The sequence below is a fragment of the Triplophysa rosa genome, linkage group LG13, assembly GCF_024868665.1.
Source record: "Triplophysa rosa linkage group LG13, Trosa_1v2, whole genome shotgun sequence".
NCBI lineage: Eukaryota > Metazoa > Chordata > Actinopteri > Cypriniformes > Nemacheilidae > Triplophysa > Triplophysa rosa.
The window spans coordinates 2227188-2298321 of NC_079902.1; the positions used below are offsets into that span (position 1 = coordinate 2227188).

Here is a 71134-nt window from a genome sequence, read left to right on the forward strand (position 1 = left end):
ATGTAAGGGCTACACTGTGTATTTATTGTTGTTTAACCTTTAAAACACACTTCTCTTGTTGCTTAAACATTTTTGTAGTAAAAGTGTTTTCGAAGCAAAACCGTGGTTATTTTTTGGTAATGGTAACCATGGTTTAACTGTAGTTAAAAACATGGTAAAGTTTCACAGGGGTCATTTGCACATCATTGTCATTGCACCTTGACTTCTGTAGTTACTCCGTTAAAATAGAACACATATATATTATTGTGTTTCTGTTATTTATTTCACATTTATTTTTTATTTGTACACACTCTTTACATTGTGTCCCATTTGCAGCCCCACGGTTCAAATTTTGTGGTAAAATAATTTAAATGAGAAGGTTCTGCATTGTTTATGTTTTCCGAAGTGGTCTATAGCAGGGGTTCTCAACGTTTTTGACTCCAAGGCCCCCCCACTGTATTTAAAGGGCCCTAACACATGCGATTTCTGCCAATCTCATATTAATCTTGAGTACCTATAGAGTAGTGTTGCATACTTTGTATCTTCGAAGAGTATGTAGTTTGATCACATTTATAAAAGATGGATACAGCTGTACGATTATTTCCGAAAGCATACGGCGTGTGTGGGGGGGAGGGGTAGGATGGGCTGAACTAAAGCACGTGCGCACCCATTGCCAAACAAACACAGACATCAGTTTCACTCACCGCATGTGGTTCATTTCCGGCATCTTTTAGCGCTGGGACGGCTCCATATATCAGTTTCAAGCGATCTCCAAATCCAGCGTTATATCCACCGTTTATATAACATTCATCACCCAAATGCAGTGAACAAATAAACACCTGAACTTATTTCTCTCTCTCTCTTTTGCACACAAGTGAAAGTGACGTCTGCGCATGCTCTTTCTCCTATGGGATGAAATTAATCTCAAATTGATTAACAAATGCATGCACAGTCATCCGTGAACGTGATACAAGTTACACTTGTATTTTACTATTCACAAACAAATGCCTAATGATTTGAATCTGTGAAATTTAGATTTGAATAAACATGAGGCGATTTGTACAAATAGAGACAGATTTGTGAATACAATGTTTTATTTTGTGTTCATGTATAATCATTTTGCGCATACCAATGAGAAGTTATGCATTTGTGTATCCTGCAGCGCGCGTCCATTCATCCTGTTCTGTGCATTCATGTTTACCGATTCATTACTCATAAACGTCTCGNCCCATCCACAACTAGAGATTACGCCAGCTACATCGGAAAATCCCCGTGCCATCCTCCTGCGAGAGCCTGTGGACTGACTGACCATCCTAGCTCCATCCAAGGCAATTCCATCACCACCCAAGAAAAAGCGACCATCTGGCCGGCCCAGCTCAAGACAATTCCATCCCCAACCGAGAGCAAAGACGGACTACCTGTCACATAAATGCTAAATTTACAATACTTGGTATTTAATGCTAAACTTACATCACACGACAGCAGTTTGAAGTTATGGCTGCACTCAGTGACTTTGATTGGAGGTTGCTGGGTGGGTGTTGTAGGGAGTAGGGGGGCTTGTTGGTTGTGGTTCGGGGCGTTTCATTTGTTGGGACTGTGTGGGTCTGGTCTCGGTTGGTCTTGTTTTGTGGTCGATGTCGGACAACAGAGGAATAAAGTTAATTATGCCATTACTACTTTTCCCTGGTTGTCCTCTGTTGTCTGTTGTTGATCGCGGAATGGGACCGGGTTGGACCTGCACGGTTTCGGCGGGTGGGGCTTCCTGGGTCGCGGCTCGTGGGCTCTCCCTGTTCTTCGTGGACGTTGCTCGGTGGCTTTGGTCGGGGTCACTGAGTGCAGCTATGACACGTCAGAGGAGATCTGGCCCTCCCGGCTGAGCCTGGTTTCTCCCGAGGTTTTTTTTTCTCCATTATTCAGCATTGGAGTTTGGGTTCCTCGCACACAGCAGAGCAGTGCAGTGTTGGCTTGCTCACCGGGAGACTGCATTATTTATTTATTTATTATTTATTTATTAGATATTATTTATTATAATGATCTTGCTTGGTCTATAAACACCATGCACTGTGCTGTGTTTTACCTTTCTGTGTTTTTCTTATTTGCTCCTGTAAAGCTGCTTTGGAACAATGCACATTGTGAAAAGCGCTATATAAATAAAATTGAATTGAATTGAATTGAATTGCACCAAACATGTAATGCCGTAACATCAACTTGACCATATCAGAGCAAATCCTGCCAAATTTAAATAAATACAACAATTTTCGGTATTGCACCAGGCACAGTCATCGTCATCATTACAAAGCGCTAAGGCCAAGTGCCTGACAAGGTCTACACACGTTCGTTCGAATAAACGGATATGACGTTTTTTGTGGGTGTTCCCAGCAATGCAGACGCTCGTCCACACCCACTAATTAACATGTAATTTGCATGACTGTGAACAAGAAAAAGAAAACGAAAATGAAAACGAAATAAAAGAGAAGAGAAAATAAAATAAAATGAAAATCAAAGTTTACATTTTAATTTGAATTGTGGCAGTATTATTGCGTGAACATTAATAAAACCTTTGTAAAAAATGTTTTTACAATTTATTTTTCACATTTGCCTTTTCATTTTCAAATTGGCAGTCTTGCCTTGAGATTTTAGTGAAAATGAAATGTCAAATCACCAATTGTATTTTCTTTTTCAATTTGACAGGGACAACGCATTGTCAGTGTAAAAATGAAAATGAAAAAAAATAATTTCATTTTATTTTTCATTTTGGCACATATTGTGCACGCAGTTGTGTATAATGAAATTGCTAATCTGGTTTTCATTTTCATCGTTTAATTTATTTATTTAAATTTGGCAGGATTTGCCTCCCACATATGACCATATACAGGTGAAAATAGATTATGACAGATTTTTTACGAGCCTAGTGAAAATGTCTATCGCCACCTCTGCCGCAAACCTCTTCGTCGCTCCGTCAGACTGCCATCTAGTGGTAGACCGTAGTTTATGCACGGTTGTGCGTTGATCTGAAGTTGTTTGTGTGTGGATTGTCCAATGCAAAACCGCGTAAAGAACGTCTCAAAATCCGCGCCCTTTCCTCCAGTCACTTGCGATCACGTTCTGATGAAAGGAAATGATTGGATGCTACCAATTTGACATAAAGTTGAATTACATATTGCCCTCATTGTAATCCATCAAAATGACTCTCGCCCATTCGCCCACCACCGTCTAATCTGTTTCGCCATAGTTTCAAAACGAACTGAAAATATGTTTACACTTTTTATAATAACACAACGATAACGTTGTTCAAAATGACGGACAATGAAAAAGTCTAGTCAATGCCGTCAATGAGTCAATGCCGTTTTTTGCATTGACTTTTTGATCAAAAAGTCAATGCCGCAAACCTCTGCATCTCTCCGTCAGACTGCCATCTAGTGGTAGGCCGTAGTTTATGCATGGTTGTACGTGGATCTGAAGTTGTTTGTGTGTGGATTGTCCAATGCAAAACCGCGTAAAAGAACGTCTCAAAATCCGAATGCACAGAACAGGATGAATGGACGCGCGCTGCAGGATACACAAATGCACAACTTCTCATTGGTATGCGCAAAATGATTATACATGAACACAAAATAAAACATTGTATTCACAAATCTGTCTCTATTTGTACAAATCGCCTCATGTTTATTCAAATCTAAATTTCACAGATTCAAATCATTAGGCATTTGTTTGTGAATAGTAAAATACAAGTGTAACTTGTATCACGTTCTCGGATGACTGTGCATGCATTTTTTAATCAATTTGAGATTAATATCATCCCATACTTCTCCTGCTCTCCTTGCTGCTGCGTGTTTCGTAAACTTTACGAAGCCTGTACGATCATTGGGGGAGTGTATCGAGCACAGAAATACTACGTAATACGCCCAACTCGTTTTTTGACAAGTTGACCATGTTAAGCACGAGAAGACAGCACGTTTAACATTGTAAAGAAGTCAGAATGCTTGACACACCATTGCACCCACCCCCTCCGCACAAAAATTCAAAATTTCTATCCAATAAAATATTCCAGAGTTTGATGTTAACTGGAAAAGTGCGTATTCAATATAAAAATGGACAAATAATAAGAAATATCTTTTCAATTTCAATGCTCATTTTGTCTAATTTTAAATTATTAATTTAAAACAGGGGGGCCCCAGCTGACTTCCAAGGTGCCCCCCTGTTGAGAACCACTGGCCTATAGAGACATATAAAGGAAAGGTTCACCACCTTAAACATGATCATTATTTATGCCATCCTACATACATATTATTTTATATAATATGCTAGTTTTCTTTGTCTTTGGAATGCCTTTGGATGTTTTTTTGTTAAATGGGTTTGTGAAAGACAAATGGTCATAATTTAAACTTTGGCTTTGTGGTTGCACGATACGCACATTCATGAGTGAAGTTTTGACCTAGAATTACTAGGGTAGGGAACCAAGACCCTTATTCAGTACCGGTTCCGGATTTACACATACCGGCTGCACACCACTAAATTACATTATATTTGTCCGTAACAGTGTTGGGTGTAACTAGTTACTAAGTAATTAGTTACTGTAATTTAATTACTTTCCCCTTGAAAAAGTAAAGTAAGGGATTGCTCTTATTTTTTCTGTAATTTAATTACAGTTACTTTTGATGAATTAAACTAAATACTTTGTGTAATATATGTGTGTGTAATAGTGGAATTGACATAAAAATTCAAAGTCTAGCTTTAAAATCTGTGCTTTAATGTATAATTCTCACATTTGTAATACTTTGGTCAGTTAATAAGAGTACTTTATGTAGTTTAATATTATTTATTTGAATGAATTAAAAGAGCCCTTTCATGCCTATCCTTGAATCACTTAACTAATCAAGGTTGATATAGGATATAGAAAGTAATTAGTAATAAGTAACTAAATACTTTTTGGAGAGAGTAATTTTTACAGTAATCTAACTACACTATTGAATATGTAATTAGTAACTAGTAATTAATTACTTTTTCAGAGTAACTTACCCAACACTGGTCCCTAATAGTCATTAATATACATACTGACTTCAACCTGGACCACTAAATAGACTGTTACTGTAATGTAAAAATGAGTGTTAGATTATTTAGTCTACAAGTCATTTCATGAGTGATAAACAAAGTGATGGAAAATAGATTTATTTTCATGCATTTTAAATAAAGATGCACCAATTGACCGACCAGAGACCGGAATCGGCCGGTTTTTCGTATGATCGGCCCGACCGGTGACCGGCCGGTCAGTCTCACGTCTCGCCGATTCTATCCTATCTGGGCCGTGATGCGGGCAAGAACGTCACAGCCGTCAGTACACTCAAAGCCGCAAGTAAACATGTAAACGTGAGTGAGCACAGCCTGTCTTTCACGGCTCGTTTATACTCGCATGTGTGTCCACCGTACCGCGAATCTCTGCTGACTGACGCGCATCTCTCATATCTGCTGACTGCACGCGCGATCACACGTATCATGTACTGAACAGACAAAAAGGTGCACTGTAGTTCATCTCGCGCTGCTCTGTCTGCATGGGGTATATATGCTAACAGTGATGCTATTAGCATCATGCTAAACTCTGACACATGCTAAACTCATGTTGAAGTCGTTCACTTTCAACCTGATTCCATTCCATTCAAATTCCATTCAGCCTGATTCCTTGTCTTACGTTAAAACTGTGGTCATTTCACCTAGGTAAAATGACATTCAACACGACTTCTACTTGTTTTTAAAAATCCAAAATATAAAACAATGAATAAATCAACCAATATATGTGATATATATCTGATTGAGTTCTTTACTAACACTCAAAACTGCAAATACATATACAGTACGTCTTTAGAGTAGAATTCACTCATAAGATTTTTAACTTTATTGAAGTTGCAGCAAAAATCAACCCACTTCTTTTAATCCTACAGACACAAGATAAAGACAATTTATTTTACGATTCAGAAAAAATGAAATAAAGCAATGTTAGTTTCATAAACGGAAACAGACGAGAATAAAGTTGAAGTATTTTATTATTATCTTAGACTTTTGTGAGATGAGTACAAAAATGAAAAAGGTAAATTAAGTAACATGTTTAGTTATATTTTATTATTTGTTCTTATTTTCAGTCCCAGAGTTATTCAATTTAAGAGTTGTTTGGGAAAGAGAAGATTCTGTAATTTAATGCAGCTTGGAGAACTTCATTTAGGGAAATTTGGGGAAATTGTAATGTTCAATCATTTATTCAATGAAAATAAAAAAATGTGTATTGAAGAAAAGTTAATATGGTTTTATATACAGTATACTGTCAATTATAGTTTGTGGATAGAAAATCGGAATCGGCAGGTTTCACTTGCAATAAAATCGGAATCGGCAAAGAAAATTGCAATCGGTGCATCTCTAATTTTAAATGTTAAAAAATGTGGAAACCATTGCATCACACTTTCACCTGGCTGCATTATTATTTGTAAAATAAGGTCTTTCTGGAGTGTGTGTATACATGATTATAAATGTGACAGTTAACATTATAATATTTATTTAATTTAGGGAAATGAACTAGTGTCTTAGCCCTCAAGGGACTATTTGGCCAACCAGCTTATTCCTGCTTGAAAAGCAGAATGTTGTTGAAACATCAACTTTGAAGCACGTGATTGATGGACTAGCATTACTCAACATTACTTACTACCTTACAGCAACACTACATTCAATGAAGGTAAAAAAAGTTCATTTAAATGGAACAAGAACCAGAGATCATCAGGCAAAACTGGAACCTGAATCAGAACCGGAAGATTTCTTACGATACCCAACCCTAAGCATGACCTTTTCTTTCAATTTATCTTTTCTGTAAACTGTTCCTTTAATTTAGTTTCTGCTATGCTGCACAAACTGGAGAAATTTCAATACACTGTGAGCTTGTGAACATTTTCTCTGCAGAGTAACAAGCGGTGTGCTGTCATCGGGGGATCAGGGTTTCTCGGCCGGCACCTTGTGGAGCGCTTGGTGGACAGAGGATATGCAGTAGCTGTGTTTGATATCAGGCAGACTTATGAACTTCCAGGAGTGAACTTTTACCAGGGAGACCTGTGCGACAAACACGTGAGGATCCTTCCAACGTAAGGCATATGCAGTATGATACGATGGTCATGTTTGCACCTCCTAAAATGACCTCTCTTATTTAGGCTTTGCTGACGGCTTTGAAAGATGTGTCTATAGTATTTCATTGTGCTTCACCTGCACCAGCCAGTGATGACCGCGCTCTGTTTCAGCGGGTCAATATTGATGGCACACGTACTGTTATACAGGCCTGTCATGAGGCAGGTGTACAGGTATGAGTATGGAGTACAACACTGACCACATAAGGATTTCAACTATGAGTCAAAAAGAGATTTTCAGTTGTAACTAATTATGTAAAAAATTGTAATCTTTTGCTGGAACTCTAAGATAATTGCCCTAATCTTTAAAGAAAACTAAGAATTTTCCTGGAGATGTGTGAACTCCCTAGGCCCCTGCTTCTCAGAAATTCTATTTTTTGACAGACATCAGTGTGATGATGATATTCAAATGAGACTGACCTGTTTGTCAAAAATGTTACAGCCTGCTGCTGCAAGTTTGTTCTTAAAATTGCCATTTTGATGGACAAAGTTGTTTTTGTTTTCTCTTTAAATTTGATATTCAAAACCATAAAAATGCAGATCATGTTGTAAATAATGCAAAGTGAAAAAAAAACACTCTTGTTCATTATTACCCCTTTGCAGATTTTGAGTTACATAGAGGACAACAGTAAATGTCTACATACAGCATTTAGGTTGTAAATAGTTTAAAAATCTGCAAAATTGTTCAAAATGTAAATTGTTGGTTTTGCATGAGGTTTTGCTAATGATTAAATTATTCTACAATCACAAATGAATAATAGTTGTTTGCAAACTCGCAGGTAAATATTGTTGGTAACGTTCATTTTTGCCACAGAAATTGGTCCTGACCAGCAGTGCTAGCGTGGTGTTTGAAGGATCTGACATCAAGAATGCAAAAGAGGATTTGCCTTATGCGAAAAGGCCAATTGATTATTACACAGAGACCAAAATCCAACAGGAGAAGGTAGGAATAAATCCAAGCATTATTAATCTTAATTGCCTGAAATAGCCTTGTGCTCAGATTAAAGTGAACTGTTTAGTTTTTATGGGTTACTTTTATAGGGCTGTGTCCACCGAGGCGTTTTTACGTGGCTGAAAACGCCAGATACAGGCGCATATGACAGTGTTGTTCAGCCCAGACACTTTGGTTGCTATGATATGAAATATCTGCTGAAATAATGTGTTTTCTGATTTCATGGATAGTTTGTTTAATCGCAATATTAATATTTTGGTAGTCCAGAGACATCATCTGGTACGCATATGAGGACTCGGAAATATAAACTCCAGCATTGTTTTGCCAGTCTTTGTATACAGACATTCAACTGTACAAGAACGAAGCACCGATTGGTTGGTGTGGTATTTGTCCCACCCCTGCTGCACTGTGATTGGACGGCTGAGCAAAAAGTGACATTGACGAGCTGAGCGCTTTCACCCCAAGTTGAACATTTTTCAACTCTGAGCGTGAAAAGAAAATGCCAATTCCTGCTTTTTTTTTAAACGCACAGTGTTTCCTTGGTAGCAGTTGTAAAGACACACCAGCCGCAGGCAGAAACACAGCCCCTTAGTTTTGTTTATAGACTTTTCTATGAACAATCAGTGAGCTCCAGTGTTTCAAAAACATTGTTTAATAATCTTTCTCTCCCTGCTCAGCTGGTGTTGGAGGCCTGCAGTAAGGAGATGGATTTCTTCACTATTGCTATTCGACCTCATGGCATCTTTGGCCCCCGCGACCCACAGTTAGTGCCCATTCTGGTAGATGCTGCCCGCAGGGGAAAGATGAAGTTCATCATCGGGTGAGCAATAGTAACTTTTTACCTGGTGCACATTTAAATGGTCTGCTATGTACCATCCTACTGGTACTCTTCAATCCACTAGGTGGAAGTATGTACCCAAAAATTTTTTGACTGCGGTTTGCAACCTTGTTTTACCAAAGCCACTAGATGGAAACCCTGCAACCTTTAGCATAAAAAGCATAATGGCTAATGCTAACGCTTTGGCTTTAGTGGAATGCAGGAAAGGACAACAGACTAGTCGTTTTAATAGATGTGAGTGGATGTTGTTAGTCGTTACGCTTTCTCCAGTTGGAAGTGTTCCAGACCCTTCTATCTCCTTATAATAAGAGTATCTCTGGTCTTACTTTTTACCCTGCGTTTCATTCAGAAGTGATCGTGATCCCTATGCCCTGTTCCCTTCGAAGAGCACAGGGAAAAACATAATTGCATCTCTTAATGTGTCCATTTAAAATTCACTTGGCAAAGGAGCAATAAAAACATGATCATCTGCTGGTTGTCCTAACCATTAAAAGTATTTGGATTTTGTTAACTGCACAATAACATTAGAAATAATTCATATCGGTAGCAGAGTTGTATTCAGCGTGTCTGAGCTGTCTGTTTTAACACAACATCGACTCTTCTGGGAAGGCTTTACTATAATATGGTTGCAGATTTTGCGCCTATAATTTCAGACACAACAAGATCAGGCACAGATGTTGAGTGATGGGACCTGTGTGATAGCTGGCACTTCAGGTAATCTCAATTCAGTTATTAAAGGCCAGTCAGTGAAATCTAGCGGCAAGGTTGCAAATTGCAACCAACCGCTCACTCCACCCCTCCCTTTCGAAACACTACTACGGCTGACAGAACATGGCGAATTACATGCAAGGGGACCCGCGGTGCATGTAGATAGAAATAGCTCATTCTAAGGTAATAAAAACATAATGCTTCATTCTGTAATCTCTTTATACACCTCTGAAGGAATAGCTATGTATATTATATACACACAGGACCTATAAATGAGTTTAAGGTCTATGCTTTATAAAAACAACCCCCATATTCTGCTTTACAAGTTTGACCATTTTTGTGCACCTATTAAAAACTATGTAATGTAATAATGTAATTACGGTACATAATTGACAGATGTCCCAGTGTTCTGGGGTTTTTCATTTTGTGTTGTGCTGGTTAAAAGTGTTTAACAGATTACAGTTAACAGATTATTAAATATGATCTTCAAGTGTATCAATAATTCTGTATAAATTATTATATTTATTACATCATAATTCATTATTATGCCATAATTCTCAGGGCCTAAATCAAAGAAAATATGTTTGTACATAAACAAATGTTTTCACAGACTGATTTATGTTTTTTATACGCAGAGATGGATCTAACCTTGTGGACTTTACTTATGTGGAGAATGTAGTTCATGGGCATATTTTAGCAGCTGAACGCCTGAAGGCCGATTCTCCACTATGCGCTCAGGTATGGAATGTGAGAGAGTGAAAGATGTTTGTAGAATCTAGATGTATAGTCATAGATCCAGTCCCACGTCTTTGTGTGTGAAGTGTAAACACACCATATGATCACACGCAGCAAGTTTTGATTTGCATTTCCAAGGAAATATCTACGTGACCACAAACAGTAAAGAGGTTGTCCTAAAAATATTGTCGTAAAAATAGTTTAAGGATGATGATGTGTTTGAGTTAACCAGAACTTTTACGCCCTTCAGAAGGATTTCTGGTAAAATTACACTAGGACATCAACAGTACCTTATAAATGTACTTCTTTATCTCTTAATAACAGGCTTACCACATAACCAATGATGAGCCAGTGCGTTTCTGGGACTTTATGTCACAGATTCTGGTGGGTCTGGGTTACAGCGCACCCCGGTACCACCTGCCCTACATGCTGGTCTATGGAATAGCTCTGTTGCTGTGGCTGATAGCCTTCATAATGCGGCCCCTGGTCCAGATCAAACCCACCTTCACTCCCATGAGAGTCGCTCTGGCCGGCACTCACCATTACTACAGCTGTGCCCGTGCCAAGCAGGACATGGGTTATCAGCCTGTGGTCCCTTTAAAAGAAGCAATAGCACGCACAGTAGAGAGTTATCCACATCTACGGAAGGGAGCGTAAACCCCAGGAAATAATTCTCGCTTCCTCACGTGATTCCTCAGCAGAAATATGAGCCTTTGACTCTGGATTACCAGTGTTTACTGTACTGTAAAGTAGGTTATATTTACAGTGCACTTCATCAGTCCTTCATGATCTCAAACAGATGGATGTTTTTGGAAGGCAACATTTCAGTGGATATGTGACCGCTATTTAGTTTTCAGGTGGGCTGTATAAACGTCAAACAAATCAAATATTTTGTCTTGCATTCTTTTTTCTTTTTGGTGAAACCGTTTAAAGTCAACTTGAAATTTGCAACCCAGAATATCAAATTACAGAACACTAGAGGGAAAAAAAAGAACCAAAACCTGTTTTTGCTGTAATCTTTTTTTAAAGGCATTAAATGATGGTGCGTTACCTACATTGGTAATGCACCTCAGACTAAGAATAAAGCTAAGTTTTAACATTTATTTTCCATCCGCGTGGCTTGGATGTCAGCTCAGATGTGGCGAAAGGTACTGTACTGTGTCTCGATCAGCTCCCTTGTTTCTGAGGTTGTGAATCAGTTTATCGTGTGCACGGGTTCGGACACTGGTAAGGACCCTGGCTCACTTCACATTGGGACAATGTTCACTTATTTTCCTGTGACGTCACTGCTTAAGCGCGTTGTGATACTTCACAGCTTGTATTAATCAACAACCGGCAAGACCGCCATCTCTCTGACTTTTTTTTAAATGGTTGAAGTACATATGAGAAACACTTTCATTATTCTGTTACATATCAGTGCAAAAATTTGGTTGATTAATACATTTAACTGTTAAGTCGATTGTGTTGCCTGCCTGTCTAGCAACGTTTGTTTATACATAACATAAAATAAGCGTTTTTCTTTTCGAAAGTTCTGTCGCGTTTCATGAAGTTCATGGAGTTGGCTCCTGCGATTTCGATTAAACGTCTACAAAACTTGTCACGTGGTTTTTGAGGTGCATTGTGGGATTTTTTAGGGAACAAACGTTTCGGTGCACTGGAAGGATTTTGCAAATGAGACAGCCCTAATGGCTGACTCCCTGGTCAGTGCCATGACTACTGAACAAGGGAGCTGATTGAGACAGCCATAAATAGGTTCACTGTTACTTTCATGTTGAAAATACTTGTTTTATGTTGTAATTATGTTTGAGTAGAATGCCCAACACAGTTTTCATTACAATGTAACATTTGGTTACTAAATACCTTGGTTACAGGGATCAGGTGTGAGCAGTTAGGGTTGAAGCTAAACTCTGCAGGACAGTGGATTCTCCCACCCCTGCATTAAGGGATAGATCGTACACAGTGTGGTTCAAATGTGTGTATGAATCTTAACTAGTAAAAATGCCATGCCATGTCAACAACCTGTCACAGGATAATAATGAATATAATTTTTCCTCATTTAAAATGCAATACATTGCAGTAAAGTTGTACTTTTTCAGCCAAATCTCAAAATTATCCTATGGTGTCACTGTTTCAAGCATCGTACATAAAAAATACAAACATAGACATGTTAATAAATGCCTCAGGCGTTTTAGTAAATGGCAATCATTTTTTCCATCCATATATTCAATAGCGCAAGAACTTTTTATCACCAAAAAACATGTCTTCTGGTGTGACACCTTATCCTATTTTAAATTGAGTAATTCCACGGACAACTTTAATTAGTCGGAGGACCCTATTCAAGGTCATGTTACTGAAGCCACGTGTGACACGTGCACATGGTAAGTATTTGTCTCAGAATTGGTCAAATATTTAACCTTTTTGGAGCTACTATAAATGTTGTCCTTTGGTATGTATAATGTTTTCATAATAAAGAAATAACACCGTGAAAAAAGGGTCTAACAACGAAGATGAATCAAATGCTATTTGTATATTATATGAAGGTTTTTTTATTTTGCTGTCACGCCATAGGGCACATTTACGGTAAAGTTCAGTGGCATTTTTTTTAAACCCGTTTTTTTATATATTGAATAATATTACGCTACACTAGTACTCCTTAAGCGTTACGCTGCACAAATGGAAGCAATGTTGGATTTTTGCAATTCCTCCAGTAGGTGTTGGATGGGAGGTGGGGTTGTTGTTCGTATAGTTGACATTCCTGCTCACAGATATGAATCATTATTGTTATGACTCAAAGTTGTCCAACCTGTTCCTGTCCCATCACAGTAGGTGTAACCTGCAGTGAAACCGCATCAAGCCTCTCAGGGGTGTGAATGTGTCTGATGTGTAACCTAGAGACTGTACACACCCCACTTGCTCTTAACAGAGCTGTCCGTATTGGTCCCAGAATGTTCATTAAGAAACACTGAGTCAAATGTTCACCTTGACTAAACATTGATAAGTTTATGTAAGCAGTTAGTGATGTAGGCTGTCCTTACTTTAAGTGAGTTGTTTTGTTTCGGTCTAAATGGTCTCTCGACACATTTTATGTGTGGATTTATCCTGTGTTTTTTTTGGTTATGTTGAGTCTTATGAAATGGTCTAAAATGATTTTCAGCCTGCTGAAAATGTCATAAGCGTTTTTTGCTAAACTTGCCATGTGCAGAATTAGACTTTAAAGATATTATTTTTTCACAATCCTAAACATTCTTACTGATGTCAGTGAATCTATAACAAACCTGTAAGATGTTGTCTCCTGCGAATAATATCAAACACTGAAACCGATTTCCGCTCCATCCTGGTCTTGTTTCAGAATATTCTGATTGTCCCAGCCCTTAAAGATGCCATTCTTACCAGTTTCTGTGTCAGTCATGCTGGTTTGTATTGCTGGGTGGGCAGGTGAACAAGATCTCAATTCAGACAGATTAGAGTCAGTGTGACATCACTTCCATTCATTGTTCTCTGCAGCTTGGTCTCTATCTGTGCATGACATACATCAGAAGTCAACACATAATGGTATGCAAGTAGCACACTTTCTATTCCACCCATAACACTGAGTTACATAGACACATACGCAGGAACACACCTAGGTTTGGTAGGCCAGGCCTCCCTGACTTGCTGGGCAGGTCTGTGCCCACGCCCGTACCTGCTCGCTGGAGAAGACAGCTGTCACTGAACACAATGTGTGTGTGTGTGTGTGTGTGTGTGTGTGTGTATGCGTCAGTGTGTGTTCACTGAGCCAAGAGCTCACAGTCCTTTTTCTAGCACTGCTCAGTGCATCTGTGACCCAAGCTATTACTCACAGCTAAACTCAATCTGACCAGGTAAGTCACTTGTGATTTTAATAAAATGTCACAAAGTAGTGATAGTATTTGGGGTTGACATCTTCTCACTGTATATATATATATATTTCGCTGTATTGCTGGCTTTTGATTCATGCCATAACTCGTTTTTATGTCATGTGCTTGTAATGTATTGTTATTGTGTTTTTGTTGTTTTCTTTTATATAAAGCACTTTGGTTAACAATTAGCAATTTTGGTATATGCTTTTGACATTTATAATTTATTGGTTTATTTTTAATGTTGCTATATAAGATTATTTATTTTTCTTTTATTTTTCTTTCAGTTTTTTTATTATTATAATTTTACTGCTTTAAACTTACTTCAGTTTATTTTTGAGTCAACATTTAAATTCTTCCTTGAGTTAAGTTTTTCCAATAATTTTTAGGTCAATATTTGATTTGATTTCAATGACCAGGAACGTTTTCAAAGTTTTAATTGTAGTAAACTAAAAAAACCTTGACTGGTTGATATAGACTGTAGCTCTGGTGAAAGTGCATTTGACAATTATTTGGCTTTCACTCAGTCATTGTTTCCTCTTCCACAAACTGTGTTTACACTTGATATCACATTGTGTCACCATGGAGCAAAGCTCAATGCTCATGTTGGAATAACTTTTGGGAAAGGGGAAATGTTTTGGCTTAATGTGCTCTGTTGAGTTTTTGATGCTTTGTTACACAAGCCTCGGGTCATTTATGTGTAGCGTAAGCTTTGTTTCTTCATCCTTTACACTTAAGATATTGAGCATTTTGTTAAGCGAGTTTTAAGAATTGTCACATCTGATAATTACAACAGATACAATCTAGGATGGAAACCAACCAAATAATGATGTTGGTTACTTGATTTGTAATGGCATGAATCAGGATGTACATGTGTATTTAGGAGATTACTGAAAGTCCTACTGGAAGTTGTAATGATATTTTATCTCTTATAAAAGCTTTATCTGTCATGTAAGAGGTTCGGGACGTAGAGCCCTTTGAATATAATACTGTCAAAGGATGTTTTCGGTCGGGAGTGGACGGACAGGATCTGCTACATGATTATGAAATGAAACTGGAATCTTCGCTGAAGGTTTACAGCTATAAGTTACAACCCTCCTTATGTATAGCTGTGAATCTTACTTTAAATCATTTTTCAAAGGGAAAGTTTGTGGATAAGAACAGATAATGAAAATGATCATTAATGGTCATTAAAACTAGTACCATTAACACTTGACTGGCTGCATTCACATTTGTCATTTACATGCAACCTGTATCTGGATGTTGTCCACACTGAAAATGTTACACTTTAAAAGACAAGTGTAAAAGTGCTTCTGATCGGAATGTCATCCGCAGAGTGTCCTGATCCAGAGGTAGTCGAGGACGCATTGTGATTGGATCTCAGTGTAATGTAAACGCAATCCAGCCAGTTTATCTACATATACCGGTACAACTTCACAGAAAATCCCGCCCGCTATCATTATTCTCTCGTCTGTCCTAAGCCTGTCATACTGCAGAGCAGATGACAAATACAGCGGAAAGTTTACTCTAGCTCCCAAACGTTGCACAGTCGTTCATTTTCCCACGAAATGATCGTGGATACTTTTTTACAGTGTATCATTATTTGCAACCTACAGAGGATGTATGTCAAATTACACGAGATGTTTTACTTGTCCACTATTTGACTTTACCACCACCCTATTTGTAATCTGTAATCAATTAATTTGTGTTTAATGACACGAATTTACCCCTATTTTCATGTCAGTCAGCACGACTTTCAATCTAATGTATTTAATACGCAATATTGTTCATGTATAAATATATATCAACGCAATCTGATGGGAATTCACACCTATTTTAAACGGTGGCTCATTCATGTGAATTCCTATTTCCTACGATCTCAGTCTTATGTTTTGTTATGATTTTACTTTTCCCCTGTGAGTTTAGGTTTAGGGGCGGGGTTAGAGTAGCCATTTATCGTTGTTTGAAACTCGCGTTTTAGCAGAATTAGGGATTTTAGGGTTTGGGGTGAAGTAAGGTGTTAGTTAGCCACATCCTAAAATATTTACTACTTTTGATATCAGGTCATTAATATATAAATGTAAAAACACACGCTCTCTGTGTATTGAAAGTCGTGCTGAGTGACACGAAAAGAAAGTCGTGCTGAGTGACATTAAAAAAAGGTTGTGCTCACTGACACGAAAAAATGGGGATGTTCGTGTCCATGAACACGAATTAATAGATTCCAAATTTCGTGTCTATGCCACGAACTTCCCTGCAGTCCAACCTAGTCTCACGGCAGTTCGTGGCATAGACACGAAATTTTTATTAATTCGTGTTCATGAACGGGTTTTACTCGCGCACACACAGCGACAACGGTGTTTTTAAACGCATCATTTGTTTATTTTCAGCACTGCTTGTTCTAATAAAACCACACTGTGTACCTCAGCATCAAACATTACAGTTAGATATTGAAATAAAATGACCAATGACTTCAACAAAATATTCAGGATTTAAAGCAGCTATTTATTGACAGAAGAATAAACATTTAATTATCTTCAGGCTAACAATATTCTTGTCTTACCGAAGTATAGGCTAGTGGCTCCGCTTTTGGATATAACAATCAAAATCCCTGAGTTTCAGTCTTTACATCGTGGTCTGTTGATGTGATGGGTCAAATTAATCGAAAATATAAGTTTACTCTCAAATCTGTGCGTATTTAAATAAATAAAAAAATAAACAGCTAAACTAATGTGTTAGTGAGTGAGGTAAAACGAAATGACCGTTCATTTTTAAATGACGGGAGTGCGAGGCAGAGCGGAGAATGCACGTGCTCGAGCGCACACACAGTAACAGACAACCGCACTTATGCACATGGATTTATGATAAATGGATAAATGTATTTATGAATGTATTTTAATTTACATTGTAGCCTAGTTTAATATTCTCAGCTTTGGATTTTGGATTTATAATATTCATCTGGTAATTATAACACGTTTTACTGTATTTCATCATTTATTTAATTCCTATTGCATATAGCAGACGTTTATACTTTCCAGTGTATCATTATCTGTAACATGCTCATCCTCCCCGTTATGTGTGTTCTGTGAAATCTCCCCGCACTGGGGCTATTTTTAAATTGCAGGCTTTTTAAAATAATGGGCGGGAAGAGATCCGATCAGGTATCCAGATGTGGAAGCCACTTGATGTTGACAAGTGTAAACGTGCTGTGTCCTGATTGTCTGAAGATCCGATCTGCTTGTTCGGATCACCGAGATCGCATGTTAATGACAAATATAAACGCAGCCACTGTTTACTCTGATGATTGAAATAAATCTAGAAGAACAACATGGACTGACTAGGAAAGAGTTTCACAGTTTAGAGTGGTACACTGCATGGGTCAAGTTGGTTAAGTTTAGGTTAACTTATTGACCCTGTCATTAAATTCAAACTTATGATAAAATTATGGAACACAACAGATTGACCCAAAACCTTACAGCAAGTAGGCTATACAGTCCTATGGCAGTTCGATGACAATTTGCCCTAGTCTCCTTGATTTTTAGAAATATGCAGGTGCTCCACATTTAAATGGTCTTTTTTCATTACTTTTGCTAACACTTAACACAAGAGATGCGCTTAATCTTTGTTATTGTTAGTTAATAGACACACAACTATTGCTTGCTCGTTCGTGTGACTTCATTGTGCATAAACGAATGTGAACACTGAACAGTTATAACTTTTGATTTGAAAAATGTTGAAATTTATATTAAACAAGATGAATAAATGCTGCAGAAGTACTGGTCATCGCTAGCTCATGATAACTTGTGTAGTTAACTAATGGTAATAAATAGAGCCTTACCAGAAAACCTATTCTAAGAGTTTTTATTATTAAACATACGTCCCCACAGTGAATCCCTGCCATTTCCACTTGAGGAACTCTACTTCTGTATCTTATATAAATGTTCTTATATAAATGTCTTTATATTCTCATTTCCTTAATCTAGGTTTTTTTGAAGGAGTTTTTCGAAGCGAGTGCTACAAACAATGTCCAGTGGTGAGTTTTGAATCACAGTCTTTTTGTAATGAATCTTATATAAATCAATAGTAGTAATAAGTCAGTAATAATTTATTGCATTCCACTCCACTCTCACTTTAACCAGAGATGTAGCACACCACACCGTTAAATCCTGTTGTGCTGCATGTCATGCATTGCTTAAAACACTCAACTTTTATCTTTATGCTTTAATTTTGTCTAGTTCTCACAGTGTCCCTTTCACTCACTATTGTAGAATTGCAATATTGAAAATATCTTCGTATATTTTTGTCTGGTATGTTCTTGTTTGTAGAGGGGAACAGACAGTCTGTTTTAAGGACCACAAAGGTCCGCACTGCTCTGAAAGGAGACAACAGCTGGATACAGAGACAGCAGGAGAAACTTGAACAAGAGGAGAATGAGAAACCATGGTAGGCAAGAAATGAGTCAGTGTGAGTGAGATGGAAAGGGACATCGGAAAGTAAAAAGGGAGTTACACAGATTGATGAGTCCAAAGTTTAGCTACACACTAGTAATACAGGTTTGAATCATTTTCTTCTCCTGGCAGGATTGCTGAGGTGCGAGCAAACCGCTCAAATGACGTGTTGGAAGAAACAAGTCCTGTTTCTACACCCACAACTAAAGATCATCTGCCCACAGTCAACACTGAGAAGTATTAACACCCTGCTTGAGTTATATTACTTGCACATTTATTATTTAGCAGCCACTTTTACTCAACTCAATTTTTATTTATATAGCGCTTTTTACAATTTTCATTGCTACAAAGCAGCTTTACATGAAAACATGTTAACTATAAGCAATACAATAAATAACATACACGCACTGACACACACAATAACGCACACCAAAACACACATAAATGCACACACGCATGCACACACACACACACACACACACACACACACACACACACACACACACACACACACACACACACACACACACACACACACACACACACCACAACACACACACACACACACAACACACACACACACACACACACACACACACACACACAAAGGCTTTGGTTGACTATCCCCGTGGGACAGTCATAGCATAATGTTTTTATACTGTACAAACTGTATATTCTATCCCCTATCCCTAACCCTATCCCTAAACCTAAAGATCATAGAACACTTTTTGCATTTTTAGATTTGTAAAAAATATTGTTCTGTACAATTTATAAGCTTTTGTGCCCATGAGGACCTCAATTTTGGTCCCCACGGTGACAAGATCCCCATGTGTGGTGTGTATTCAGTTTAGGTCCCCACCGGGATATACAAACATGAACACACACACACACACACACACACACACACACGCGCGCGCGCAACACACGACAACACTCAGCACACACTCACGCACACGCACACACCAAAACTCCAGTGGAGAAAAAAAGCGTCGGGAGAACCCAGGCCCAGCCAGGGGAACCCTCTTTCAGCTCCACCATCTGAACTGGTTACGGACCTCGGAAACAATGAGAAAAGACATTTGTATTTGTATTATAGAAGTGTTGTGTATGCAAGGTTGAAGAGATGTGTCTTTAATCTAGATTTAAACTGACAGAGTGTGTATGCCTCCCGCACACTATTCGGACTGTTCCAGAGTTTGGGCACAAGGTAGGAAAAGGAACTACCACCTGCACTTGATTTGGAAACTCTAGGTATTATCAACTGTCCAGAGCCCAAAGAGTGTAGTGAACGTGAGGGACTGTATAGTAGTAGAAGCTCACTCAGGTACTGTGGAGCTAAACCGTGGAGGGCCTTATAGGTAGTCAGTAAGATTTTAAAGTTAATACATTGCTTAACAGGTAACCAGTGCAATGTTGACAGGACTGGTCTAATATGCTCATAGTTTTTTGTTTGTGTAAGAACTCTAGCTGCCGCGTTTTGAACTAGTTGGCGTTTTTGTAAACAAAACAGGGCAACTGCCTAACAGTGCATTACAATAATCTAGTCTTCACGACATGAATGCGTGAATTAACTTTTCTGTATTTGTTAGTGACAGCATATGACGTAATTTAGATATATTCTTAAAATGAAAAAATGCGGTTTTGCAGGTGTTGGCAACATGGTTTTCAAATGACAGATTACTATCGAATAAAATGGCCAGATTCCTAACAGTCGACGAGGGTTTTATTGAGCATACGTCAATAGCTAAGCAGTATACTTGGTGGTTACGTATGGCGGTTTTTGATCCAAAAAGTAACACTTCTGTTTTGTCCGAGTTCAACAATAAAAAGTTGCTACTATCAAGTTTTTTACATCAACTATGCATTCCATTATTCTGGTGAACTGCTGTGTTTTGTGAGGCCTCGAGGAAATATAGAGTTGAGTATCATCAGCATAGCAGTGAAAACTTACTCTGTGTCTCTTAATTATAGTCTGTGTCTCTTAATTATACCTCCTAGATAACCTCCTAATTATACCTCCTAGGTAGCATGTACAGTGCGAAGAGCAGAGGCCCTGAGACAGAGCCCTGTGGCACGCCGTACTGGACTAGTGATTTGTGTGACACCTCATTGTTTATTGCTACAAACTGAAAACGGTTAGATTGGTATGAACGAAACCATTTAATGCTATTCCACTAAACATAATTTTCAAGTCTATGTAAAAGTATGCTGTGGTCAATGGTGTCAAAAGCAGCACTAAGATCTAATAGCACAAGTAACGAGATGCAGCCACAATCAGATGCCAAAAGCAAATAATTTGTTACTCTCATCAGAGCAGTCTCTTTACTGTGATGTGCTCTAAATCCTGACTGGAATTCTTAACAGATGTCATTGCTTTGGAGGAAGGAACATAGCTGTGATGAAACGACCTTTTCAAGACTTTAGAAATAAAAGGTAGATTCGATATAGGTCTATAGTTAGCTAAGTACCAAGGGTCAAGTTGAGGTTTTTTGACAAGGGGCCTAATAACAGCCACTTTATATGCTTTAGGGACATATCCTAATGTCAGAGATGAGTTTGTAATACTAAGCAGAGGATCTATAATTTCAATGGGAGCATCTACAAAGTAGTTCTGTAAACTAGTAGGTATAGGATCTAGCATGCATGTTGTTGATTTAGATGATCTAATGATTTTAGACAATTCATCCTGACCTACTGTAGAGAATAATGGCAGTTGCTCCTCAGGGGAGCTGAAATTTATGGTCTGATCAGCTTGTGTCGCTTCTTGTTGCTTAGCTGTAATCTTTTCTCTAATATTATACATTTTACTCATAAAGAAATTCATAAAGTCGTCACTACTATGCTCATGTCCAACATCTGAAGGCGCTGATAATTTATTTTTGGTTAATTTAGCCACTGTGTTAAATAAAAACCTAGGGTTGCGCTGATTTTCTTCTATTGTTGATGAAAAGTATGCGGATCTAGACATTTTTAGGGCTTTCCTGTATGTTAAAATACTATCCTTCCATGATTTACATAAATTAAATTACCTGTCAATGGTTTATGTACTTTTTTACATTTACTAGTGCAAGGGACAGACACAGTCTCTATATTATGGTGTTTTGTAGATGAGATGGCTTTTTGTGAATTTTGTGTTTTTTGTGACATGAGACGGCAAGCAGACAGTTGGTTAAGCCATTCTGTCTGCTCCCTGACCTGGGCCCTAGTGAGTCAAGTTTTAGCATTAATTCAATTCAATTCAATTCAATTTTATTTATATAGCGCTTTTCACAATGTGCATTGTTCCAAATAAGCTTTACAGGAGCAAATAAGAAAAACACAGAAAGGTAAAACACAGCACAGTGCATGGTGTTTATAGACCAAGCAAGATCATTATAATAAATAATATCTAATAAATAAATGAATAAATAAATAAATGCAGTCTCCCGGTGAGCAAGCCAACACTGCACTGCTGTGGCGAGGAACCCAAACTCCAATGATGAATAAATGGAGAAAAAAAAACCTCGGGAGAAACCAGGCTCAGCCGGGAGGGCCAGATCTCCTCTGACGTGTCATAGCTGCACTCAGTGACCCCGACCAAAGCCACCGAGCAACGTCCACGAAGAACAGGGAGAGCCCACGAGCCGCGACCCAGGAAGCCCCACCCGCCGAAACCGTGCAGGTCCAACCCGGTCCCATTCCGTGGTCAACAACAGACAACAGAGGGACAACCAGGGAAAAGTAGTAATGGCATAATTAACTTTATTCCTCTGTTGTCCGACATCGACCACAAAACAAGACCAACCAGACCAGACCCACACAGTCCCAACAAATGAAACGCCCCGAACCACAACCAACAAGCCCCCCCACTCCCTACAACACCCACCCAGCTACCTCCAATCAAAGTCACTGAGTGCAGCCATAACTTCAAACTGCTGTCGTGTGATGTAAGTTTAGCATTAAATACCAAGTATTGTAAATTTAGCATTTATGTGACAGGTAGTCCGTCTTTGCTCTCGGTTGGGGATGGAATTGTCTGAGCTGGGCCGGCCAGATGGTCGCCTTTTTCTTGGGTGGTGATGGAATTGCCTTGGATGGAGCTGGATGGTCAGTCAGTCCGCAGGCTCTCGCAGGAGGATGGCACGGGATTTTCCGATGTAGCTGGCGTAATCTCTAGTTGTGGATGGGCATATGACGTTCATCTGGGCCTGGCGGAATCTCTCCCTACCTCGGGATGGGCATCCCGAGGCGAGGGCAGAAACAGAAAGAGAATAATTAGCGTAGCTGCTGTTCATTAGCTATGTATTAGTGAATGCTTGGCTGAAAAGATGTGTCTTTAATCTAGATTTAAATTGGGAGAGTGTGTCTGACCCTCGAATAGTATCGGGGAGGCTATTCCAGAGTTTAGGTGCTACGTATGAGAAAGCTCTACCCCCTTTGGTGGATTTAGTTATTCTAGGTGTTATCAAAAGTCTGGAGTTTTGAGATCTTAGAGAGCGTGATGGGTTGTAGTGTGGTAGAAGCTCTGTTATGTAGGTAGGGGCTAAACCGTTTAAGGCTTTATAAGTAATTAAAAGAACTTTAAAGTCAATACGATACTTAATGGGTAACCAGTGAAGGGTTGATAACATTGGGGTTATGTGATCGTATTTTCTGGACCTGGTTAGAACTCTGGCAGCTGCATTCTGAACTAACTGTAGTTTGTTTATTGATGCTGCAGGACAACCACTAAGCAGTGCATTACAGTAGTCAAGTCTTGAGGTCACAAATGCATGAATAAGCTTCTCTGCGTCAGCCACACATAAAATATTTCGCAATTTGGCAACATTTCTAAGGTGGAAGAAGGCTGTTTTTGTGACATTTGAGATGTGATTTTTAAATGACAGGTTGCTGTCTAATATAACGCCAAGGTCTTTAACTGTATTTGTTGGAGTAACAGTGCAGCCTTCAATTTGCAGGTCATAATCCGAAATATTCTGCTCACGTGTCTTTGGTCCGATAAGTAATATTTCTGTTTTATTAGAATTTAAAAGAAGGAAATTACAAGTCATCCAATGCTTTATATCGTCGATGCACTCTGCCAATTTGGATAGTTGGAAGGAATCATCTGGTCTTGATGAGATATATAGCTGAGTATCATCTGCATAACAGTGGAAGCTAATTCCATGTTTTCTAATAATGTTTCCAAGGGGCAGCATGTATATGGAAAATAGCAAGGGTCCTAAAACCGATCCCTGAGGTAATCCATAATTTACTTGCGTTAGATTTGATGATTCCCCATTTAAATGGACAAATTGATGTCTGTCTGATAAGTAAGATCTGAACCATTGTAGTGCCTGTCCCTGAATACCGGTATAATTGTGTAAGTGATCTAGAAGTATTTTATGGTCTACAGTATCGAACGCAGCACTAAGGTCAAGCAGGACTAGGAGTGAGATGTTACCTTTATCTGATGCTATAAGCAGGTCGTTTGTATTAAGACTATGTGCCATATTTCTAGACAGGAGAGCAGCCGCAGTCCAAGAGGGATGGAGACTGACTCTTTTCAACAGGTCAGGTCTGCCCCAAAAACTTATAAAAACTACATAAGTTTGCAGGCACCACTTAGACAACCAGCCGTTTAATGAAGACAATCTACTATATATCACCATAAGCAGGGAGGGGACCAGTGAATATTACAGTGTCTTACATCGTGCTTGCAAGTTCACACACCTCTTTAATATTATCTTTTGTGATCTCCAATTGATGGAGTCGAACATCGTTTGTGCCAACATGAATTACAATCTTACTGAATTTACGATTACCTTTAGCCAGCACATTTAAATTTGATTGATGTCAGGTGCTTTCCCTATCCGATCTTTTTTTCCTTTTCACAGAGTCGTCTCAAGAAATATCTGCATACACACAAAACCGCTAAACTGACTCAAAACGATGTAGTACACACGCAAAATCAGTATGTGGCACTGTAATTCTGCCACAGAGATGCACTAAAACGGAGAAGAAGATTTGGAGCATGTGTAACCGGTCCTACTCGCCCCGCTTTGCGCGGGCCTCGAACCGGCGTCGGTCCAGATGGGAGACGGGCGCTCTAACGAGGAGGCTAAAGACCGCAGTCTCTAGCGTCTGTCGCTAGAGCGTCTCTGTTGGTCGGGGAGTGAGGTTTACACACCGCACAGCTCTTCACTAGCTGGTCTCCGTTACACTCACCCCCCTCTGCATGGTGAGGTTGTCTTTGTGATGTGATTTGTGAAATACAGTTCCTGGTGTACCTGAAGGATGTTATTGTTGATAAGCACAGTTGAGTGTATGTCAAAAAAGTCAAAAACAAATAAACAAACAAACACCAAATCCTATTTCAATTAAAACTCAAGCATTAGCCTGCTGAAAAAGAAAACATTTTAAACCAGACTAAGGACTTACTTACACTATCTAATTTGAACTGGGTCCAAGCACCAAAGACTGTTGGACATCAACAGACAAGCAAACGGAACCGCCTACCCTTGAATCGCTTGTGTTCCTTTTGATGTCATACCCCGATCGGTCTGAGCAGCATCACATCAAACACACCTTATAAGCCACAATCTTAACTTTACGATAGACTGCATTGTGTCAGGAGGGAATGTTTATTTTCAGATTTTCTTAAAAATACCCCCTTTTCTTTCTTCCAAAACATTCCCTTTTAAGGAACCTCATCACTGTGTCGTACAACGACACTATAGGGCACATTTGGGGCGGTTTCCCGGACAGGGCTTAAGCCTAGTCTCAGACTAACTTAAATGTGAGGGATGCCTTGATCGAAAACAACTTGCACTGACGTATCTTAAAATATATCACTGCGATTGTTTTGTCTTAAGATGCACACAGTAATGTTTTTTTGTAAAGTATGATTTTTAAAATAACCTAATTATCCTAATTTAACTAAGGCCTAGTCCTGGCTTAAGATAATTCTGCGGTGTAAAAAATTGTGAGCACAACTCAATACAAGAGCACCTGATAGCCAGGTTTAGATAGACGGTCCAAACTGTAGAACCTCACAAATGTGTGCAGTGAAGACCAGCCTGCCATATCACAAACATCCTGAAGAGATGCCCATGATAACAGCGCTGTAGAAGAAGCCCAAACCAGCATAGGTGATGGCATACCGTGCTGATGAAATAGCCTCAATAATCCATTTACAACTAGCTTGCTTAGAAGCAGGAAGCCCCTTTTCAAAAGACCCAAAGCAAACGGTTGGTCCAATTTTCTTCAAGCCATGGACCAAGACATGGGCTTCTGAATCCTTCCCAGGAGCAATAGATCCAGCAGACGAAGGCCGTCTCGATGTCATCCATCAGTGAACCCCAAGACCTGAGATGGTGCGCTGCCTTAGCAAAGAATTCAAGCCTGGCCATTCTCATGAAAAAAGCTGGCAGGAGTAAAGCACTCTCATAGGCAGCTTTTCACAATGTACACAAGCAGCCCCCTCAAGAGCTGCTCGTGCATGCTCCGCTCCCAAACAACGGACACACGTTTCATGTGTATCTTCACCCATGATAAACAAGGCAGGGATAAACACACAATCTAACCTGTAGCTCAGCAAGGCTTTCCTGTAGCTCAGTGGTTAGAGCATGGCGCTAGCAACGTCAAGGTCATGGGTTCGTTCCCAGGGGATTGTCCATACTCAGATACAATGTATAGTATAATGCAATGTAAGTCGCTTTGGGTAAAAGCGTCTGCCAAATGCATAAATGTAAACCTGAGGCAGAGAAAGACACAAGACAGTCACTTTGACACAGCTTATGCTGAAGAGCAGAATCTATCACTAGTTGTAGAAGTTCTTCATACGCAGATGAGGCCTCATGCTGAGGCGTTCCCCCATAGTGTAATAGTATGTTGCAGTGTTAAGTTCCCTTGAAATGGAACTACATTTCAGCAATCCACAGAAAAAGGATGTGTGTATTTGTCTACCTTGCAAGTGCATGGGCGGCCCATGAAGTGTGGTCGCACTTTAAACCTTTGGGTAAATGCTAACATTGCACTTATGCTCTTGATGTTAAAAACATATTCCAAGTGTGTCAGAGCTCTGAGAAATATGCCAGTAAATGTTACAAGGACCAGACTAAGTGCAGTTTATTACATACACACAGAGGGCTTTTGCACCACATACAGGTTTGAAATGATGACAGTTTTTTTATTTTTGGGTGAACTTACCCTTTTAAGACTGGGTAAGTGAGAAGTTTGTGTTGATACAACACATGTTCATTGGTTTCATGTGACGTCACACAGTGGTGCAGCCGCCGCCATTTGTAGGACCTAATTGCAACATGCTTCTATCTGCTGTGCTGTGATAACTGCAGATCAGAAAGAAATGGAATAACGTTTTACATACAATATCGTCATTGTATGAACCCCACGATGTCTGTGTTGAAGGAAAAATCAAGACCCGCAAATCCATGGCCACAGTTATGTAATTCGTCCCCTCAGTTAATTTCTGTAATTTATACCCACAAATTTATAAACCGTGCTCACGCTTTTGATTTCTTCAAACAGTAATAAAATATTTCAGGACATTTTGTTTTGCATGTTTATTTAAAAAATATAGCATTCATTTACATTACAGAAAGTTATTAAACATTTTAAAACATACTTCAAAGTAAAAATTTATAGTAAACAATATCAAACGAAATAATGAACAATTATGATTTTTGCCATAATCGTGCAGGCCTCAAAGGGAATGAATGTGTATTTTTGTATATGTTTTCCAATTCGTATTAAAAATGGTGGGTCTTGAAATGATAGATTACTGTAGGAGGGTTTCTTTTTAATAAGAAAGGGGACCTCTAAAAATTCTAGCAAAGTTTGGTAAGCAAAGTTTATGTTCATGGTGCTGTTCACAAAACTAAGAGCATGGATTGGAAACTCGTGGTAAAGTTTATTAACCCATGGACACGATTTGATAAATTTAGGGAACAAATTCCAAAACTGTGGCCTCGGATCTGCATGTCCTCACGGGCTCTGTTATACGTAGAGGCTGCGCAAAGTTTCTAAAGATGGCCCTCACAAAGTCAAGTGTCTGAAACCCACGAGTAAGAGATATTCTGCAGACGGGAGGGAATAGGGTTTATATATACTGTATATAGCTCTGTGGGTCAAACTGTTTAAACTTTGACAGTTTACAAATGACAAATAATTAAAATGTTTCATTTTTTATTTCACAGAGCAAAAGCATCTACTTCTGGATACCTGATCAGGTATATTCTCAGAGTCTGTCAAGCAATGACAAACAAGGAGATTTAAGACACAGCACCTTTCTCTTAGTTATACCTTACAGTAGATACTTTACTTTTGCAGAGGGGTTTTCACAAAAACGGATGCCAAGCCAACATCAACTTCATCAGCCAATGGATATGCGTAAGCAAAATCCCACTTGAATTAACTTAATGTTCCTTTTGACTATAGAAACATCAGAAAATAAACACTGCCATATGTGGCTATTTTCTGGACAGGGATTAGGTCAGGACTAGGCTTTAGTTAAATCAGGACATTTAAGTAATGTTACAAACATGCCTTACAAACAAACATTACTGGTGTGCATCTTGAGACAAAACAATGGCACTATTGTATTTTAAGATATAACTGTTCTCAGTTTAGGCAGTTCTGACATTTATTTTAGTCAAACCCTGTCCGGGAAACCGTCCCTATGTTGTGGATCTTGGTATAGTGTTTATCTTGGATTAGGTTGTATTGCTAGAAAAAAAAGATTTGCAAAATGAATTTGAATAATATGTTATCTCCCTTTCTCTCACTTCTAAGCGGGGTAAATAGCTTCTCCAAAAAGTCTACTGATAGTTACAAGAAAATGTAAGTGAGCCAGACCAAAAACACTTAAAGCATTTGACTCCTTTTAGCACATCTTTAGATTTTCTTTGACTGTTTACCCCCAGAGCTCCTCACACAATTCGAGTCAACAATGAGACGCCCGTGCAGTCTGAGCCCGCTCTGAATGAAGAGGAGATGGAAAAGAGGTTTGAGATACTGCACACAGATTTAACTAGAGTTAAATTAAAAATTAGAGTTAATGGTCCTTTTCATAAAATGACCTTCTCTTTGTGTGTGTGTGTGTATGTGTGTGCGCATGTGCAGGACAGAGGCAGCCAGCAGTGTCCTCAAAGGTTCAGCGGCCAGCCAGCGTTCCTATGTACTGTCGGCTGCAAAGAAATATGAGTAAGTGTAATGGTGAAGTTATTGCTCAAAGTGTATTACAGCTTCCGAAATTTTGAAAGCAGGAAGCACTGAAAAGTACTTTTTTTTTACTATAGAACCAAGGTAGTATTGTTTGTTGTATCAGTTTGTTTTTAGACATACAGTATATATAGTAAAACCATCATTTTAATGGTACCATGAAAATTCCATGTTTTTTGGAACCATACCATGGCTTTGGTTTTTGGAGATGGTGTCATGGTAATTCATATGGTGCTTTGGAATTGTACCAATGGTAGGACCACGTGCAACTAGCTTGGTAAATAAATCATTTTCCATGTGTTAATACTGTTTCTAATAACGTTATTCCAATAGACCGCATCTATAATGCTTCTAGTGTTTAATAAAAAAAGATTGATGTAGGCATATCCCACCTTATATTCATGCTTTACTTTTTCAGCTCATCAGAAAAACCCAACAGCTGTCCCCAGACGAGTACTTCTTTTGTTGCCAAAAGGTACCTGAAACAAGTTAAATAGCAAATCATATACTGTAGCTGGCCAAATTATTTAGATTTTTTGACCCTCATCTCCATTCCTAAATTCTTGTGCATATGTGGTTTGTAGAGTTGTCATAAGTGATGATGAGGATATACCCACTACAGAGCCTGCTCCGTCTGCCTCTCAGCAAAGGTAAACAACACATACCATTTGTCAAATATAGGCCTACAACTACATGGTTGAATTTTTGTTTAACAGTATCTTTATTTTGTTTTTGCTGTATTTACAGTGTTAAACCAACCCCAAAAGAACCCCCTGCCCCATTAGTGAAGGATGTAAAGCCAGTACCGCCTGAAGCTAAACCTGTACCTAAACCTACATCACTTGCAACTGAAACTAAAGCAGCGGTTGAAAGTAAAACAGCAGCAACTGTAACAAAACCCTCGGCCGAACTTAAATCAGTGGCTGAAACGAAATCCACAACGCAAATTACAACAGCAACTGAATCTAAACCTACATCAGAAACTAAACAAGTTGCTGAAACTAAATCCACAAAATCAGCAGTTGAACCCAAAGCTAAATCTACAACACAAACTACAGTAACTACAACGGTAACTGAATCTAAATCCACAGCTGAACCTAAACCAGCAGCTGAGACTAAAGTTACAATACAGACTAAAACAGAAACTGAACCCAAATCAACGGCAGAAATTAAACAAATTGCTGAGAGTAAATCTACAACACAAACTACAATAGCAACTGAATCCAAATCCACAGCTAAAGCTGAAAATAAACCTACATCTCAGAAGAAAGTAGCATCTGAACCCACCCCAGAGAAAAGGTATGTTGTTATTTAAATTCAGATTCAGATTATTAAATACCTTGACAAAGAGAGAGATGTTTATAGACTGAATATGGACATTCATCGTCTGTCCTGTTGTTTCTTAATTGTGCTTTTGTTTTCCTGTTGCAGCGTTGAAAGTCTGACGGCTCTTTCAGACACACTGATATCCTTCAGTACAGAGCCTGCCAGGTACAAGATGATCTGATTTGTTCATATTAGCCCTGTCACATGAAGACTGTATATTTATATTAGTGCATGTCATTCATGTGGATAGAGCAGAGAGTGTTTTGATTTTGTTGTTCTTCATTAGGTCGAGTCGGGTCATTCTCGTGAAACCAATGAAACATCATAGGAAGTAATGATTTTAAATATAAAACATAATTCAGTAATGCAGAAAAGTATCATAATAAAGATAAGCTGGTAACACATTACAATATGGTTGTATTTGGTAACATTAGCAAATGCATGAACTAACAATGGGCCTCATTCATGAAACAACTTTTTGTAAGTCGTTCTCACCTAAATTTACGGATTCATGAAAATGTTTGCATTTTCAAAATGTAAAGTTGGTATGAAAGAAATTTACACATCCTCACGTGTAAATGGTGTGTGAAATATTCTAACTTACTGTATTCTTTTGATGACACTGCCTTTTTATGCACTAGCCTATGTATCAGAAGGATTACATTACATACAGTTTTTTGCCCCGTCTTTCTTTCTTTTTTTTTACTCATTTTTACATTTTACTCCACTGTGTAATTCATGACAAAATTTTCATTTTTCGGTGGCATATCCATTTAGCTTTGGGTAACCAGAGAGCTTGTCACTGTTCCTTTTTACACAGCCGTCCAATCACAGTGGAGAAGGGCGGGACAAACACGCAAATTATTGTTTAAAAATATGCTAAAGGTTTGAATGCTTTTAAACACGACAGACCTCATTTTAATGCCTAAAAAGAAAATTTGTTGATGCAAGTATTTTTTTGAAACATCATGTTTGACTAAGATTATGTGAAAATCACCCGCTCACTCACTGTCACTCATTTGGATGTATTACACTTATTGTCATGTGATAAACAACTTTGTCTCACTTGAACTCACGGACGACACATGAACATGAAATAATTACATCCTTGCCATTTACAGAGAAGGTTCCTCTGTTTGCTCACACTGTCATAGTGTATCATTTAATCAACATTTTCTGTATTCCTTTCTGTGTGCCAGAATGGATCCTAAACTGATCCTGGAAAAGAGAAATGGCTTGAAGAATGATGATCTTCTGGATCTCTCTGAGAGGTCTGTATGACACACATTACCTTTGTCATTAACTCATCACTTTAACTTAAACTGCTGTTTCACTCTTATAACTTACTCTGTCTTATTATTATATATAATGTCATGTCAATTGAGAAGCTGCTCTGTAACATTTCACAAGAACGCACTAATGTTCTATGAAGAACTTGAGGCTCCTGAAGGCCCTGAAGCTCTATTTGTGCTTTTTTAGCTCATTATAATTGCTGTTTTTCTTCATCCTGCAGTAAACCTGAACTAGATCTGCTCAGTCAAGACTTGCTTACAGGTGACAGGTGAGAGAGGCTATATATGCTAATTTAATTCATACTGAAAATTATTCGTAAAATCACCCACAAATGATAATAAATAAAACAATTGTATTATCCCTGGTAGGGACAAAAATATGTGTAATGTGTAATTTGATAGGTTTAGTCAATATTTATTGTGTGAATTTGACATTCATTTATTTTAACAGTATGTAATGTCAAATTATTATCGTTTATTCCATGGTCTGTCTGAATTCTCGATTCTGATTGGCTGGAAGGTGTGCATTAAACTGTTTTAATTTTTTTTAAAATGGTTTTGTCCCATATATGGAAGGTCATATACTGTTTCTGGGTCCAAACGCTCAATAAGATGCTATAGGCAAACAATAAAAAATGCTAATATATATTTAAATATGCAATATGATTAAACAGTGCTTTTAAACAGCTGTTTAAGCTTTAGCCTCGCTTGAAATGAATAGATGCTTGGACCCGAAAAAGGTATTCCTTAAGTCACCACTTAACAACCGAATTGTACCGAAATGTTTACTTTTGTAAAAGCGCTAAATAAATATATATCCAAATTGTCTTTCAGCATAAAATGTATGACTTCAACCTGGGTTTAACACATGTAATTTATTTTACAGCATTAACATCATTCAGAAATGTCATTTATATCACCATATGAAACTGGAAAAAGCTCTCATGCCACAAAAATATTTGTGTTAGTATTGTAGAGTGATTTGAGTGTATCATTGATTTCACTTTCAGTTCTCTGCTGGACACAAAGCAGACACAGATGAGTCTGGACCTGCTCGCTGATGATGTTATCCCCATCAATACTAGTGCTACCAGGTTTATTATTTTTTTGTTTTTAACATTTACTCTTTTTTTTAAAGAATATATGGGCATAAGAGCAAGATGATGTTGACAATAATGCAAAATTTGAAGCCTAAATAAGCAAAAGAAATACACATAACTGAAGCATTAAAGTATAATAACTAATAGTTTAATATTTTTCTCTTATTCTCAGAATCAGCACTGATTACACTTATAGCAGGACAACCGTAAAACAGACAACGCATTTTGAGAGGTATTGCACAATTGCTTTCTTTTTTTAAATGGTCACGTCTCATAACAATCTTTTTTTGTATCCTTTTAGCCTCTTAGGTTTTTCTTTTTCTGATGCTCGAAAATTGTCCAACCTCTCTATGTCTGCATGCAAAGGTGTTAAGCATTGTATTGACTGTAGTATTCACTACTAAGGTTGTCATGATACCATAAACATACAACCACAGAAAAAATTAAGACGGTATTTCTAGATATATTGTGGCCATTTGTGGCCTAATGGTTAGAGAGTCGGACTCGTGACCAGAAGGTTGCCAGTTCGATCCTCAGGGCCGGCGGGTAACGACTGAGGTGCCCTTGAGCAAGGCACCTTGCCCCTACTTGCTCCCCGGGCGCTGCAGTGATAGCTGCCCACTGCACCAGGTGTACGTGTGTTCACGACTTGCTGTGTGTGTGTTCACTAATCTCTGGATGGGTTAAATGCAGAGGTCACATTTCGGGTATGGGTCACCATACCTGACAAATACGGTAGGTCACTTTCACTTTATATAAGTATGAGAAGCCAGCACGTTTAGCATTGTAAAGAAGTCAGAATGCATGAAACGGCGTTAAATCACAGCTTTAAAAGGCACGAGAGAAAGGCGAAGGCACACATAACTGCTTTTTTCAAATATGCTTTCGCAAATGTAAGGGTTCAAATAATGTGCATATGCAACATTACTTACGGTACTACGATACTACCATTTAAAAAATAGAGTGGCATCATCAGTATTTTAAAGCTTTAGTATCGCGCTGCTACTGTAGCACAGGTACTGTACAGCGTGCAACACTGTAGTGGCAATAGTGGTAAACTTTTTAGGGTTATTTCACTAAAATAAGTGTTTTTATTACACAGAGAGTTAAGTACTGAAAAAAGGTACTGTTTGGTACCTGCACCGAATTCCAGGTACCCTACTGTTACCAGTTAAAATGTGAACGGTACCCAACCCTACAACTACTGTAGTAGAACATTTGCATTAGCAACAGAAATCCTCAGGGAACACATACGTATTAAATGTTTAAAGAATATATAACTAGGGATTTTTAAGGTCCTACTTTGGTTTATGGAGTGTCCAACAACAAGATTATGTACAATACATAGAAGGTGTAAAAACACTATCATTTCATAATAATAGGCAGTTATTCTTACCTTGCTTCTTGACTGACTCTCAAAGGATGCGCTCCGCGATTCATCTGTCTAATCCCCTCCTTTCCGCTAGCCTATTTTGACGTGATTGGTCAGATGGTCTAGTCTGCTGTGATTGGTCAGATGGTCTAGTCTGCTGTGATTGGTCTACCGCAAATGAGGCTCACGAGCTACAGTGTTTGGGGGAGAAGAGTGAGGTCCTTGCAAAAGGCAGTCCTAGCAAAACGTAGGCGGGGACTATATGTAGTGACGTAAATCCGCGGCAGTTCGCGAATCGGACTAGGGACGACTCGTTTGCGTGATTCAGAGTCGACTCCCTTTTTTCAAAGCCAATAACTTTGTTATTCATTCACCTTCAGATTTACAACTTGGCAGACTGCTTACTTTCAAACACGCCAATATTACACACTGCATGAAATGTGATCTTCATGATCTCATGTTATGTACTCTTTAAGTTAAATTCCCTTCGCTTTGGATAAAAGTGCAGGAAGGGAATGTCATACTATTCCCTATGTGTAAAATTGCAGTTCTGTGTCAGAGTCACATTACAATTCAACTTGTACAACAGTGTGTGTTTCTGAGCTCATTGTGAACTGTTTTGTTTTTCAGCTCTGATGATCCATTTGATCCAATTCCAGTAGGGAGTCTTCCCACAAAGAGGTAATGATTTCATCTTAAAGTTGACTGTTCTCAATGTTTAACAATCAGCCCCAGCCAACACCACTATCACACACTTTCTCTCTTTTTCATAGTTCTGAGTGGTATTCTGATCCGTTGTCAGACCTGACCAACAGGTAACTGTGCAATAAATAAATGAATTTATCTGTCTCTGTTTGCTTCTTGAACAAGAAAACCATGGTAAAGTCTGTGAAAAGATAACGATTTTTTAACCTTCAGCTCCACAGACACAATCAAACGCTACCAGAGTCCTATAAACGTGGATCCCAAGTGAGTTGAATTTTCACTATTGTTTTTATTAATTTGATTATGTTGTTTGCATTTGTTTACATTTGAATCTTTGTTTCATTGATAGCATGTCCACAGATGTTTTGGTTTCTCTGGCCGAGGACGTCATTCCTATTAATACTAAGAGGTATTTCATTGAGAAACAATCTGCAGGATCCACTCTAAAAGCACAAGTGTTTTACATTAAGATCATTTTGTGCATTAAGACACAGTCAAAAGCATGGGCATCGGACGCACAAGAAATGTGGGTGGTCCTCCCCGGGAGTGTAAAAATGACACCACTTTATCAGCTGCTTCAGTGGGGAAGACGCATGACAAGTAGCTTTGTTGTTTAAATCCGCCTTTCGCTTTACACTTTCACATCACGTATCAGACCGTACAGGCATTTACATGTATTTTCAACAAAATTAAGAAATATTTGATTAAAGGTATTTAATAATAAAGTGTATGGTAAGGTTAGGGGTAGTAGGGAGGTGTTTATTGTCCCAATTAGTTGGCATCCATTTAATCATTTTAATAAATATAATAATTTACACTCCATTATTAATGTATAATGTACAACAATACTTTGATACCTTGTTTCGAAATGGAATGGAGTTTAATTTATATGGACTCTGAATGAGCCAGGTGGGATGGATTTAAGGTAGCAGCAGCGTTGAAGTCAAGGCTGTAGCTAAATATGCGCTAAATAAAAGTGAGTAGGTCCAATATCATTCGTCTCAAAAATTGGGTGGACATACAATAGTTCCGATAGCATAATGGGTTAACGTCATGGAGGCGGTATCAGCAAAGCAGTTTGAGTCGAACCCAACCCTAAAACTCCTCCTGAGCTCTATAATTAATCTCACACTGCACATTATACACATTCAGATAATTCAACTCATCCAGAGGAAAGACTAGCCTTCACATCACAGAACACTTGAACATTTGAAGCATTTTAAAAGCAACATCTGCTTTATTTACAGGAGGAATTGGACTGTGAACATGGAGAGGTAAGTGCTGATGTTCATTGTGTGGACTTCATGACAGATCATTAATATTTACCTGCCAACTGCTTCATGCCAACCCAACTATTCTATTTATTAATTTAATTTAATAAAGCGGATTTTTCTCATAGTACTTCAGATTCATTTAGTCAATAACAACAACAATAATAATCAATGTGAGATCAAGCCAGTTGTTTTTTATTTTTCACATAAATATCAACATCCACCAAACCATTATGAATCAAATTTTGCAAATATGTTCAGATAAATATAACGCTAAATGATTTGTTCATATAATTTAATATCATTTGTGTAATGTGTTTTGGATGTAATTGGCACCTCAAATCAGAATGTCCTAAAAAGGACAAATAGAAAATTGTATCTAAATGAATACCAATGAATTGCTGGGTTAATCTTTGTTGAAGCATCCAGGCTGGCCGAACTATCTGTAAAACACGTGTAATACATGCATAGGTTCAAACCTGCTTTTCCAGCTTCACATCATCATTCAGAATTAAGAATCTGAGCCATAAGGGCAGGTTTTCAGGGACAACAGCAAAAGTATAGCCCTGCATTATGTCTTGGGTTACGTATTGTTATTTCTATAAAAGACCTGTGGCTCGTAAAGACAAATATTTACCAAATGACACCCTTTCCCAAGTATACTTTTGTCTCATTAAAACTAAAGTGAATAAAAGTAAATGGGAGCCTTCTGTGGTGTATGTGTGTTTAATGCAAAGTGACTGTTTGTCTTGTAGCTCAACCAGCACTAAAATCGTGGACAGCGCTGACCAAAAAAAGTTACCAGAATCTGAATCTAAGAAGTATGTTTGAAATTATTCAGTGTATACCTTTTTGTTGTAACCTGGAAGTGTTGTTCTTTTAATGCCTGCTCTGTTTTTCCTTTGTTTTTAGGGGCTTTGTCTACGTTAAAGAATATGTAAACAATTCACATCTTGATGGCAGGTAAGGAGCAGGCACTTTTTTCTCACAAAACTGACATGATTTTAACTGGTTTTGCAGTTACAAAGCGTTGCGTTGCGTGTAAACGCAATATCCCTAAAATAAAAAAACGGAAATACTTAAAAATTGCATTTCTTTGGCTTTTCGGCTGGAGTATGATGTCAGAAATGGAAAGCGTTTGTAATGTTGTAACCGCAGAGTTATACGGTTGATTGTTTAGTTGCATTTTACTGACCAACCATTTGAGAACCACTGAATGCTGGTTTCCATTGTATTTTTTGCATAAAATATATCACATACCAGCAGCAGTGAAGGGATGCTTTGCAGTGGATCTGTGGAACAAAACAATGTCTTATAGCATTAAAATGAGTCGTGTATGTCTTCCCTGTCGTAGCAGCTCTGATTATGTGACCTCATCAACCTCCGGCTACAATTACAGCAGCCCCAGTCACTACTCCAGGTATGCTCTTTATATGGTCACATTGAACCACAGGTTTATTCATCACATGATTCATTACGTTCATTACGTTCACGTCGTCATGTCATATCTATTAAGTGTGCAAACATCACCTTAAAGTTCTTTAGTTAAATGTTTTGGAGTTGATTCGCATGTACACATTTCTTTTCCACCACTGTAAATATCAGTGGCTCTCAATCTTGTTCCTGGGGACTCAAAGCACTGCACATTACTTTCTGTTTAGTTTTGGATTTCATGGCTAAAGAGCTGGGGCCTCATGTATAAATGTTGCACACGCATTTAAATGTGGTACGCAAGTTTCCACACACATATCAGGATTGATAAAGGATGACATTAGCGTAATGTGCACATCCTGTGCATGTTAGTCTTACATTACTGCAATATGATATAACGTTAATGCAGAACACTGTAATTTCCTTTTTAAACAACGAGGAAAGTGGGTTTTTAGCTTGTCACACGAGCTTTGACCAATGGCCTCATTTTGTCTCTTTAGCCATAAAGAAACTTCTTGCACATACTGTGGAGAACTGGTGGGAAATGACACGATCACCATTGAGCACCTGAACATATCATGTCACCCATCCTGCTTTAAGGTACAGAACGATCCCTGCTCACACAAAGCATTTTGTATGACAATATGCTGTTTGCTTGTTTGTGTGATGTTACTTGACCACACAAAATGACATATGACAACATGCTTTAAAGAGGATGCATATTGAATGACTTTCTTTTACCCCCTCTTAAGTGCGGTATCTGCAGTAAACCGATGGGAGATCTACTCTACAACATGTTTCTGCACCGTGGGACTGTTCACTGCGAGAGCTGCTATTCCAATGTGCTTTAAATCTGACAATTAATTCCAGGACAAATGGATATACTTCACTGTTATGGACAGCTCCTTCCTTGTAATAGGAATTAGACTTGAAATGATGTGAGCATGTTCATACATACTGTTAAATGAGGCTTTAATGCTGGATGCTTTAAATGTGTGCTAGTAGAAGAACTTGTTGTGGGATTACAGGATTGTTTTTTTTGGGCATTCCTTAATGCATACATTAAATTTTAGTCATCAGACGATGTATTTAATCTACAAAAACCAATGTTAAATTGCTGTTTTCAGTGACTCTGAATGGCTGGTCTATTGTGACGCAAATATATTCTTTATTGCTAAATGTGATTTTCTGTATACCAGCAGTCTCAAAAATGAACTGTTTTATCCACCTTTATTGTATTGCAGTATAAAAAATAAATACAGCACATTAAAAAATACTGAGGTATACAAATCTTTATAAATGAACTTTCATATAAAATGGACCCGAAATTCCTATGGGTTCAAATGAAACCAAAAATCAGCAACACCAAAAAAAAAAAAACATTCTAGGACAAAAATCTGGTACTATAATGGTATTGTGAATAAAGAAATCATTCACTTTATCATGTTTGCAGTGATATTCATCTGTGAGTTTTTCTGTGAAAAACATGCCAAAGTGACTAAAATGTTCGGTCAATGCATATTAAAAAGTGCCGAGTGTGATGATTGAAATCTGATTTCAAGGGAAGAAGATGCACCTCATCCATTCTTAAAATGCACACCCAGTTAAAGATTAGCTGAGATCAAAATATTTTGGCAACAGTGTTTTTTCCTCAGCTGTCAAGAGAGGTTTGGTTCTAACATGCTCCTTTGGGTGGATGGTGAAGCATCATTCTTCATGTCAGTAAACTCACTGGCCTCTAGCTCCCCGCACAGCAATGTTCTGCATGTGTTGCCATAGTAATGACGGGTCTGACACGTTATGTCTGATAAGTGACTCCAAACCCTCGGCTTGATCCAGACTCTGCCAGTAGTCCTGTGGCCACATCAGGTGCCAGCTGAGAAGAAAAACACACTTAATCTACACAGCTTGGTTTAGCATTATGTCTGTCAAGACTGGATATGTAGGTGAATTTGTAAAACAAACAGGCGTGTAACCTGGCCTCCTCATGCAAAAGACAAACCAAACCGTGCAGCATTTTAAGGGGGATTTATGCTTTTACTATTCACTTGGAGGACGATGAAATGAATGCAGGAATGCAGCTTTTCCTTGCCTTTGCATTCAGGAAATTTTCATTTTAGAGGCATTCAAAGTTAGACTGTAATGAAAGGTTATGTAACACCATTTAAATAACATGCTGTGATGAATCATGCACAATAAAACAATAAAACAAGGGTAAGCGTAACATTATTATTTCACATCGTAATGCGAAAATTAGTCAGCTACATTTGCATTTGTGTACATGTACAGTTTTGAATATTGCTGTGTTTTACCTATCATTGGCATCAATGGTTTCCACAGATCCATATCCAGGACTTGGCACTGGACATCCCATGTGTGAGCTGTCAGCCATCTTTGGTAGAGGGAGCGGGTTCTGTTCTGGATTCTTCTTGTGCGCTTTTACAGCGGCCAGACGCTCGTTCTCTCGATCACACACAAAACACTCAAAGCCGTTCAGGTAGTTGGGTTTACTCATGTCATTAACACCCCACTCTCTAGTCTCCAGCACATTCAACAGGTGCAAGTTAGTGATCTTTGCAGGCGATTTGTACTCCAAATAACGCGAGTACTCAGTGTCTTCTTGATCTAGAGCCTTTATGTGCTCAGCCAGATCTCGGGGAGAGGGGAAGTTATCAATGAGGATGGCAGAATGATTGTTTGGCAGCCAGTCGGCCACTGAAGATGAGCCCCTGTATATGGGCACACAACCCTGGTGCATGGGCCGCCAGAGCTTCTCGGTCACGTAGTCTGGACACAGGCCGTTCTCTAAGGCTAGGTGAAACTTATAGCGGGCGACGAAGCTCATGAAGCGTCTGTCCTCACCAGTAGCTGTGCTGGTGTCCTCCAGATCCTCTGGTAAATGTCTGTTGTTAAGGCACTTCCCATATGAGTCAACCTGAAGACGACACAAAAACGACATATTTATATTTTGTCAAGATCATACTTATATGGTAAACATACAAAGTGTAAATAGTGTTTGGTTGCTAAATTGTTCTAAAAGGTTGTTAAATGGGTGCTATTATGCTTTTTCAGCTATCGTGGTTAAAAAACTTTATGACATGCCCTCATAACTCGCACCAATTTTAACCAGAAAACCCAAAACCCCACTTAAAAAAACAGCAATTTGGTTCTGAAAATGTTTTCAAGTTAAGACTCCTTCCATGCATTTTAGTCTAGGACTAGGCTTAAGTGCTCTCTGGGAACAACTTTTGGTACTACACGATAAAAGCTCCTTGTTTCTCAGTATGATCGATCTGAGCAACAATAAGCACGAAAAACATGGGCATTTCAGTGTTTGTGATAGGATTTCATATGTTCAAAATCACTTCATCTGCATTTCACGCTACAGAAACGTCCCAGAACTGTTTGCTTTCCAAAATTATTCAAATATCTTCTTTTGTGTTCAACAGAGCAATAAAGCAATTTTTTCTAATTTGGTGGTCAATGGTGGCGAAGAACTGCTTGGTTACAAGCATTCTTCTAAATATCTTTCTCTGTGTTAATCAGAACAAAGAAAATACAGATGTCTTACTCCGATTACATATTTGGAACACTAGGTACCTCTATGTATTTCATAAGCTCCTGAACATAGCGGTCCCTGTCAGAAGGCACATCACAGTGGGACTGCATGTAGAGCACAGGAGCCAGACCAGCGTTTCTCCAGCGGTTCTTCTCCTGTAGCGACACGGCGGATGGTGTCAGGAGATAATCTAGAGAGGGCAGCCACTGCAGGGTTAGTGGATAGTCGGACTCCCTCCTGAACGTGGCCGTGTAGTTAAAGAGCCTGATGCCAATGCTGTGAGAGAGGAGATAGTTATTCATGGGTGACTCTTCGTGAAATAACGCCCAAGTTTGGTGCGGCATACGTGGCAGCGGAGCTTCGTACGCCCTAAAGTCCGTGCCGTAGAAGATAATGGACACCGTGCGACGGTACAGTTGAACTTTACGATTGCGTGTGACCAGACAGGAGAAGCGGGCACAGTCCACGCGCTCGGTGTCTCCTGGGAAGTGGGGAAACAGATTGGAGCTCCACCACAAAAGGATGGGCAACTCTTTATTAGGTCGATGGTCATTGTTTCCAGGGCCACGGTAGGTGCTCACAGCGCCAAACTCCACATCAGTAAGAGCGCTCTGAGGCTGGAAAACATCCCCTGTGTCCACTAGCACCTGGCCCCAGCATGATACTGGGGTCACGGCAACAAGCCAAAAGCAGAGTATCATTGTCGACCTGGGAACAATCATAGAAAGAATGGAACATTTGATTGATTCTTCTGTCCATCCTTGAACTGTAACTTAGCCATAGAAAAGTATTGGCTCCTTCTAGGACATTTAATTGTACAGTACAATAAAAAACACAAAAGCTGTCTCTCTAAACCTAGTGAGATACATTTCTGCATTTTTTGCTAATTATAGTCTCAAAACGGTTTAACTTTCTTTTTAAAAAGTATCAAAACAACGAGAGCAAACTATCTAAACAGCATTTCTGTGCATTATAGCATCATCAAACCTAATTATCTACTTCGCTACAGCTTTAGCGCCCGGTTCCCCAGAAATGCTGTCTATAGGCGCAGTCACAGCCAATACAGAAGTTAATTTTCCACATAATGTGATCTGATCGTATCATTTCTTACCTTAGTTAAAAGAAACGCATGTTACGTTGTTTTATGTTCTCTGCCGAGTGAGTGTGACGTGATGTGCATTTTCGGATTTGAGGAATATTACCAGGAAAAGCTTGACACTACTGCCACCTTGTGTTGTGGATGAGCATTACATTTCAAAAATTGTAAACCTTGTTCATCATATTTTATTCACTTTATCTGAACTTCAAATAACATATAAAAACAACTGATATAAAATAACAAATGAAACGGATGAAATTAAGAACTACTACAACCCAAAATCATGCAATAGCATAACTTAAACATAGAAAAATTAACCAGATAGCAAGATAATGTATGTTTAATGTTGAATAAATGTTGAGACTAACCAATTTAAAATTGCAATTATCTTTGGTATCCGGGTAGTTTTATTATAGTATGGGGTTATACGTTTTTTTTTTGTCAGTTTCATTACAAATACTGTATAGACAGTCAGATAGACCTGTGCATATATACATGTAAAATAATGTATAATAAACATAATAAAATAAAGGGAGAATGAAAACAACTGTCGTTTACTATTTTAAGCTCTGTTAAAACTATTAAAACTCTGTTTACTATAAAAACGCTAAGCGTTTTTGTCTGTCTGAACAGTGGGGTTGTGCACTTGTCACTTGCACATACAATAGATGCGCAAGCGCAAGCAGCGCGTGAAACCTCAGCAGCTAGCAGCTCACTGTTCGCGGTACAATATGAGGTAATACAGAGTTTTTTTTAACTCTAAAGTGCTTTTTCAGTTTTTACCGGTATCAATGTTCCAATGTGCTTTTGCTCATTTTTTCAATAACGGTCCTAGTGTTTTTAATAAACATAAAAACCTGCGCTAGGCATTAAGCTAGATGGAGTTAACGAAGATCGAAAACGCTTTAATGTTTAATGACATGAAGTAGAAACAAATGTCAGATATGTTTTTAATTATAGTGTAAGTGAGGTTTGATTCATAACATGCAGGATACTGAATTCGTTAGCTTGAGCACTAGTATGCTAAAAACACTGCTGTCATGCACACATGCGCATGCGCAGGGAGCGATCAGCGGTTTCGTTTTTTGTGTCGTTATTGGACATTATTAGCATTTTCAGTTGCTTTTGAAGGAGATTTTTGGGTTGTGTGTTGTAGTTTTGATCAGTAATATGCTATAGCAATAATTAGGGGAAAATCTTTTTTTGCAGTCATAATGTCGCCAAACATCTCAAGTCAATATAAAATGGCATTTGCTCTTTATTTTTCTTTCCTAATATGACTTTTATGTAGGACTAGTAATGCATATTGAGTAACAGTCAGGTTTAAGACTAGTCCCAGACTAAAAAGAATGTTTGAGCGGTCTTAACTGAACATACAGTAACTTGCCCTGACATATCCTAAAATATATCAGTGCCATTGTTTTGTCTCAACATGCACACCAGTAATGTTTTTTTCTAAAGCATTTTTAAAAAAGTGACTTAAATACCCTAATTTAACTAAGGCATAGTCCTTGCTTAAATTAAGCCTTGTCTGTGAAACCGAGTGTAACAGATTATTTTAATTCACCCTTACAGCACATTTTCCTACAGGCTGAAGTTAAAGAGAAAATCATGAAACAGTCGTATGTTTAACCAATCTGTTTGCTCTCTCAGAGGGTGTCTTCCTGGCCAAAGTGTCAGGTTCAGACACTATAGCAGCTGACCCACACCAGATAAGCAACCACTGACTAACACTGTTAAGAATGTTCAGACACTATAGCAGCTGACCCACACCAGATAAGCGCAACCACTGACTAACACTGTTAAGAATTGCTAAAACCTTGGTATTCCTTAACAGGTAATTTGCTATAACGTTACCTGTTCCTGATTGAACCTGAAATAAATCCTTTATTGTGTGTGTTTTCCCCTCTGGACAGTACATGCTTGTATCTGTGTTATCTAGGTTGCAGTGAACACGTGCGATATTGAAGGCCGTTATGAGTGGGAAGAGCCTGTTGCTGAAGGTCATTCTGCTGGGGGATGGTGGTGTGGGGAAAAGCTCTCTCATGAACCGCTATGTCACCGACCGCTTCGACTCGCAGTCCTTTCACACCATAGGCGTGGAGTTCCTCAACCGCGACCTTGAAATAGATGGCAAGCTGGTCACCCTCCAGATTTGGGACACGGCAGGCCAGGAGCGCTTCAAGAGCCTGCGCACGCCCTTCTACCGTGGGGCGGACTGCTGTCTGCTAACATTTGCCGTGGACGACCTGCAGAGCTTCCAGAACCTGGGCTGCTGGAAGAAGGAGTTCATGTATTATTCAGACGTACGAGACCCCGAGCGGTTTCCCTTTGTGGTGCTCGGAAACAAAGTGGACAAGGAGGACCGTGAAGTGGGGGAGGATGAAGCCAGCGCGTGGTGTGAGGAAAATGGCTGCTGTCCATATTTTGAGACCAGCGCAAAAGACGACACCAACGTGGGGGCTGCTTTTGAGGCGGCGGTTCGGGAAGTTCTGGCTGGTGATGACCTGATAGACCACACCCTGTTGAGTAGTACCATTGATCTCCATGGAAACCGTAAAGTGGCTCGCTCTTCCTGCTGTTGAGGTGCCTTGAATTGGCCCTCAGCCTTTTGGTTTTATATTTAAAGACAGAAACTCTCTCATGCTTTACATGTTTGATGGCTTAAAGTGTAGGTACAGGCATAACTGTAGCCAGACGTGTCTCTTGGCTACACGTGTAACAGATTTATGGTCCTATGTAATGCGTATGTAAGAGTAAAGTTATGTTATAAACACTTAATCCCTCTTCCATCTGGTACAAACAACATATTTTTCTACAGCCAAATGCTTGAATGCTTGTAATGTGGCTCTTCTTAACAGTGTTCTGTAACACTTAACCGGAAAAACTTCAGCAGATTTGAAGTCGTCCTCTCACCGGTTGAATTCAACAAGATTTCTGGGAGACGTGCATGTACTGTTCTTTAACAGCACAAAGCCGTCGGCTCGGAGAAGTAAGCTGTCGTGGTTACAATGAGAATGCATCATGATTGGCAAAATGCTGAATTTTTAAAAGTATGTGGGGGTAACAGCATGAACCCATAAACGTTGTTCTTAACCTTTTACACGTTGGTGAATGCATGCCAGTCTGTGACTTTGGATACATCTCCACCTGTCAGTCATATGGCCTCTTGGGTGGTCCTTGGCAAATTCAGAACAGCAATGGTTCTTTCTTCAGTACGAAAGGTCTGGCTAAGCGAGACTCCTCTACATAACATTCTGCTGTTTTGTGTGGAGCGTTGTGTGTTATGGCATACCATTTGTCCCCTGTTCCAAAATACATCACTTCACATGGATACATATTTTGCTATCAGTAGAATGATTTTGGTCATATTTGAGGGTAATTTTTCACCAATTAAAGGGATAGTTCCATGAAAAAACATTGTGTAATTCCAAACCCATATCTCTTTGTTTCTTCTGCAAAATACAGAAGATATTTTAAGGTACGTTGGTAACCCAACAACATTGTATGGACACAAAACTGGAATTTTGCAAAATATCTTCTTTTGTCATACAGGTTTTGAGGGTAAATAAATGAAACAATTTCTGGGAGGATTGAACTATCCCCATTATGTCATGAGAAATAATGTATAAATGTCAGGACCGGGTACATTTTATCACTGTACAAGGCAAATACGTATGTGATATTGTTTACAGTACAGAATTGGAGATTTGGGGAAAATGTGTTTAACTGGCATGAAAATAATGATGCAATGCATAAATCTACTAAATAAGATTTCTTCTTTTTTTGTTTATATAATAATTATAAAAAATATATGACTGTGAGATTCACCCTGCTATCTGATATGTAAAAAATACACAACAGCAAATTAGCACATTGCCAGTCATCTCTAACAAACAGTCTGAGGTACAGTCGTTATAGTTTCTTCTGTTAAAAAAAGTTTCTTCTGTCATGGTGTTGAATTTATTTATTTATTTTATCCTTTAGTTGTTACATTGGTAACAGTGTTGGTACAGAAACACTATGTTGTCTGTTTTTATTGTGTGTGTTGTTTAGGCATATTTCATGTTTCAATTGTCAGGTTGTGTTGTGTATATTTAAGCAATTGTACATTGAATCACATGATGAGAGTATGTGAGCAATGAAAAAGGAAGTTCTCTCTCTCTTGATTGGGATGGGCATGTGTGTTGTCAGTAAGCTAGAAACATAAATGCACAGTTCCTCTTTTGAAATGATGTAAGAAGTTTTCTGAGTTCGTAAAGATCTAAATTTGATGTTGGAGACTTGGGAAGTTTACAGTATATGTGAAGTGAAGGACTGCCTGTGGAATATTCTAGCTGATCAATTATAATGTATTTTTTTTATTGATTTTGGCCCCATGCTGATGCACATGGTACTGTGACCCTAAAAGTGCACTTGTAATTGATTTAGTGCATTATGAAGTACCTCTCCTTATTTCAAGTTTCTTTTACGGTATTTTTGGTTATTCCAATGTCCCTGAATATGAATGTGGTCTAATCTATTTATGAAATTAAGCAGAACATTTCCTTCAAAGTTGCTTTGGATAAAAGTAACTGCTAAATGCCCAAATGTAAATGTAGAACATTTAAACGTATATAAATTGACGTAATCTCTAGGGGCCTCGTATATAAAATGTGGCGTAGATACCGACCTAAATTTGATTTAATAATCATTTCTCAAAGTATACGTGCGATTCATAGAATGAACTGTATGCACTGAAAATGTTTGTACGCTTCTCTTTCAGATGTGAAATCTATACATCGCAAATAATCTTGCACCTTTAATGTATAAATCCTTTACACGTGGCAGGAATGGCTTATATTTCCAAAAACATGCAGCACTTGTAAAAGCAAAAGTGCGTATGTCTGCTCAGACCCTGACATGGCGCCAAGCATTTTCTCACATCAAAGGCCATTTTTATAAATATGTTGCCATGGATTTTAGCGTTCGAACTCTCTTAGATCAAATCTGTGCCTACGCACGTTTTATAAATGAGGCCACACCTCTACCTGCATTAAAGAGGAACATGTATTTCAGTTGCTTGCAACCCTCCGACATCATACATTACCATAATTTGTTGTTCTCATATGTTTTATGTGTAGTGTTTTACAATAAACTGATGTTTTTATTGATGCCTACTCACATACTGTATCTGCAAACACAAAGTCTTAAATGTGTATTGCTACACTGTGAAATGGACATTCGTATCTGGTTTTACAGTAAGGAAATCTCTATTGCGTGGTGATAGATTCTCATCTCTATCTTTATAAAATCACTGGATATGCAAGTGATACGACGTGACTTGTTTCAGTGTTACAAAAGTAAAAAACCAAGTTCTGCAACTGCAATTAGCAGGTCAGTCTCACTGCTTTGTCAGGATTATAATTCACAGCAAAAAAAGTTAAAGAAAAGTTATAGGTCCTACAGGATGTCGAATTAAAACAATTAGGTCAAGTCTGAAACATTATTAATTTCAATGGGGAAACTTCAATTAACATACTGATTGTCTCTTTTAGCTGGGTTGATTTGTATAAAGTCAGTACACCAGTGTTAAATGCTGTATGCTTTGAACTTGGGCATTCATTTGTAAACACTGTATTTGCTGACATGGTCTAAATCCACAAAATGCTTTGTCTGTTGTGTTTTTCAGCAGGGGTTGTGTTTTATTTGAAAATAACTAGGCGGCTGCACATTCTATCCAATGCAATAAGGTCAAGACTGCTTTTATTTTCCAATTTAGTTTGCAAGATGCAATGCGATAAATAAACAAACTCTAACAGCCATTATTTTGGTTTTTATTTGAACACTTTTTTGTTTGACTCATATCTTTTGCCACTTGACCTGGTTGTCAAGATCTTTGTAATTGAAATGTAGTGTTTTCTCTATAATACTTAATTTATTAACAGGCACTATCACATCTTAGGATGCGAGGGAAGGATGCAAATATAGAAAGAGGATGGAAAAATTGAAGCAAGTGAAATGGCATATACTTTCTCTCTATATAAAGATTATTCTCTACTGACAAATATCAGGATCATTATACTGAAAATAAAAATTTGAAAACATTACTTAACAATAAACGTACTTGAGTTGGAGTTCATAGACACAGTACAAGGAAAGAGTGAAAAATATACTTAAGATTGCTTTAAAATATACAGCATGTGTCAAATCTATGTTACAAATGAATAAAAACAACAACGATACTGTCCGAGACAATTCTACATTTACCATAACCTAAAGTGTAATGAAACGCTACACTACATTATTTTCTAAGATTTTAACAAACATGGTTGTTTTTGTTTCACATCATAGACGTTTTTAACATCTGTTATTTTTAGCTCTTTTGTGCCATTTTTGACTTCCGGCAGGGGTGGCACCATACTCTGAAAGTGGTGGGGCAAATTTTGATACTTTAAATTGTAATAAAATTTGAGCTAATCATTTAAACTAAATAGCATGTGGCACAATAAATGCAGGGAGACCGCAAATCAAGTAAATAATTAATTTAGTAATTATTAAAAGGTATTTTATTGAATAGTAAAGAACTCTAAGGATTTTGTTGCTTGCTTTCTAGACCAGGGGTTTTAAAAGTGGGGTCCTGTGACCACCAGCGGGCATCTGAAAGGTTCTAAGGGGTCCCCAGAACATCTCAGAGAAATAAAAGTACAAAGCAAAACTTTTTTACTGTTTCATTTAGACATGTTCATATTTATTTCTAAGTGTTTATCTCTTCTTTCTTCCTACTTGCATACTTTCCAGAATGGTTTATTATTTTGATCACACAGAACGCGCTTTTGCTGTTTGAAAACGCGGCGCACTGCACTGCCTTTTTTGTTGACTTTTTGAAAAGAGCAGCGTGGTGCGGTTTTATTTTTACGTTACTATGTGTGGTAGGGCCTGTCGGTTTTGATTATTAGCTGTCCTATCAGTGGATATGGGGGTATATATATATATATATATATACAGTATATATATCCTATGGTGAAGTGGTTTGGTGTCACTAGTCACGCCCCTTTGCTTCGGTGTCACATCCGGTCGCCCGGCAGGCATAGTTGCCAAGTCCGCTTATAATACGCGACCTTGGTCTTCTTTTTCTGTCAAGTCGCGTTAAAAAATCACTTGTTGCGGGTTGCGGGTTTTGGGGCTTATTTAAAAAATATGGTTGCTTGTTCTGAACCTGACAAGCAACTTTGTTTCTTTACATCTATGGTCGCTGTTTTGTTCAATCCATTAACACTGTCTGCTCGAAGGTAGGCTTTTTGTACTACATGCGGCATACTATGATGTCACGTGCCGATTGGTCTGCGCGGCGCCGCAGGAGGTCACACAACATATCTAAGCACGTAAAACAACATAGAGAAGCCAAGAATGTTAGTGGTCTCTTCACGTAATCATCGGCGGGCTTTGGGTAATCGGAGGTAAATATACTAAACGGATGAAATATTCACTTTAAGATAAAAAGCATTTTATAACCGGGCTACATCATTAAACATGTTAAAAGTGTAGATCTACGCGTTTGGCTACACAGCGTTATTCAAGCCTAAGCACGTGTGAATAGCGTAATTTGTCCTCAAACACACTGCACCCTTTCCCCTACCAACTAAACCAAATGTATTACATCTGTCACGATTATAATGAAATGTGAAAATGAACGAAACGTTCAGATCTGATCACGGTGCAGCAAACGGGTAGGGAGGGACGACCCTATTTATTAGATTTTTTAGATTGTCATTGCACATGTACAAGTACAAGGCAACAAAATGTGACCTCTGCATTTAACCCATCCAGAGAGTAGTAAACACACATACCCCCGGAGCAGTGGGCAGCTATCACTGCAGCGCCCGGGGAGCAAGTAGGGGTAAGGTGCCTTGCTCAAGGGCACCTCAGTTGTAACCCGCCAACCCTGGGAATCGAACCGGCAACCTTCTGGTCATTAGTCCGACTCTCTAACCATTAGGCCACAACTGCCCTCATATATATTAGGCTATAAGGTAAACATCAAACATTTGTATTGTCATTGGATCATTGCAGAATATAATTTTAAAAAGTATACATCAAATGCATATAGTTCAGTTTTACTTTATTATAAATGTGTGGATGTTACAGCTACGTTAAGTGGTCATTTTATCTACTCCTTTTCCATCTCTCCAGGCCTATACTGCTCAGATCAGGGATTTGCAATTAATTTTTGTAAAATAATTTATGTTTGTGTTTTTCAAACAGGGTCAGTTTAAAACGACACCAGCTCGTTCATTAATAATAAATAATTGATAATAAATTACTTTGATGATCATGAATAATGTTGGGCTTGTTTTGGGCTTGTTTTGGAGCTGCAGTTGCTTATTTGTCTTGCAAAAGTTGGCAACACTGCCGGCAGGTACGCAGTGGTGTAGGCTATGTCATTGGTAGCATGTAGTAGCTCATGTTAGCATTTCTTTGTAGAATGGCATGTTGAGAGGAACCTTGTGGTTGACAGTGACACTTGGTTGTTGTTGCCCCTGCCCCTCTGCAGGTAAGTGGAATGACGGTGTGGTGTTTCAATGTAAGACTATGCTCGTGACACTATACGGGTTTTGTTGTTTGCAGGCTGAAGCTTGAGTGAGTTTGAGCCAAGCTTGTGTGTCTGTCAATATTACGGACGTTTTGGGTTGGGCTGCGTACACAGTCTTCCAACAAACTGTCGCGAATGGTGTGCGGAAGAACCCAAGCGCAGGCAGGCAGTGAAGGGGTTAAACACAAGACTTTATTATAACAAAAACAGAAACAAATACCCTCGATGGGGGAAAAAACAAAACTAAGAAATCTGTATAAACAAAACAAAGACTTCCCACGTGGGGGCAAAATGAAAAGACAGGAACAACTAAAACAAAAACTAGAAAACCACGACCAAAAAACATAATAGGGGAAAACAAGGGCAAGGCGAAGTACTCACAGCAAGACGACAACACATACGAGGTACACAGTACAATCCACGTGCACAGGACAAAGAAACATGAGGGTATATATAGGAAACACAAACGAGGGATAATGACATGGGGCAGGTGTGGTTAATCAAACACTCAGGGGAAAGATCACAAGGAAACGAGAGGAGCGGGGCCAATGACGAGACACGAGAAAACACATGAGAGGAATAAACAAACAACTCATGGTTTTCTCACATACTACCTAAGGACTCTGCCCCGATCCCACCACACGACTAGAATTTCATAAACAAGACGGTGGGACCGTGACACAAACTGAGCGAGTTGTCCTCCGCACATTTGTGTGGTTACCCGATTGGCTGGGTTACGAAATCTGATGAGTACGGTAGCTACGTGGGTTAAACCTTATCCCCGTTAGCCACTTATGAGCCGTTAACGCTAATTTTATTGTAGACTTATTGGTTGCATTTTATGGTCCCTGTTCTCCTGAATGAACTTCGTCTACCGTTGACAGTTTGAACGAGCCGCAACCGCCCAGTGCATTCATCGGTTGGTTGTTTACCTGTTTGGTTGGGGTTGGGAAGATTCTACCTTCATGGTAGGTAATTTTAAATTTGTATTAGGATGTTGCAATTTTGTTCAATCTGTTTAAACATTAATTGCATTACAGACAGATTGGTTGCGTCTCTACCAGCGATTACTTCCCGCGCTTCTGGGCTACGTGGGAGTTATCCGGGGGCGCTGTTGTTTTGCTTTACTTTTTATTTACATTGCTTTGTTTGGCACTACTGTTTCTAACAGCTGTGCTTTTCTACATTGGCTAGCCCTGACGGTGCTGCTGCAGTTGCATATTTAATTTATTTTTCTGTTTATTATATTGTTTTTTTATAATTGTTATTTTGTATTCATGCGTGCAGGTGCATAGTTGTGAACAAGTAGAGCACCTGCTTGCTATACTGCACAGGAATTGCAGAGTGCCTGCAGCCTTAGTGAAACTTGTGTCCACTGTTGTGCCAACATATTTGCCATCCATTTTTGTTGCAGGAGCTGAGTGCCGAAGGCGGAGTTTGGGGTGGTGGTGTTCTCCCACGAGTGCGTGTGCACCGGTGTAACCAGTGTGAGGTGCTGTGTGGCCTGTTGTGCTCCTGCGGTCGTGCCTCAGCTCCTGTCCCCCTTTTTGCTTTGGAAGCGTCTGTTGCCACAGGTTGCTTGTTTGCTACATTTTGCTATCTTGGTTATTTTTTTCCTTTGTGTCAGTTAGTTTGATATTGTGTGAGGATCATTTTTTTAATAAAAGTATATATATTTCTATGCTCACGTCTCCTGCCACTTACTGAAACAAACCTGTTTGCCTAAAGTGTAAAAATAATTACTCGTCCCTGGCGAGTATCCAGGGTGGCGTAGTCTCTCTCGATTCAGTGGTCAATTGGTGTCAGATCACATATGCAACCACCCAATCAGTTGCCCTGTCAGTCAAGGATTATAGCGTGAGCACTATAGTTGCTGTAAACTGTCATATGAACAGAAACTAAAACTGGTACAAGCAAAAGGCGCTTGCTCTGTTAACCTGCGTCAAGTTTCTCTATTGCACTCTCTGGACGTTTCAAGCAGTGGTGTAGTCTAGTTTTTTGTAGTGAGTATACTCTGATCCCAGCCTACCCATCCGTCCCAGATCGACAACCCATGAGCACCACCACACTCACGAATGCATAGAGTATGCCTCTATATATAATCGAGCATTCTGAAAGCTTTATTGCAAGCAAGATTTCAATAGCCAATGACAGCTGGGGGGACTTGCTGGTTTTGTTAATCACTGTCTAAATCAGTCAGTGAAGTTATATTTAGCCTTGGATGGTATATGTATACAATCCCTAAAGCACAGGTTTTATCAGCTGGCAATTTTCAATGCACATTTGTGATCCATGTGAAAACCCAGCTATAAAGTCATTCATTTGTGATATACTATTTCTACATAAACCCTGCTAAAAATAGTATTACATAAATTCTAATGGCTTTCATTAAAATATCATTGATTACCACCATTTTGTCTATTACAAAATAAAGTATTTGGCATTAATGGGTGTTCTATTGCTTCCCATCTGCATCTATTGTGTTTTGAGCAGGGTTCTATTATTTAAGCAGGGCAACCAACATAATGTAAAGAATATCCTGTGAAAATATAATCTTTAGATTTTGATTTAGTTTGATTAAGGCCATGTCAAAGACTTACAGTAAATCATATTGAAATAAATGGTTAAAATCAAACTCTGATGCTCGTCACTAATAACTAGATTTTTAGCCTAATTTCCATACACTTGGTCACACTTATGAGTGCAAGTTTGTCTATTATTGACATTGATAGTTAACTTTAGTAATTAACAATGAACATTTGTGCAGTTTTATCAAGCACCCGTCGCACTTATAGATTGTGTCTCTAGCCTGACTTTCACAAGGCTGGCCAGTAGTTCTCGTCACTTATCTAAAACAATTATGAACATTGTAGTATGTTACTTCTCCCTTTCTCCCTCATGTATTGATTCACCACACAAACTAACTGGGCTAGTTAGATACAATTTAATATGACAACAATCCCCTTAGTTATTTTAATGATAACAAATATTTTTTTACGTTTTATTAAAGACTACACAGTGGTTTAAAAGTTATTAGCAGAAAGTAAAATACACCGGCGAACAGTGTGCGCAATTGCGACCCCGGGACCCTATCCCGCAAGGGCAGTCCTAGACCATTTGGTGCCCTAGGTGAGCTTGACTGATGGCGCCCCTTCCCCAAGAGAAAAGAACTCATGGAACTTTGGAACTCTCCAAAGAATTGCACATTTATTTAAACAATGATTATACAAACAATATAATAATATGTGACCCAGGACAACAAAACCAGTCTTATGGGTCAATTTTCCGAAATTGAGATTTTTACATAATCTGAAAGCTGAATAAATACACTTTCTATAGATATATGAGTTGTTAGAATAGGACAATATCTGGCTGAGATACAACCGTTTAAAACTTTGGAATCTGAGAGCACAAAAAAATCAAAATATTGAGAAAATTGCCTTTGAAGTTGTTAATCAGGGGCACTGTGGCAGACCATCCACTCACAAAAATAAAGTTTTTATATATTTAAGGTAGGAAATTTACAAAATATCATCATGGAACATGATCTTTACTTAATATCCTAATGATTTTTGGCATAAAAGAAAAATCGATAATTTTGACCCACACAATGTATTTTTGTCTTTTACTAAAAATGTTCCGTGCTACTTAAGACTGGTTTTGTGATCCAGGGTCACATAGTTCAAAAGACATCGACACACAGTAACCCGTCGACACACAGCCGAGCCGACCGACCGACTGCGCATCAGTGTGTGCGCTAGCATGTTGTGACCGCTAATTGACAGCTAAAGGTCACGTCAGAATTGTCATTTCTTTTACTTAAGTTTAATTTATTTTTTATGTCAAAGTATTGTTGTAGATAGAGGGATGGCAAAAACTGTTGAAAAAAATAAATAGACATTATCATTTTAATTATAATTCTGGCATGCCCCACCACATTATCTCAGTATTCATTAATGTTGATTATCATTGCCATGTTTTAAGCGCGTTAAGCTTATCAGAACGCTATTCTCTTATTTTTGTCATATCAAATCAATCAGAATCAGAATCAGAATCAGAAGAGCTTTATTGCCAAGTGTGCTTGCACACACAAGGAATTTTCTTTGGTGTTGGAAGCTTCTAGTACAGACATTTAACACAATGACAATACAATATAATACGATTTACAGTCTAAAAATTCTAAATTGTGCATATATAAAATAAAGACTATTTTACAGAAAATGGGGGATAATAACATATAAGAGACATTGTACAGGGTAGTATATAGTAGAATAAACATATTAACAGATTGTATGTACACTTGTGCAAATGGATAATTTAGTAAGTAGAGGTAGTGTTATATACATGTATACATAAGATGTAGATATAATAAGGCACAGTAGTGCACACTATAGGAGTAGTGGAAGTGGAATATTGCTCTTAAGGAGCAGTTATCTGTTTAGGAGGGAGATTGCCTGGGGGAAGAAGCTGCTTCTGTGTCTGGAAGTCCTGGTGTTTGGTGCTCTAAAGCGCCGGCCAGAGGGCAGCAGATCAAAGAGTTTGTGTGCTGGGTGTGTGGAGTCAATGATGATTTTTCTTGCCCTGTTTTTCACTCTGGAATCGTACAGGTCCTGAAGTGTGGGCAGAGGAGCACCAATAATTTTCTCAGCACTACGAACTGTCCGTTGTAGTCTTCGTAGGTCTGATTTGGTGGCCGAGCCATACCAAACAGTAATTGAAGTGCACAGAACAGATTCGATGACCACTGAGTAGAACTGGGTCAGTAGCTCCTGTGGTAGGTTGAACTTCCTCAATTGACGGAGGAAGTATAACCTCTGCTGGGCCTTCTTTACAATGGAGTCTATGTGGGACTCCCACTTCAGGTCCTGAGAGATGGTGGAGCCCAGGAACCTGAATGACTCCACAGTATCCACAGTGCTGTCCAGGATGGTGAGGGGAGGAAGTGATGGAGGGTTCCTTCTGAAATCCACTATCATCTCCACTGTCTTGAATGCATTCAGCTCTAGGTTGTTTTGACTACACCAGGCAGCCAGCTGAGCAACCTCCTTTCTGTAGGCAGATTCATCACCGTCTTGAATAAGGCCAATGACTGTGGTGTCATCTGCAAACTTCAGGAGTTTGACAGAAGGGTCTGTAGAGGTGCATTCGTTTGTGTAGAGTGAATATAGCAGTGGAGAAAGAACACATCCTTGAGGAGCTCCGGTGCTGATGGTACATGTGCTGGATTTAAATTTTCCCAACCTCACTAGCTGCTGCCTGTTCGACAGGAAGTTAATAATCCACTGACAGGTAGAGGTTGGCACAGAGAGCTGGGTAAGCTTGGGCAGGAGGAGGTCTGGGATTATGGTGTTGAAGGCCGAGCTGAAGTCTACAAACAGGATCCTGACGTAAGTCCCTGGTCTGTCTAGGTGTTGTAGGATGTAATGCAGTCCCATGTTTACTGCATCGTCCACAGACCTGTTTGCTCGGTAAGCAAACTGGAGGGGATCAAGAAGTGGTCTGGTGATGTCCTTCAGGTGGGCCAGTACAAGTCTCTCAAATGACTTCATGACCACAGATGTTAAAGCAACAGGCCTGTAGTCATTAAGTCCAGATATTTTGGGTTTCTTCTGTACAGGGATGATGGTGGAGCGTTTGAAGCATGAAGGGACTTCACACTGCTCCAAAGATCTGTTAAAAATATTAGTGAAGATGGGCGACAGCTGCTCCGCACAGACTTTCAGGCAGGAGGGTGAGACATTGTCTGGGCCTGGTGCTTTTCTGATCTTTTGTTTGCGGAAAAGCTGGCAAACATCCTCTTCGCAGATCTTAAGTGCAGGTTGAATGTCAAGAGGAGGTGTTAATGGTATAGCAGAGATAGGGTCAGGGCGGGTGTGAAGGGTGAGACTCTGCATTTCAAAACGACAATAGAAGTCGTTCAGGTCGTCAGCCAGTCGTTGATTACCCATAGACTGAGGTGATGATGGCTTGTAGTTGGTAATGTCTTTCAGGCCTTTCCACACTGATCCACAAAATGCACTTTTGTTTCATATCTCCCGGTTGCACCAATGGTTCAATTAAAGTCAGTGCGTCGCACTTTCCTGACACAAACATAAGTTGTTACGTATCATCGCACTTTTTTAAGTGGGTATACAGAAATTCTTGATCTTTTCTAGTGGGTATACGCCGTATACCTGCGTATCACACGTAGACTACACCACTGGTTTCAAGCAACTGTAAAGTTCCGTCACCACAACTGAAGCCTCTCCCTTCATTTGCCTCTCCCTTCATTTGATTGGACAATGGGAAAAAGGCATTTTATTTTTTAAATAAAAAAATTTTCAACTTCAATATTATCCGCCTGCAATATCGGAGGCTGCACTCTCAGGACCGCACTTCTAGGACCCTAATTGTTTTTTTTACAGCGCCACCTACCGAATCAGAGTTAGGAGAGAACAGTAATACCAAGGACCCTAGTTTTTGAGGACCGAAAAAACACGGGATTAGTATTGTCTGGGGACATCGTGTGATTTATAAATGACCTCCCCACATCTGTATTTCATGTGGCGCATTCACACGGGATAAGTGAAGCATGTGATTTTACTCAAATTTACTGACTTATTTCCCAGATGTGGGCAAGGTTTTGCGTATATCTTGTATAGCCTATTGTTGTATGGTGTTTAATGATATATGACCATACATGTCAGCATTTGAGACCCACGATCGCGGTGATCTGTCCGGTTCGCGATCACAGGTCTCAAATGTTGACAATGTTACAAGCGTTTCCATGATAAATAAATAAACGGGAGACTCCCGGTAAAAACAACAGTTTTGGCAATGTATGGAAATGACCCAGCAACCAAATTAATATCAAAACACTTCAAAACAGCCTCCATTATTCGCAAACGGTGGATAAAACCTTGAAAAATTATTTATGAGCCCTCCAAATCACAGAGATGCCGATTCGCACGGGACTAATATTATCACAGGACCTCGGTGTTCATCAAAATATGGTAGGTAATTTGTGGGGGAATTTTTACTTTACAAATTACAGACATGGCCGATTCGCACGGGATTAAGATCACAGACAATCTCTGCAATTATTACAAATGACCAGAGGTCCCCAGGTAATACTAATCCAGTGCGAATAGGGTTTGAGACAGTATATCCACCCAATTCTAATTACTTAGTTTGTAAAAGGTTTATTACACCCAAATACTATATTTCATGCAATTAAACCTTATTGCTAACAGCTGAATGTTGAGTAATTATTGTGACTGACTAGCATAATATAATAAGTAAATAAAATAAAATAAACAAGAAATCATGGTATAGCCTTTTCAGTCACTGAGATCAACCACATTTCAAGTCCAGAGTGAAGACACAATGATGACTCTGGGCGCAGATTTAAGATTGTGTTTATTTAAAATCACAACTGAACAATTGAACACACACAAACACAAACACACACACAAAAACAAAAATATATATATAAATAAATAGACTTAATTAGGCCGAAGCCTAGTACTTGACCAATTTATTTATTAATCTTTTGTCATACTACTGCCTGCACTGAGCTGTGTCCTTGAATAGACTACACAGTACATTACAAAATCTAGCACATGGTATTTTAACAGTCAATTATTATGATGTCAAATGTAACAATCAATATTATAGAAACAGTGTCAAAATGAAGAGACATGCATCGTGGGATTAACAAATTGGCTTTGAGCACGAGACAATTAAAACATTAAGATTAATTTAAATTACTTAGTAATATTAACAAGGTTTCACAACGAAGAGTGCTACAGTTTATTGTGCTGGCTAGGTCTAGAATTAATAATCATCCCATAGTCACAAAATCAACATAAACTCCGTAGGGGTAAAATCTAAGCTTGCCAGTCATGCTACAGTTTCGCTAAACGAATGTACTTACTCGTTTTACAGCATTAGATGCTTATATTGTGGCTATATATTTAGCAACTCACTTCGGCTACATTAACTTTCCAATAAAATGTTAAATGTTTTTAATGTTGAACTAATAAAAAATAATTCAATTTTGACACTCACACTCTGATTGTCGTCCATTCTGGAAATGCACTCGACTCGTCACTTCCGTTGTCGCAGGGTCCTAGAAATGCGTCCCCAGAAATGCGGTCCTGAGAGTGCAGCCTCCGAAATTGCAGTCAGATACTACTCACTTAAAAAAAACGCGTTCTGTCTGATCGGCAGTTCTGATCGGTCTTCTTTAGAATTCACTAATTTTATCACAAGAACAGGCAACAACAAAGGAAACTAAGCCACAATGTGTTTGTTTTCTATGCTGAAGTTTCAAGTATATATTTAGAATAAATGACTGCGCAAAGGAAAAGGACATATTTTCACTAATAATTTGTTGTTTTTGCACAAACCAATAAACTGTTCTTTAAACTATTATTGAGACAATTCACTGCGATTGATTGGATGTGTAAAAACAGCTGTTACTAATCAAATGTATATTATTAGAAATGAAGGGGGCGTTTGGATGCTTTGTAGGTATTTGATTAGTAATGTTGCATCAAATATATTACTATTGTTACCTGAGAACGTGGTGGATCCATCTTGCGTTGTTGAATACGTCGAGTCACTTTCAACCAATAAGATGCCATGTAAGAGGTTGCGTTTTCATTGGCCCACCTGTTTTTCATTGGAAGCCTATCCCTGATTGGTTGACTACTTTAGACAGCCTATAATGCCTGGAACACACAGGAGGACCTCTCGAGAGCAAGAGTACCAAAGGATTCGTGGACGCACGGCACGCATTTTGAGTGCGCACACGCTCACTGAGCTAGAGGAGAGAAAATTTATAAGAGAGCAGCGTATAATTGAAAGCGCATGTCCAGTTTTGTGCATGAGCAAAGGAAATCGGCGTGCAAGCAGAGAGATTCGCGCACTCGTATTACAAGAATGCGCTCTCGCCTTGTAATAACGCGCTCGCGACATTTGTCATTAAAATAACGCCATATTATGAACACCATTTCATTGGTTGAATCTACTGAATGAACACGCCCTTCACTGAGCGAACGAGTCAACTGAGTCAAAATGAGACTGAATGAACTACATCCGATTGCGAAGACTCTAATGTTTACGCGTCAATTTTTGCTCACTCCTATTACCAATACCAGCAGTTTAGAGGAAAGTTGTAGGTACAAAGTCAAAAAACTTCGCTTCATTAAAGTAGCGAGCATGGACGCTTCGTTCTTCAATACAAGAGTGGAGCCATGCGGAGACGCTGGATTGCAATTGTGTTTTGTTCCTTTTCGATCCATGTGAGAATGTTTGTTGCTGGGACATCGCTTGATTTATCGTTGGAGTAAAAGTCATCGCATTTGTTTCAATGGACAGACCCTGATAGCACACATACATCTGGTTAACGTCTATTTGACGTCTGCGTTTACATCTGCAAGACATCTACAATATATCGTTTGCTCATCTGCAATACGTCTCGGAGATGTCTGCTGTCAGACGTCATATAGACATCTAGAAGATGTCTGTAAGATGTTTATGATTTAGAATGGATGTACAACAGCTCTTTCTAAGATGTTTAGCAGATGCTTTTAAGCAGCAGATCTCCAGATCTTTAGCAGACGTATTACAGACGTTCAGACGTCTCCGAGACGTATTGCAGATGAGCAAACTATGTATTTAAGATGTCTTGCAGATGTAAATGCAGATGTCAAATAGACGTAAACCAGATGGATTGTGCTATCTGGGGAAGGACGCCGTTCATTGGGATAAAGATTTTATGTTGTTGCACGTGAGGACATTGCTTCGTCAAGACGGGACATTCTAAAACGCTTAACGTGAAAAACGCTTAACGTAGCTTAATGTACCTAAACAGCGATCAAGGAAAACCAAATTTCTGTCAAACCTTCCTTGTACTAAACACTTGCTGCTGTCAAAAGAACGAGCTCTTGGTCCATGGATAAAGTGAATAATATCACGTTAAGCGTTTTCTCCCCCATAGAAGTCCATTATAAGGAAACAGCTTAACGTAGCTTAACATACCTAAACAGCGATCAAGGAAAACCAAATTTATGTCAAACCTTCGTTGTACTAAACACTTGCTGCTGTCAAAAGAACGAGCTCTTGGTCCGCGGATAAACGGCAACGCCAATTAGCCTACTGACGCAATAACCACGCGAGCATTAGTGCCACAACGTGCTGTATCTCATTTATATTTCTGTCCCTTTTTATCAGAGCTTTTAGAAACATTTGTGCTGTTTTGTTCTAGTTTGCTCCACAGGCTATTCAGCTTGATATAACAACACTGAAGCCAGGAGTTAGCAACTTTACCTTTCAGCCTCATTTCTTAATATTGGTTTCAGACAGGGCATAAAGAGTAGGCTACGCCACTTTTTAACCCAATGCACGGTGGCTTTTGAAGTATTAATTACAACTAAAATGACGGGAATTTGTCTAAGCCATGTTAAGCGGTTTTCTCTTATGGACTTCTATAGAGAATACGCTTAAACGTGATATTATTCACTTTATCCGCGGAACAAGAGCTCGTTCTTTTGACAGCAGCATGTGTTTATTAGAAGTAAAATTTGACTTAAATTTGGTTTTCCTTGATCGCTGTTTAGGTACGTTACGCCACGTTAAGCTGTTTCCTTATATTGGAATTCTATGTGTCGTGATTCTACCTCATCTTGTCATGTCTTTCTTGATCTTGTGGCAGAATCACGGCAGGATCCCTTGTTATATTTGGAGAGAGACGTTTTGGCCCTTTGGGCCTTCTATATTCTCTCTCTCTCCGGTGTAGTGTCATTTAGCCCCACCCTCTCGTTCCCTCGTTAACTTCTCCTTAGTGTTTGATCCTTTTCACCTGCCCGTCACCCTCCCTGTGTTATCATCCCTCATTTGTATTCCCGTATGCTGTTTAGATGTTCCTTGTTCTTGTGATTCTCGTGTCCCTGCCCTGCCCTGCCCTGTCCGTGAGTTTGGTTTATTCTTTAGTTTTAGTTCTCATTTTGTCCCCTTGAGGGAAGTTTTTGTTGTCCTTTTTGAAAGTCTTTTGTTATAGTGTTTTGTCACCCCATTGTGGGTTTTTTGTTTTGTTTTGTGTTAATAAACCTTTTATTTAAACCATTAGGGCAGTTGTGGCCTAATGGTTAGAGAGTCGGACTCGTGACCAGAAGGTTGCCGGTTCGATTCCCATTGCCGGCGGGTAACAACTGAGGTGCCCTTGAGCAAGGCACCTTACCCCTACTTGCTCCCCGGGCGCTGCAGTGATAGCTGCCCACTGCTCCGGGGGTACGTGTGTTCACTACTCTCTGGATGGGTTAAATGCAGAGGTCACATTTCGTTGCCTTGTACCTTCGTACATGTGCAATGACAATAAATTGAATCTAAATCTAAAAAAAAAATCTTATTAACACCTCACCACTGCTGCCCGCATCTGGGTTCTCCTCACCTGTTACCTGAAACTATGGGGGAGAAAACGCTTAACGTGATATTATTCACTTTATCCGCGGACCAAGAGCTTGTTCTTTTGACAGCAGCAAGTGTTTAGTACAAGGAAGGTTTGACAGAAATTTGGTTCCTCGATCGCTGTTTAGGTACGTTAAGCTACGTTAAGCGTTTTTCCACGTTAAGCGTTTTAGAATGTCCTGTCAAGACGCTTTCTTGGAAATCTAGTTTTGGATTTACTGCGTGGACTCGCATTGGATTACATTCTTTCTGTTTGTTGGATTACTTGCTCTTGGATATGCGCTGCTGCACGCGTGTATGAACATTAAAGCATTAAAGCCGGATCGAATGGATTATAGGTACGTTTGTTGTTGCAACAATGCGGCCATTTAAAATTACGTGTACACAAAGCTGGGTTTAAAGCGTAATTCCAATGCATTGGTTGTTGAATAGACATTGTCTATAAATATGAATTGTATGTTTGTTCACAATCGTTTGCAAAATGGAAGATGAAAAGTGTATGAACGCTGAAAGGTTTACTGAGTCAAAGCAAAGCTTGCCAAATGTTGATATCGAGTTTGTAAAAGGGCAAAGAACTATTAAGTTAACACCGAAAGCTTTATGGAAAAGGTTGACACTTTACAAAACTTAAGAAAGGCTAAGTTTAAAAAGGCTCAGAAACTAATAGAGGTTGGTAACAGTTTAATGTGTGATGCCAAAGAACATGAACCTGAGATTTGCAAGGTCTTTGAAGAATTTAAAAAAGTGTATAGAGAGGCTAAAGAGGCCCATGAGTCATTGTTGGTTTTGTTACCTGTCCAAGAAGCTGAAAAACACGAAATATGGTTCAAAGCCAAGATGTTACCAATCAATGAGTTCACTGAACAAGTAAATAAGTGCTTTTCAGACACATCACAAAGTCATAGAACTGCTGAAGTTGATGATGTAAATAATGATGTAGGTCCTGGAGACAGTATTTCAAACGTATCTTTAGCTTCCAGCAAAAGCAGCAAATGTAGCACAGGCAGTGGTAGAAGTGGATCTGTAACATCAGCATGTACAAGCAATGGCGGAGAAAGCTGCACTCATGGCACGAGTTGAGAAAAGGAACAGTTGCAATTGGAGGCTGAAATAGCCGCTTCAACTGCAAAGATTGCTGTGTTACAAGCTTCTGACAATCAAAGCAAATGTTCACATAATGGAATTTCAAGTACAAAGGGAAAGCAAAGTGATAAAAGAAAGATCAATGTGAGTCACAACCTTGATTCTGATTTTACGCAGCCCAAAGGTTTAAATCCTATTGCAAATGAATATGTGCCATGGAATGCAATGTCAAGAAATACAGCTGGAGTATTTTGTGCTACTGCATCACATGGTATATCCGATCAGGACCAAGGAAGCAATGTTAATTATCAGTGTGATCCCCTTCTGGAAGTTTTGAGAAGACAAGAGGAATTAACAGCATACCTTGTTCAGCAGAAAGAACATCCTCGTATTCTACCTAAACGAGAGATTCCAATCTTTAATGGAGATCCGTTACAGTGCATTCCCTTCATCAGAGCATTTGAACATGGCATTGAAGAAAGAATTTATGAGTGGGCAGCCAAGGATTTGGTTCAAAGTTGTCAGTATTTACCCCCTGGCTATGCATTAGCCAAAAGTTTATTAAAGGAACATTTTGGTAATGAATTTCATGTATCTAGTGCCTATTTGGAGAAAGTAAACTGGCCTGCCTTAAAGGCCGAGGATACACTAGGATTACAGGCTTATGCTTTGTTCTTACGGACCTGTTGTAATACTATGGGTGCGTTTTCTTACATGCAAGAACTTAATATGTCTAGCAATATGAAAATGGTGGTGACAAAGTTACCGTATAAGCTCAGAGAGCAATGGAGATCAAAAGCTTGTGAGATCATGGAATCTAGTCAAAGCCAACCAAAGTTCCCTTTCTGTCGGTCTCTCGACGTTGTGTCGAACCGACAGAATGGGGTTTGTCTTGAGAACCTATCATCTTCTGAGTATTTAGAAAAGGCCAATGAAAATTGGCGAATGAAATTTGCATGCCGGGCTCCTCCCCGGATGTCCGGGTATAAGAGGGAAGCCGGCGTGCTCATTCATTCACCTTTTGTTCTTCAGAGCCTACGCATCTGATGAGCAGCTCCAGATCTTCGCTGGTCTTCCAGTTCTTCGCTGGTATCCTGCTGGAATCTACGACGTGGTGTAGCGGACGGTCCCTTCCTGCAGCGACTTTCCCCTGGGCGTCTCGGCAGTTCCAGAAGTGTCTGAGCACTATTTTCTAAAAGAGCAAATTTCTCCAGCGTGGCATGTCCCGCTGTTCTCTTGGGTGTGACGCGCTCATTGAGGAAGGGGATGGACACGATGTCTGTCTCACGTGTTTGGGTCTCCAGCACGCTGAGGCAGCCTTCGTGGATACATCTTGCCCGCACTGCGGGAAGATGCCTATCCAGACGTTGCGGTCACGGGTGGCTGTATTCTTTATGGGTAAAGCCACCACCTCGTCTGTTACCCAATCCGTGACGGCAGTGACTACGGCCCTGCCGCCCGTTTCAGTTAACACCGGGGGTGATATGGGGATCACCGTGAACGTTAGACCGCCAGCCACAGGGTCACGGACCGTTCACGCCCCGTCACGCTTGTCTGACCATCCCTTAAGAGACGGTCCTACCCCGTCTTGTTCCTCCGCCACGTACTCGGGAGTGCGTGACGAAGATGAGATGTCGATCACAGCATCGGAGGGCGACCTCTTGGCATCCGACCCCGACGATTCCTCGGAGCTCCCTCCCCCGGGGGGACGAGCCCAGGAAGAGGCGGACGTTGAGATGTCAACCATGCTCTTCCGGGCCGCCGCGAGCATTGGGCTGCAGTGCACAGCACCGCCTTTACCCTAGCGCTCGCGGTTGGATACGTGGTACCTGGGGTCTGAGCGCGGCTCCAAGCCGCGCCCAGCGCCGGTCCCGTATTTCCCGGAGGTACATGAGGAGCTGAGTAAGACTTGGAACGCGCTCCTCACGGCTCCTGAGACTAGTCCAGTCCATGACTCCGTTCACGAGCCTAGTCAAGTCCATAAATCCGTTCACGAGCCTAGTCAAGTCCATGACTCCGTTCACGAGCCTAGTCAAGTCCATGACTCCGTTCACGAGCCTAGTCAAGTCCATGACTCCGCTCCGCTCCCGAGCCAAGTCCAGTCCATGACTATGCTCCTGAGGCAAGCCCAATCCACGAATCCTTCCCTGAGCCAAGTCAAGTCCAAGAGTCTGCTTCTGAGTTTTGTCAGGTCAAAGAGTTCATTCCTGAGTCTAGTCAAGCCCAAGAGTCCGTTCTTGAGTCTAGTCAAGGCCAAGAGTCTGCTCCTGAGTCTAGTCAAATCCAACAGTCAGTTCCTGAGCCTAGTCAAATCTAACAGTCAGTTCCTGAGCCTAGTGAAGCCCAAGAGTCTGTTCCTGAGTCAAGTCCAATCCATGAACTCATTCCTGAGCCCACTCCAGCCCAGTCTGTTATGCCTAAGCCACCAGGGCCTCCATTTATTCTGCCCAGACCACCATATGCCTTATCTGCGCCACCTGCTGGTCACTCCACCAATTCTGCCTGCTCTGCCTCTGCTCTATTCGCACTGCCACCACCCACCATGGCCGCTGCCTTCAGCTCAGTCAGTGCTGTCTCTGGTCCTTCTCTGGTCACCACCCACTAAGCTCTTCCTCTGGCTCTGCTCTGTTCCCCGCCTTCAGCTCTGCTGACCTCTCCATGGCCGCCACCTTCAGCTCTGCCGGTTCTGCCTCCTGCTCTGCCCTTGGCTCCGTCCTGGACACTGCCTCCTGCTCCACCCTGCTCTCAGCCTCCTGCTCTGTCGGCTCCACCCTGGCCTTCGCCTCCAGCTCATTCGGCTTTGCCTCCTGCTCTGCCGGCCCTTCTCTAGATCTGCCCTGGTGCTCTGCAGCCTCGCCCTGGTCTCCAGGCCCTCTGACACTCCACGGGCCTGGCCCTCCATCCCGCCCCTTTTCCGCCTCCGCTCCACCTCCCTCGTGGACTTGCTGTTTTTGTGTTAAGGAGCATCTGGAAGCCGCATACTGTGAAAACCTGAATGTGAAGAGTGTTAACATGACATCAAAATGTTTTCAAAAACATCAAACGTACATTCATTTATATGTTAATAACTGACCGATGATGTAAGCAGTTAAATAACACACACAGTAGCTTTAATTGAGAATGCATATGTCTCCGAGTCAATATGTGATTGTTTTGTGTCAATTATATGAATGGAATTTTTTTTTTACCCAGTGCTGCTGCCTGGCTAGTTTACTATGTGCCACTTTTGGAGGTCCTGAGGAGTTTTATGGCTGCTCTGGCCTGAACCGTAGGTGAGAGGCCAGAGCAGTAGGTGAGAGTAGAGGTGGTTTGATGATAAGGTGTAATCTTGTCACTCACACACACAATGAAAATGCCAGACGGGCTGGTCTGAGTATTAAAAAAATTCAAAAAAAAAATTCACGGACAACCATCTCTAGGGTTTAGAGAAAAGTGTCAGAAAAGAGAAAATATCCAGTGAGCGGCAGTTGTGTGGACAAAAATGCCTTGTTGATGCCAGGCTACAGCAGCAGAAGACCACACCGCGTGCCACTCCAGTCAACTAAGAACAGGAAACTGAGGCTACCCTCACCCTCAGCACTGGATCCCCCCAACGTTGCGTTCTGAGCACCCTACTGTACACATATGACTGTGTAGCCACTTCCAACTCTACCACCATTGTCAAGTGTGCTGACGACATGGTTCTGGTGGGCCTGATCTCCAACAACGACGAGACGGCCTATACCTTGAAGAGATAAAAAACCTGGAGACATGGTGCCAGGAAAACAATTTCCTCCTGAACGTTAGCAAGACAAAGGAGATGATAGTGGACTTCAGTACAAAGCAGGAGAGAAAGAACTACCAACAAATCACGATCAATGGGACCCCAGTGGAGAGAGTAGACAGTTTCCAATATCTTGGGGTTCACATCTCACAGAACCTATCATGGTCATATCACATCCACCTCACAGTTAAGGCCCAGCAGCGTCTTTTCCACCTCAGACGCCTAAAGGATTTTAAACTGCTATCTCAGGTGCTCAGGACGTTTTACACCTGCACCGTTGAGAGCATCCTGACAGGAAGCATCACAGCCTCGTTCGGGAACAGCACCTAGCAGGACAGACGAGCTCTCCAGAGGGTGGTGCGATCAGCTGAGCGTTCCATCCGCACTGAGCTTCCTGACCTGCACACCATCTACACTAGACTGTGCTTGACCAAGGCCAGGAGGATAGTGAAAGACCTCAGCCATCCCAACAATTGACTGTTCTCTCTGTTGTGGTCAGGAAAGCGTTTCCGCCCCTTAAAGACAAATACAGAGAGAATGAGGAGGAGCTTCTTCCCTCAGGCTATCCGGGCCCTCAACCAGAACTCTCCTGCGTAACACACACTCATACGACAACAGGGACTGTTTTGCACACACATATGCATACATTGCACATTGTACATAATTGTATACTACATATATATTCACATAAATTGCACAGCACATGCACCTGCACTTTACATGGACACTCCCCCACTCCCTTACACTATTTATATATTCCTTTCCTTTCCTTTCCTTTCCTTTCCTTTCCTTTCCTTTCCTTTCCTTTCCTTTCCTTTCCTTTCCTTTCCTTTCCTTTCCTTTCCTTTCCTTTCCTTTCCTTTCCTTTCCTTTCCTTTCCTTTCCTTTCCTTGTTCAGACAGTCGAAAAATCCTTTCACTGCATGTCGTACTATGTATGGTTGTGTATGTGACGAATAAACTTTGAACTTTGCGATTTAGAAAAATATTGCCTGGTCTGATGAGTCTTGATTTCAGCTGCCACATTCAGATGGTAGTGTCATAATTTAACTCATTTAATCTGTATTTTATTTTTCGAAATACATGTGGCCCTTCTATATTTTTGGGCACTCCAACTCTCTCTTCTCTTTTAAAATGAAACTCACTTCATAAATACAAAATATTCCAGTTACCAAAATACAAAATAAATGATACATTTTACTCTTACCATACAACCAAAGATCAGTCTTGTGTTCATAAGTAAGCTTATGTTTTCCTGTAACATGTCAGTATTTGATCTCTGTGTCTATCTGGCTGGCTATGTATTTCTTATTTACTGTAGATGGAAGGTTTATAAAAATATGTATAAAATAATGTTGATCCACATTGCTTCAGAAAATCTGCCAGTAAAATGCAACGTAATTTCTGCTAAAGGCCATTAAACATGTTCTGTTAAGTGACCAAACTGAGTAATACAGCCACATTCATTTCCTACCATTAACAGTTCAGGGTGGGTACAGTTAATGACTGCTAAAAGTTCTGATTATTGAGTTGCATCTTCTCATCTTCCTCAATATTACATTTACAAAAGTCAATGATCTCAATGATGAATGATGGTTATAAACCATTTTATCACTTAGGCTTAGTGAATGTTATGTTTTCAAGCCAAAGATTACTAAACAGATTCTGTATATTTATTTGCATATTACATTGCTGTAACAAAAATGTGTCTTTTGTCCTTTATTGGTGCTCTATTATTAATAATACATTTTTTTTGCTTTGTTTTAATATTTTGATATACAGGTATACAAGGGTGATCTGAGTGTGAGGTTAAATGGTGTCAAATGATGCCCTCTACGAAAGTCTTGATTGTGCCTTTGAGGCGTACTAGAATAGGTTTTCATCTTTAATTGTTAAAAAAAAACATTATTTTTCAAGTATTTTATGCTATTCCAGGATCTCTCTTTCCAGCTTTCCAAAACACTCTGATTCTTCCAGTCTCTAAAAAGCCCCCTATTTCTGTAATGCTCTGACTGGTCAAGCTGGCCCAGTGTGTTGGTTGGTTGTTTGCTCTGGTTGGTCACCCCCTTTCAGTGCATGTTTGAAATGCCCCGTCCCTTACCATATATGCAAACTTCCACTTCTCTTTCTGATTGGATTACACGCTTAGTGTCGAAAGTGTCCTGTCCCCTTATCATGGCCGCAAACTTTTGTATTTTGCCTCATCATTTACACTCAAATAAATCAGAATCAACTTTGCAAGCATAATAGAGGCCTGCTACCCAGCCAACAAAAGTTGGTTGTAAGAACGTTCCTTGGAGGTTTTAATGTTTTTGAAAACGTTCTGAAAACATTCAACATGTCCAGTTTTTATAATTTAAGAACGTTCCAAGCTAACAAGGCACCATCATGGTAATCAGTGATTCTTTGAGTTGGACTCTTCACCCTTGACTTTCATTTGTTATTATTATATATTATTATATATCAATGTATATATTAAACATATATAAATTAAACATATTATATGTTAGAATTTTTGGTGTGCTGTAGCTAGATTTCAAAATAAATTTTTATGGTAATGCAAGTGGAAATCTAATCAAGAGGTTGGTGGTTATTAAAATGGCCATCATCTTGATTCACTGATCTCATCTGGATTGTGATAAAAAAACAATAAGTGACTTATCTGGATAGTGGGTACAATGAACATGGTCCCAAAAGTCCTGGGTATGATTCTCAAGGGAGCGGGAGCCCTGGCAGAGCTGCTGCATCCATATTAGGTGAAGTCTTCTGTTACAAAACTGCATGGAGAGAAAAGGATTAGGATCCAAATGCAGTTATTTATTAAAGGGTAATCCAGAATCATAAACTTAAAATAGGCAGAGGACAAACACAGGTTCGCTTTCTGTCTGTCTCTCGACGTTGTGTCGAGACAGAATGGGGTTTCAACTTGACAACCTATCATCTCTGATTGTACTTTTAAAAGGCCAATGAACGCCAGTCTGCGCCCTGTGCATACGGGTATAAAAAGAAGATTTATTCCTTATTATTATTTATTAGAAGGAAGGCGTTATTATCTCTTTGAAATCTCTACTGGATTTCTATGACGCAGAGCAGCGGATTCGTCCTCTTGTGTGCGACTTCCCCTGGGCGTTTCGGTAGAAACATGCTCGCAGCTGGACTCCTGGTACCTGGATACGGAGCGCGATACCAAACCGCGTTCCGCCCCGGTACCTTTTTTCCCGGAGGTGTGTAGCGGTTTTAGCTATTTAAAATAATGATGAGCTAAGCTCACCAAATATGGTTCTCCACCAGATCTATCAAGATCACATCCATGAAATTAGTTATTTAAAACATCAATTTCAGTCAAGGAATTAGTTTAGCTCAGTGTTTTTTAACACTCTTTTGACTTCGCATGTTTTTATCCAAATGCCAAACAGTTATGCAATTTCCTTTAAACAATCCCACATCATTTCCACCCTTTTTGTATGTTTTATTAAAGCATTCATATTGTAATGTTTAATCTATGTCATAAACAACTGGAACTTCAATCATGTTTGCTGGCAGGTTTACATCAATGTCCATACATTCCTTTCCCCATAATGGGTGAGTATAGTATTTTTCTCTGTTTTCTCGTCCTGCCAGGGCTAAGCATTCTGCATGGCAAAAAGGAACAGTGTTTCTCCTCTTAGTACACTGTTTTGTGTAATGTCCAGCACACTGTCTATAATCATATGGGTTTGGCACAACGATGAGTTTGCTCAATGGTGAAGGGGTGCAAAATACACAACTGTCCATGTATGATTGTTCCACTGTAAAACGTGCCCACCTATACCACTCATTGTGAATGGCAATGTCCCAAAGTCTCTCATATGGTTGTAGTCCATCACAAGTCGAAGTCTGGGGGCGACCATCTGAGGTCTGACACATCGATGGTTGGGAGGTTTTCTGCCAGTAATCGTTCAAGGGATAATTCTGGATCAAGTTCCCCTGGGCTTGTGGTATCGTCTGTACCAGGTTCATCAGTAGCAATATCGTGATCAGAAGGTCCTGCATCTCTCTCCTGACCGGTGACTGGCCTGTCGCCTGTCTGGGTTGAGGCAGTGCCTGGTTCCTGTCTATGGCGGCTATCTCGAGTTGTACTATGTTCTCCATGTATGTCAGGATCGTATACAGGCCTGCCAGCATGCTCCGCTGGTTGCCTCTGTTCTCTGCTCTGGTCTGGCTCCTGGCCCGTTCGCTC

The 71134-nt window shown here is 39.6% G+C and overlaps 4 protein-coding genes across 9 annotated transcripts; 3 read left to right on the forward strand and 1 right to left on the reverse strand.

Annotated features, from left to right (window-relative positions):
- Positions 1–3056: 3056 nt before the first annotated feature.
- On the forward strand, positions 3057–10373 carry nsdhl (NAD(P) dependent steroid dehydrogenase-like). Of its 2 annotated transcripts, XR_008964129.1 has the most exons (6): positions 3057–3561; positions 6919–7080; positions 7164–7310; positions 7951–8079; positions 8766–9817; positions 10270–10373. XR_008964129.1 is itself a non-coding variant. In XM_057348997.1 (5 exons), the coding sequence occupies exons 1-5, from the start codon at positions 3514–3516 to the stop codon at positions 8910–8912; spliced, it is 633 nt and encodes a 210-aa protein (XP_057204980.1). In that variant the 5' UTR covers positions 3057–3513; the 3' UTR covers positions 8913–10263. The 2 variants fall into 2 exon arrangements, 1 of the variants encoding a protein (XP_057204980.1); XM_057348997.1 differs by lacking the exon at positions 10270–10373 and having other exon boundaries at positions 8766–10263.
- A 3384-nt stretch (positions 10374–13757) lies between these two features.
- On the forward strand, positions 13758–39073 carry znf185 (zinc finger protein 185 with LIM domain). 2 transcript variants are annotated; one of them, XM_057348994.1, is made up of 27 exons: positions 13758–14229; positions 18228–18277; positions 18570–18687; positions 18825–18929; positions 27869–27901; positions 28002–28061; positions 28464–28511; positions 28595–28675; positions 28794–28874; positions 29311–29367; positions 29477–29542; positions 29640–30191; positions 30324–30383; positions 31418–31489; positions 31732–31779; positions 32521–32604; positions 32783–32842; positions 34613–34663; positions 34756–34797; positions 34901–34951; positions 35037–35096; positions 35935–35961; positions 36714–36779; positions 36871–36921; positions 37316–37378; positions 37890–37989; positions 38142–39073. In XM_057348994.1, the coding sequence occupies exons 2-27, from the start codon at positions 18268–18270 to the stop codon at positions 38238–38240; spliced, it is 2145 nt and encodes a 714-aa protein (XP_057204977.1). In that variant the 5' UTR covers positions 13758–14229; positions 18228–18267; the 3' UTR covers positions 38241–39073. The 2 variants fall into 2 exon arrangements, with proteins under 2 accessions (XP_057204977.1, XP_057204976.1); XM_057348993.1 differs by having other exon boundaries at positions 14020–14229; positions 37313–37378; positions 38142–39071.
- On the reverse strand, positions 38603–42134 carry fut11 (fucosyltransferase 11 (alpha (1,3) fucosyltransferase)). 2 transcript variants are annotated; one of them, XM_057348995.1, is made up of 4 exons: positions 42060–42134; positions 40990–41656; positions 39702–40324; positions 38603–39265 (listed from the first exon to the last, which is right to left on the reverse strand). In XM_057348995.1, the coding sequence occupies exons 2-4, from the start codon at positions 41647–41649 to the stop codon at positions 39118–39120; spliced, it is 1431 nt and encodes a 476-aa protein (XP_057204978.1). In that variant the 5' UTR covers positions 41650–41656; positions 42060–42134; the 3' UTR covers positions 38603–39117. The 2 variants fall into 2 exon arrangements, with proteins under 2 accessions (XP_057204978.1, XP_057204979.1); XM_057348996.1 differs by having other exon boundaries at positions 39148–39526.
- A 555-nt stretch (positions 42135–42689) lies between these two features.
- On the forward strand, positions 42690–47877 carry rab9b (RAB9B, member RAS oncogene family). Of its 3 annotated transcripts, none has more exons than XM_057350041.1 (2): positions 42690–42783; positions 43990–47877. In XM_057350041.1, exon 2 carries the CDS (start codon positions 44024–44026, stop codon positions 44630–44632), a length of 609 nt encoding a protein of 202 aa, XP_057206024.1. In that variant the 5' UTR covers positions 42690–42783; positions 43990–44023; the 3' UTR covers positions 44633–47877. The 3 variants fall into 3 exon arrangements, with proteins under 3 accessions (XP_057206024.1, XP_057206025.1, XP_057206026.1); XM_057350042.1 differs by having other exon boundaries at positions 42711–42783; positions 43964–47877; XM_057350043.1 differs by lacking the exon at positions 42690–42783 and adding an exon at positions 42790–43884.
- The last annotated feature ends 23257 nt before the right edge of the window (positions 47878–71134 follow it).

Bases quoted from the DNA above. Each gene is read 5' to 3' on its own strand.
- znf185 (XM_057348993.1), top strand. The intron at 28,875-29,310 runs GTAAGTGTAATG...TTACTTTTTCAG, and splicing joins TCGGCTGCAAAGAAATATGA to CTCATCAGAAAAACCCAACA. The intron at 37,379-37,889 runs GTATGCTCTTTA...TTGTCTCTTTAG, and splicing joins AGCCCCAGTCACTACTCCAG to CCATAAAGAAACTTCTTGCA.
- fut11 (XM_057348995.1), bottom strand. From the start codon at position 41,649: ATGATACTCTGCTTTTGGCTTGTTGCCGTGACCCCAGTATCATGCTGG. The intron at 40,325-40,989 runs GTACCTAGTGTT...TGTCGTCTTCAG, and splicing joins AGCTTATGAAATACATAGAG to GTTGACTCATATGGGAAGTG. The intron at 39,266-39,701 runs GTAAAACACAGC...TTTTCTTCTCAG, and splicing joins ACCATTGATGCCAATGATAG to CTGGCACCTGATGTGGCCAC.
- nsdhl (XM_057348997.1), top strand. From the start codon at position 3,514: ATGAATGGACGCGCGCTGCAGGATACACAAATGCACAACTTCTCATTG. The intron at 7,081-7,163 runs GTGAGGATCCTT...TCTCTTATTTAG, and splicing joins GAGACCTGTGCGACAAACAC to GCTTTGCTGACGGCTTTGAA. The intron at 7,311-7,950 runs GTATGAGTATGG...TTTTTGCCACAG, and splicing joins GTCATGAGGCAGGTGTACAG to AAATTGGTCCTGACCAGCAG.
- rab9b (XM_057350041.1), top strand. From the start codon at position 44,024: ATGAGTGGGAAGAGCCTGTTGCTGAAGGTCATTCTGCTGGGGGATGGT.